The following is a 72,089-nucleotide window of genomic DNA, read 5'->3' as shown; positions in this document are numbered from 1 at the left end:
CATGTAGTTTCATATTATCATGTTTCATCCTTGTTTTGAGGTGTTTGCTTGATGTTTGTATGCATTTTGCATCAATGCCATGTTTAACTTGTTTTGCTCATATCTTCTAGGCCGTAGCTCCGAATTAAATGAACTTTATATGTAACGTGACTAGAATCTCGTGTAGATCATCTTGGTGCATTTTAACTTGTTGTTTAACAACTTGAACATAAGGTTTATTCAGATCTGGACCAACTTTGAAATTTGCATATGAGGACTTACCAGAATTGTTATATGTTGTTCCCGGCCTCATTTAAACTTGCCTTAGTGTGTTGCTCTTGTTTGCATCATCTCTTGCCATGAGTAGCTTCATGTAGTCTTGTCTTGCATCATGCTTGTTTGTGCATCATGCCTTGTTCATGTGTGGTGTGTTTACTATGTTGTGTGCTTCTTCTCGATAGTTCCCGTTTCGTTGCGATCGTGAGGATTCGTTCGTCTACGCTTGGTTCGGCTTCATCCGGTCATCTTCTTCATGGACTCGTTCTTCTTCCTTGCGGGATTTCAGGCAAGATGACCGCTACCCTGGATCTCACTACTATCATTGCTATGCTAGTTGCTTCGTTCTATCGTTTTGCTGCGCTACCTATCACCTGTTTATCAAGCCTCCCATATTGCCATGAACCTCTAACCTTTGACACCTTTCCTATGCAAACCGTTGTTTGGCTATGTTACCGCTTTTGCTCGGCCCCTCTTATAGCGTTGCTAGTTGCAGGTGAAGTTGAAGATTGCTCCATGGTGGACATGATTTTGGTTGGGATATCACAATATATCTTATATCATTAATGCATCTATATACTTGGTAAAGGTTGGAAGGCTCGGCCTTTTGCCTGGTGTTTTGTTCCACTCTTGCCGCCCAAGTTTCCGTCATACCGGTGTTATGTTCCCGGATTTTGCGTTCCTTACGCGGTCGGGTGATTTATGGGACCCCCTTGACAGTTCGCTTTGAATAAAACTCCTCCAGCAAGGCCCAACATTGGTTTTACCATTTGCCTCACCACCACCTATACCTTTCCCTTGGGTCGGCCAACCCGAGGGTCATCTTTATTTTAGCCCCCCCGGGCCAATGCTTGTCTAAGTGTTGGTCCAAACCGAGTGATGTCCGGCGCCCCCTGGGCAATCAGGGTCTATGCCAACCCGACGTCTTGCTTATCCGGTGTGCCCTGAGAACGAGATATGTGCAGCTCCTATCGGGATTTGTCGGCACAGCGGGCGGTCTTGCTGGTCTTGTTTTACCATTGTCGAAATGTCTTGTAAGCCGGGATTCCGAGTCTGATCGGGTCTTCCTGGGAGAAGGTATATCCTTCGTTGATCGCGAGAGCTTATCATGGGCTAAGTTGGGACACCCCTGCAGGGTATGATCTTTCGAAAGCCGTGCCTGCGGTAATAGGCAGATGGTAATTTGTTAATGTCCGGTTGTAGATAACTTGACACCAAATCCGAATTAAAACGCGTCAACCGCGTGTGTAGCCATGATGGTCTCTTTTCGGCGGAGTCTGGGAAGTTAACACGGTTTCTGGGTTATGTTTGACGTAAGTAGGAGGTCAGGATCACTTCTTGATCATTACTAGTTGACGACCGTTCCTTTTGCTCTCTTCTCGCTCTTATTTGCATATGTTAGCCACCATATCATGCTTAGTCGCTGCTGCAGCCTCACCACTTTACCCCTTCCTTTCCCATTAAGCTTTGCTAGTCTTGATACCCATGGTAATGGGATTGCTGAGTCCTCGTGGCTCACAGATTACTACAACAACAGTTGCAGGTACAGGTTGTGCGATGATCTTGACGCGAGAGCGATGTTTGCTTGTCTTGGAGTTCTTCTTCTGCTTCTTCTTCGATCAGGGGATAGGTTCCAGGTCGGCAGCCTGGGCTAGCAGGGTGGATGTCGTTTGAGTTTCTGTTTGTGTTTCATCCGTAGTCGGATGGTGCTCTTATGTATGATGATGTTGTATTCGTGTGGCATTGTATGCCTCTTGTATGTATCCCCATCTATTATGTAATGTTGATGTAATGATATCCACCTTGCAAATCGTTTCAATATGCGGGTCTATCCTTGGTGGGACCTTCGAGTTCCTTTTGGATAGGGTCGCATATTGGGCGTGACAAACGGGGGGAGGAAAGAAAAGGAAGGCCGCCCCAACTGGGGAGGCCGGAGGGTGCAAGAAGGGGAAGACCCTTCTTCCGGACTACGCCACCGATGCCGAAGACGGCGGAGAGGAGTGGCCATCCAGGGCCAAGCCCCTGGCAACATCGTAAGTATCCGGATACCAGAGTAACTCATGGCGTTCCTTTAGTGCACAGTATCTTCTAACATCGAACATAATCATGCAGTCCGCCCAAGGCCCAGCTCGACGCTTCATCGAGCGGATCCTTGGATTCGTTGCATGTGAATAGTCTTTCACTTCCGACTGCTACCTCCCCTCGCCCCACGGACGCTGCCGAGGTGGAGTCCCAGAAGGGGCCAGGCCAGGAGGAGGTAGCCCCGGAGGCGCCGCAAGGCGACCTTCCGGACACCAGGCACAAAGGGGATAAAAACCCAAAGGGATCTAAGTCCGGCCTTGGGCCGGACGCCGCACCGGAACCTTAGGTGGTTCCGGAGTCCGACAGGCGGCCCCTTCGTAAGAAGGGCAAGCCTACGACGCCGGTGACCTCCGTCCAACCGGAGGCACCGGATAATTTGCTAGAGGTGCTTAACGGCGCCTCCATAGACGAGGAGCAGCGCACTATTATGAGTGCGATGATCCAGAAGGTTCAGTCCGCCAAGAGCGGGCTGACAGAAGGCTGTGCCAGCCTTCTAATAGGCTTTGAGGTATGTATTTACGACATGTAAAAATATTACCGCATAGACAGTACCCCCTGATGCTCAGTTCGGTGTTCGGAAAGAAAAGCCGGACTGAGGATCTGAAAAGATATACGCAGGAGTCTAACATAAATATGTCAATATGGGAATGCAGGCTGCGCTGCTGACCTCTGCCGCACTGACTGCGGAGGTTGATGCATTGAAGCAGAGCTTCGAGCGGTCCGAGAACGAGCTCGGCCTTGCCAAGAAGCAGCTCGAGGACAAGGAAGGTAAGTAGTACCTTATTTAAGTATATAAAAATGCATGGTTGCAAATAATGAAAGGATCAACGTGAATGTTACAGGGGCCACAACCGAGGTGGCGACCCTGAAGGAAGCGCTGTCCAAGGCCGAAGACAATGCGGCCGTGGAGCGCACCGATCGAGAAAAGCAGGAGGCGCGGGCAGAGGAAGTGCGACAAGAGCTCCATGCTCTTGTGAAGAAACACGAGAGATTGGAGCTTGACTCAAAGAATTGAGAGTCCGAGCTTGCCTCGGCCCTTGAGAGTGCCAAATCCGCCAAGGCCGAAGCCCAAAGAGCCCTCCAAGAAATTGAGGCGATGAAGAAGATAGCGGCGGGTAAGGCATTCTTTATGCAAAGCAAGCACGTGAAAGTGAATTACTTGTTACTTACCCGAGTCCAGAGCTCTCCAGGAGCATTCGCAGATCTTCCTCACAGTGTGTCCGACACCGCCGCATTCTACCGAGCCGAAGATGGGAGCTCGACGGAGAAAGTGTTCTGGTCCCAGTATGTTGAGGCCGGACACCCGGTGCCCTTGAGCGACCAGCTGAAGCAGCTGGTCGAGCTCCATAAGGTAGCCGAACAGGCCATGAAGGGCCTTATAGTCTGGCTATGGCCTGGCGAGGTCATGACCGGGAGCTACTTTGGGCTGGTGAGGCGGCTGGTGGATGCCTGTCCACGGCTTGAAGTCATCAAGCACTCCGTATGCATCGAAGGCGCCTGTAGGACCCTTGCTCGTGCTGAGGTACACTGGGCAAGCTGGATGCTGAGAAGCTGGTGACAGATGGGCCACCGGAGGGGAAGGAGCATCGCAGGCCCGAGATGTATTATGAGGGCGTCCTGAAGGGTGCCCGCTGAGGGAGTCCTGGATTAGGGGGTGTCCGGATGGCCGGACTAAGACCTTTGGCCGGACTCCCGAACTATGAAGATACAAGATTGAAGACTCCATCCCGTGTGCGGATGGGACTTTCCTTGGCGTGGAAGGCAAGCTTGGCGATATGATATGAAGATCTCCTCCCATTGTAACCGACTCTGTGTAACCCTAGCCCTCTCCGGTGTCTATATAAACCGGAGAGTTTTAGTCCGTAGGACGAACGACAATCATACCATAGGCTAGATTCTAGGGTTTAGCTACTCCGATCTCGTAGTAGATCTACTCTTGTACTACCCATATCATCAATATTAATCAAGCAGGAGTAGGGTTTTACCTCCATCGAGAGGGCCCGAACCTGGGTAAAAACATCATGTCCCTTGTCTCCTGTTACCATCCGCCTAGACGCATAGTTCGGGACCCCCTACCCGAGATCCGCCGGTTTTGACACTAACATTGGTGATTTCATTGAGAGTTCCTCTGTGTCGTCGCCTTTTAGGCCCGATGGCTTCTTCGCTCATCAACCGTGACGCGGTCCGGGATGAGACTTTTCTCCCCGGACAGATCTTCGTACTCGGCGGCTACACACTGCGGGCTGACTCGTTCGGCCATCTAGAGCAGATCGAGAGCTACGCCCCTAGCCATCAAGTCAGGTTTGGAAGCTTGAACTACATGGCCGACATCCGCGGGGACTTGATCTTCGACGGATTTGAGCCACAATCGGGCACGCCGCACTGTCATGATGGGCACGATTTAGCTCTGTCATCGGACAACACCCAGAGTGTCGCTCAGGTGTCCACTCCTACCATTAGCTCGGAGCCCACTACGCCAGTCGGGGACGGACGGTTAGACGCCACCCCGGAAACTGCAATCTCTACGGCGATAGAGCCGGATACCAGCCTAGTCCCTCGCAAGGCCCGTGACTCCGAGGTGCCGGACTCCGATCCGGACTCCGTAAATCCCGCACCTCTCCCGGTTAAGCCCGATTGGGCTCCGGTCATGGAGTTCACCGCCGCGGATTTCTTTCAGCACTCACCTTTCGGCAACATCCTGAATTCGTTAAAGTCTCTCTCTTTGTCAGGAGAGCCTTGGCCGGACTACGGCCAACACGGTTGGGATGCGGACGACGAAGAAATTTGTATCCCACCCACCACCCACTTTGTAGCCATTGTTGATGATTTAACTGACATGCTCGACTTCGACTCCGAAGACATCGACGACATGGACGCCAATGAAGGAGACGAACAAGAACCAGTGCCTATAGGGAACTGGAAAGCCACCTCGTCATATGACATATACATGGTGGACACCCCTAAAGCGAGGGATGGCGAGGAGAAAACGGAGGATGACCCCTCCAAGAAGCAACCCAAGCGCCGATGTCAGCGGCGCCGCTCTAAGTACCGCCAAAGCAAAAACGGAGATTCCGGCACCGGAGATAACAATACGCCGGACAGTGCCAAAGACAACCCCCTCCAGCAGGATTCAGTGCAGGAGAAGGAAGGAGCCAACCCTCGTGAGAGAGCAGCCGACAAAGAGGATGAGGACGACAATAACACGCCTCCCTCCGAAGACGAGGCAAGCCTCGATGACGATGAATTCGTCGTGCCAGAGGATCCCGTCGAGCAAGAGCGTTTCAAACGCAGACTCGTAGCCACAGCAAGCCGCCTCAAGAAGAAACAGCAGCAGCTTAGAGCTGACCAAGACTTGCTAGACGACAGATGGACCGAAGTCCTGGCGGCCGAAGAGTATAAACTAGAACGCCCATCCAAGAGCTACCCGAAGCGCGGGCTGCTTCCCCAACTTGAGGAGGAAGCAACTAAACCTACATCACCAGCGTACGATGCACCCGATCGGCCACCCCGTGGCCGCGATAGAGAGGCCTTCAGGCCCTCGACCCAAGCCGCACCCCAACACCGCTCAAAACATACCAGAGTACAGGAAGACGCAACAGACCTGTGAGACATCTTGGAGAATAAGGCAAGGCAAACAAGATCGATCTACGGATCGCATGGGCGCCCCGCTTCATGTGACGCTAGCCATCACGCCGGACATAATAAGTACGGCTCGGCCGAATACAACAGACCAAGCTCGTCCGAGCTGCGTCGCGATATAGCTCAGTATAGGGGCGCTGCACACCCACTATGCTTCACAGACGAAGTAATGGATCATCAAATCCCCGAGGGCTTCAAACCCGTAAACATCGAATCATACGATGGCACAACAGATCCTGCGGTATGGATCGAGGATTATCTCCTTCACATCCACATGGCCCATGGCGATGATCTACACGCCATCAAATACCTCCCGCTCAAGCTTAAAGGACCAGCTCGACATTGGCTTAATAGCCTGCCAGCAGAGTCAATTAGTTATTGGGAGGACCTGGAATCCGCATTCCTTGACAACTTCCAGGGCACGTATGTGCGACCACCAGACGCCGATGACCTAAGCCACATAATCCAGCAACCAGAGGAATCGGCCAGACAATTCTGGACACTGTTCCTGACATAGAAAAACCAAATAGTCGATTGTCCGGATGCCGAGGCCCTCGCAGCCTTCAGGCATAACATGCGAGACGAATGGCTTGCCCGACACCTAGGACAGGAAAAGCCGAAGTCAATGCAGCCCTCACGACACTCATGACCCGCTTTTGCGCGGGAGAGGACAGCTGGCTAGCTCATAGCAATAACATAAGCAAAAGCCCCGGCAATTCGGATAACAAGGATAACAACGGCAGGTCACGCCGCAACAAGCATAAGCGCCGCATTAACGGTGACAAAACTGAAGATATAGCAGTCAATGCCGGATTCAGAGGCTCTAAACCGGGTCAGCGGAAGAATCCATTCAAACAGAACCCTCAGGGCCCATCCAGCTGAGACCGGATACTTGATCGCTCGTGCCAGATACATGGCACCCCCGAACAGCCAGCCAATCACACCAACAGGGATTGTTGGGTGTTCAAGCAGGCAGGCAAGACAAGTGCCGAGACCAGAGATAAGGGGCTACATAGCGATGACGAGGAGGGGCCCCGGCCGCCGAACAACAAAGGACAGAAGGGATTTCCCCCGCAAGTTTGGACGGTGAATATGATATACGCAACCCACATCCCCAAAAGGGAGCGGAAGCGTGCTCTCAAGGACGTCTATGCGCTGGAGCCAGCCGCCCCAAAGTTCAACCCATGGTCCTCCTGCCCGATCACTTTTGATCGACGGGACCATCCCACCAGCATCCATCATGGCAGATTCGCCGCACTGGTCCTAGACCCTATTATCGACGGATTTCACCTTACCAGAGTCCTAATGGACGGCGGCAGTAGCCTGAACCTGCTTTACCAGGACACATTGCAAAAAATGGGCATCGATCCTTCAAGGATTAAACCCACAAAGACAACCTTCAAAGGTGTCATACCAGGGGTCGAAGCCAGCTGTAGAGGCTCGGTCACACTCGAGGTGGTCTTCGGATCACCGGATAAATTCCGGAGCGAGGACTTAATCTTCGACATAGTCCCATTCTGCAGCGGCTATCACGCCCTGCTCGGACGAACCGCATTTGCAAAATTCAATGCGGTGCCGCATTACGCATATCTCAAGCTCAAGATGCCAGGACCTCGCGGAGTCATCACGGTAAATGGAAACACAGAACGCTCTCTCCAAACGGAGGAGCACACGGCGGCCCTGGCGGTGGAAGTATAGAGTAGCCTCTCAAGGCAGTTCTCTAATACAGGCGCCAAACGTCCGGACAACGTCAAGCGAGCCCGAAGTAGCCTACAACAAATCCGACTGGCACGTTCCGAGCAAGCATAGCAGTGCGGCCCCGACCCCAGCCCTCGCCAAACGGCAATGCTGGTACCACTCGTACATAATTACACCTTAGAGATACCATGGGCATAAGGGGAGGGGCACAACAACGGCACGCCCAGAATGCGGCTTAACCGCACTAGGGGGCTCCCTATTTCGCCGTTTCCCTTTTTTACACACTTTCAGGACCCAACTATTTGGAAGGCCTGTCCGACAATACTATCGCCGAACAAATGATGCAATAGCCAGGGAGGAAGCAAGCTACGTCAAAAGTCAAGGTGGTCTCTATAATGAGTTTAATACCTGCTTCTCTTACAATCCTGCAGCTTGCCCCTGAAGGGGAATATGTCAAATGCTCCCATCTCTTGCTTACCGCACTTTTTGTATCATTCTGCTCTCACAGCAGCTCTTTTTTAATCAACAATACATAACTCTTACCTATTATTGTACTTATCTATTTTTATATGCAAACATGTTCAGTCATGACACTATGCAACCGTACACTTTGGCACGGATAATACACCAGGGGCTTACAACACCCCATAACGCGGTGTGAGAAGACCGAACACTCTAACAAGTGCGGCACCCCAAACTTATAGCACTATATGCATCGGCTCCGAATCATGTCTTTGATCAATAGTTGGGTTTGCCCGGCTCCCATGTTTTGGTACCTTACGTTCCGCGTTGTTGGCTAAGGTAGCGCTGGGAGAACTACTGCGATTGTGCCCCAGTTGAGATGGGTTAACACCTCAGTAGAGAAAGCTAAAACTGACTGTCATGATAGTTTGAGAGACCGGTCGCTGTTCACGAGGTTTTTTCGAGTCCTTAAAGACTTATGCCGCTTCAAGCGAGGAACCGGACTTATCCGGCCTAGGCGTGGATAGAGCCCCGAACTCGGTCTTCCGAATACTAGGGGCTTCGCCGAAATTTAAAATTATAGAATTCTATGGCTAAGTGAGAGTGATAAAGCATTATAAGTCCGACGACCTGGTTCGCTGTGCTGAACGCCTCCCTAGATGGACCCAAGAATGGGAACAAGAGCGCTCAGGTTTATCCCGAACACCCCAGCACTCGTGACATGGGGGTCGAAGCCGATGACTTGCATCTCTCAGATTTGATAAACGGCCGCACAGAAGGTAATATTTTAAATTAACAAGCGTTGCTTAATGCATATGAACAAAGCTTCAGCGTACAGGATAACAAATGCGAGTTCACTCAAAAATTACATCTTTGGAGCACTCATCCGCTATGCGGCGGGCACCCTTCAGAACGCCATTGTAATACATCTCGGGCGTACGATACTCCTTGCCCGGCGGTGGCGCGTCCGTCAACAGCTTCTCCGCGTCTAGCTTGCCCCAGTGCACCTTAGCACGGGCAAGGGCCCAACGGGCACCTTCAATACAAGCGGAGCGCTTGATGACCTCAATCCACGGACACGTGTCCACCAGCCGCCGCCCCAGACCGAAGTAGCTCCCAGGCATGGCTTCTCCAGGCCACAGCCGAGCTATGAGGCCCTTCATGGCCTGTTCGACCACCTTGTGGAGCTCAACCAGCTGCTTCAGTTGGTCGCTCAGGGGCACCGGATGTTCGGCCTCAGCATACTGAGACCAGAACACTTTTTCCGTCGAGCTCCCCTCTTCGGCTCGGTAGTATGCGGCGGCATCAGACACACTACGGGGTAGATCGGCGAACGCTCCTGGAGAGCTTCGGATTCGGGTAAGTAGCAGATAATTAACTTTTATATTTTTGCTTTGCATAAAGAATGCCTTACCCGCCGCTATCTTCTTCATCGCCTCGATCTCCTGAAGGGTCTTCTGGGCTTCGGCCTTAGCGGTCTTGGCACTATCAAGATCCAAGGCAAGCTCGGACTCTCGAGTCTTTGAGTCATGCTCCAAACTCTCGTGTTTTTCCACGAGAGCCTGGAGCTCTTGCCGCACCTCCGTCACCCGCGCCTCCTACTTCTTTCGCTCGGTGCGCTCCAAGGCCACACTCTTTTCGGCCTTCGAAACCACCTCTTTCAGGGTCGCCACCTCGGTCGCGGCTCCTGCAACATTAACGTTGGTCCTGTTATTATTATGCAACCAAGTATTTCTATATACATTTACAGGAGGTGCTACATACCCTCTTTATCCTCGAGCTGCTTCTTGGCACGGCCGAGCTCACTCTTGGACCGCTCGAGGCTTTCCTTCAAGGCATTAACCTCCGCAGTCAGTGCGGCAGAGGTCAGTAGCGCAGCCTGCATTCCCATATTGACATATTTCTATTAGACTCCTGCGTATTTCTTTTAAGATACTCAGTTCGGCTTTTCTTTCTGAACACCGAACTAAGCATCAGGGGCTACTGTCTATGCGGTAACATTTTTTATATATGTTTTTGAACACATACCTCAAAGCCCGTTAACAGGCTTGTGTAGGCTTCCGTCAAGCCACCCTTGGCGGACTGAACTTTCTGAATCACCGCACTCATAACAGTGCGGTGTTCCTCGTTGATGGAGGCGCCGTTAAGCGCCTGCAGCAAATTGTCCGGCGCCTCTGGGTGGACGGAAGTCATCGGTGTCGCAGGCTTGCCCTTCTTATGAAGGCGCCGCCTGTCGGACTCCGGAACCGCTGATGGTTCTGGAACAGTGTCTGGCCCGGGGCCGGACTTAGATCCCTCCGAAGCTTTACCCCCTTTGGGCCTAGAGTCCGGAAGGTCGCCCTGTGGCGCCACCAGGACTACCTCCTCCTGGTTTAGTCCCTTTTGGGACCCCACCTCGGCGTCGTCCGTAGGGAGAGGGGAGGAGGCCGTCGGAAGTGAAGCGCTATTCACATCCGATGAATCCAAGGAGCCGCTCATTGAATTGTCGAGCTAGGCCTTGGGCTGACTACGTGATCAAAATTCGGTGTCAGAAAATGCCAAATAATGGAGGGGCGTCATAAGTTATTCAGATGACCGGATACTTACGATTTTGCCAGGGGCTTGACCCTGGATGGCCATTCCTCCCCGCCGTCTTCGGCGTCGGAGGTGTAGTCCGGAAGAAGGGTTCTCCCTTTCTTGAACCCTCTGGCCTCCCCAGTTGGGGCGGCTTTCCTTTTCTTTCCTTCCCCCGTTGGGGGGGGGGGGAGAGGCTTCTTCTTCTTCCTCCTCCTCGTCCTTAGAGGCAGAGGGTGCTTCGGGGCTGTCGGGCGATGAATCCGACACCACCAGACGTCGGGAACTCTTTCGAGTCCCCGTGGCCTTCTTCTTGGCCTTCTTCTCCGGCACCACATGAGGTGCCGGGACCAGCAGCTTCGTCAAGTGGGCATCCACTGGGTCTTCGGGCAAGGGAGCCGGACAGTTGATCTGTCCGGCCTTTTTCTGCCAGTCCTGTTAAGGAGATGGGAGTTTAGATCCCGCATAGAATCAAATTGTGAAAAATAAATACCCCGTAAAGGGAAAATTAAGCTCACCACGCTCGCTTGGCTCTCGGCGCAGAATCCGCGATCCTCGGTGACGGGAGGGAAGACCTCGGAGCTCTTGAATAGCACCTTCCAGGCGTCCCCATGCTTTGTGTCGAAGAGCCGGGACAGAGTCTGGTGCTGGGCCGGGTCGAACTCTCACAAGCTAAAAGCCCGTCGTTGACACGGGAGAATCCGGCGGAAGAGCATGACCTGGACAACGTTGACGAGTTTAACCTTCCTGCCGATCAGGTCTTTGATGCAGGTTTGAAGTCCGGTCAATTCTGCCGAACTACCCCACGACAGGCCCGTCTCCTTCCAAGATGTGAGCCGTGTGGGGATACCAGATCGGAACTCGGGGGCCGCTGCCCATTTAGGGTCATGCGGCTCGGTGATATAGAACCACCCCGATTGCCACCCTTTGATGGTCTCTACGAAGGCGCCCACGAGCCATGTGACGTTGGCTATTTTGCCCACCATGGCGCCTCCGCACTCCACTTGGCGCCCGCCCACTACCTTCGGCTTGACGCTGAAGATCTTCAGCCATAGGCCAAAGTGAGGCTGGATGCGGAGGAAGGCCTCACACACGACGATAAACGCCGAGATATTGAGGATGAAGTTCGGATCCAGGTCGTGGAAGTCCAGGCCGTAGTAGAACATGAGCCCTCGGTCGAACAGGTGGAGAGGAAAACCTAGTCCATGGAGGAAATGGGGAAGAAAAACAACCCTCTCATGGGGCCCAGGGGTGGGGATGAGTTGCCCCTCATCTGGAAGCCGGTGCGCGATGTCACCGGACAAGTATCCGGCCTTCCTCAGCTTTTTGATTTGTCCCTCCGTGATGGAGGAGGCCATCCATCTACCTCCCGCTCCTGACATGGTTGGAGTAGGTTGAGGTGGGAAGTGCGGGCTTGGGCGCTGGAGCTCGAGCGCGCGGAGATGGATAAGCAGAGGAGGAAGAGGGCGTGAATGGAAAAGGCAGATTCTTATCCCCTTATATGGGCGGCCAAATCTACGAGCTCCCCACCGGCCTAATAAAACTCGCTTATCCCCCAAGCGCCATGGTTAATGGCGCGGTTGGGTTACCCACACCCGTATTGATGAGAATCTCGGAATAAGGGGACACGATCTCTGCTTTGACAAGACGTGCCAGGGAAACCGCCTCGCTAAACACGCTGAGGTGGAACAATAAAATGAATAAAAAGCCTGGTTGTGGCATGATGTCACGCCACGGAATACGTCAGCAGATCCGATTGATGCAAATATTATTCTCTCTACGAAGGAATGTGGAACTTATTTTGCAGAGCCGGACACTACTCTGGTGTTCAACATCTTCTATGAAATATTCGGAGGAGGAACCTGCCTTGCAATGCCGAAGACAACTTGCGCGCCGGACTCGTCGTCATTGAAGCCTGGTTCAGGGGCTACTGAGGGAGTCCTGGATTAGGGGGTGTCCGGATGGCCGGACTAAGACCTTTGGCCGGACTCCCGGAATATGAAGATACAAGATTGAAGACTCCGTCCCGTGTCCGAATGGGACTTTCCTTGGCTTGGAAGGCAAGCTTGGCGATACGATATGAAGATCTCCTCCCATTGTAACCGACTCTGTGTAACCCTAGCCCTCTCCGGTGTCTATATAAACCGGAGAGTTTTAGTCCGTAGGACGAACAACAATCATACCATAGGCTAGATTCTAGGGTTTAGCCACTCCGATCTCGTGGTAGATCTACTCTTGTACTACCCATATCATTAATATTAATCAAGCAGGAGTAGGGTTTTACCTCCATCGAGAGGGCCCGAACCTGGGTAAAAACATCGTGTCCCTTGTCTCTTGTTACCATCCGCCTAGACGCACAGTTCGGGACCCCCTACCCGAGATCCGCCGGTTTTGTCACCGACACCCGCCTTGTGGCGAACGAATGTTCCAAGGATTTAATTTTTGAGTAAACTCGCTCGTGTTTATCCTATGCGCTGAAAACTTGTTCATATGCGCTAAGCAACCCTTTTTGAATACCTTCTGTGCGGCCGTTTATTAAATCTGAGAGATGCGAGTCGTCGGCTTCTGCCCCCATGCCATGAGTGCTGGGGTGTTCGGGATAAACCTGAGCGCTCTTGTTCCCATTCTTGGGTCCTACGAGGGAGGCGCTCAACACAACGAACAAGGCAATCGGACTATAATGCTTTATCACTCTCACTTAGCCATAGAATTATATAATTTTAAATTTCCGCCAAGCCCCTAGTATTCGGAAGACCGAGTTCGGGGCGCTATCCAGGCCTAGGCCGGACAAAGCTAGCTCCTCGCTCTAAGCGGCATAAGTCTTTAGGGACTCGAAAACCTCTCGAACAACGACCGGCTCTCGCCTTATCATGACGGTCAGTTTTAGCTTTCTCTACTGAGGTGCTTAACCCAGCTCAACTGGGGCACAATCGCAGTAGTTCTCCCAGCGCTACCTTAGCCGATATAACGGAACGTAAGGTACCAAACCATGGGAGCTGGGCAAACCCAACTATTGACCCAAGACATGATTCAGAGCCGATGCATATAATGCTATAAGTTCGGGGTGCCGCACTCGTGAGAGTGTTCGGACTTCTCACACCATATTCTGGGGTACTTAAGCCCCTGGTGTATTGGTCGTACCAAAGTGTATGGTTGCACGATGTCGTTACTGAACATACTTACATAAAAAAGGAATGCAATAATAGACAAGAGCTATGTATTATTTATTAAAAGGCTGTTGTGAAAGCAGAACGATACAAATAGTGCGATAAGCAAGAGATGGGATCATTTGATATGTCCCCCTCCAGGGGCAAGCTGCGAGACTTTATGTAAGACAGGTATTTAGCTCGTTAAAGAGACCACCTGGACATTCGACGTGGCTTGCTGCCTCCCTGGATGTTGCATCATGTGTTCGACAATTGTACTGCCGGACAGGCCTTCCGGAGAATGGAGTCCTGAAAGTAAGAAAAAATAAATGACAAAATCGGGAGCCCCTAGTGCGGTTGAGCCGCATTTTGGGCGTGCCGTGGTTGTGCCCCTCCCCTTATGCCCATGGTATTTCTAGAGCGTAATTATGTACGCGTAGCACTGGTTTCGCAATTTTGCGAGGGCTGGGGTTGGGGTCGCACTGCTACACTTGCACGGAACGTGCCAGGCGATCTTGTTGTAGGTTACTCCGGGCGCGCTTGATGGTGTCCGGACGTGTAATAGTCGGACTGGAGAATTGCCTTGAGAGGCTACTTTGTACTTCCGCCGCGAGGGCCGCCGTATGCTCCTCTGTTTGGAGAGAGAGTTCGGTGATTCCATTGACCGTAATGACTCCTTGAGGGCCTGACATCTTGATCTTGAGGTATGCGTAGTGCGGCACCACATTGAACTTTGCAAATGCAGTTCGTACGAGCAGGGCGTGATAGCCACTGCGGAACGGGACTATGTCGAAGATTAAATCCTCGCTTCAGAAATTATCCAGGGATCCGAAGACCACTTCTAGTGTAACTGAGCCTGTACAGTTGGCCTCTACACCTGGTATGACGCCTTTAAAGGTCGTCTTTGTGGGTTTAATCCTTGAGGGATCTATGCCCATTTTTCGCACTGTATCCTGATAAAGCAGGTTCAGGCTACTGCCGCCGTCCATAAGGACTCTAGTGAGGTGAAATCCAGTCAATGATTGGGTCTAGAACCAATGCGGCGAATCCGCCATGGCGGATGCTAGTGGGGTGGTCCCTTCGATCGAAGGTGATCAGGCAGGAGGACCATGGGTTGAACTTTGGGGCGACTGGCTCCAACGCATATACGTCCCTGAGTGCACGCTTCCGTTCCCTTTTAGGGATGTGGGTTGCGTATATCATGTTCACCGTCCGCACTTGTGGGGGAAAGGCCTTCTGTCCCCTATTGTTCGGCGGTAGGGGTTCCTCCTCGTCATCGCTATGCAGCCGCTTGTCTCTGTTTTCGGCGCTTAACTTGCCTGCCTGCTTGAACACCCAACAGTCCCTATTGGTGTGATTGGCTGGTTTTTTGGGGGTGTCGTGTATCTGGCACAAGCGATCGAGTATTCGGTCCAAATTGGACGGGCCCAGAGTACTTCTTTTGAATGGCTTTTTCCGATGACCGGGTTTAGAGCCTCGGAGTCCGGCGTTAACTGCCGTATCCTCCGTATTGTCGCCGTTAATGCGGCGCTTGTGTTTGTTGCGACGCGACCTACCATTGTTGTCCTTGGTATCCGAATTACCAAGGCTCTTGGTCATGTTATTACTACGGGCTAGCCAGCTGTCTTCTCCCGTGCAAACGCGGGTCATGAGTGTTGTGAGGGCTTCCATGGATTTTGGCTTTTCCTGTCCTAGGTGACGGGCAAGCCATTCGTCATGGATGTTATGTTTGAAGGCTGCGAGGGCCTCTGTGTCTGGACAGTCGACTATTTGATTTTTCTTGGTTAAGAACCGTGTCCAGAATTGTCTGGACGATTCCTCTGGCTGCTGAATGATGTGGCTTAGGTCATCAACGTCTGGTGGTCGCACATAGGTGCCCTGGAAGTTGTCAAGGAATGCGGCTTCCAGGTCCTCCCCGCAACCAATTGACTATGCTGGCAAGCTGTTAAGCCAATGCCGAGCTGGTCCTTTAGCCTTGAGTGGGAGGTATTTGATAGAATGTAGATCATCACCGCGGGCCATGTGGATATGAAGGAGATAATCCTCAATCCATACCGCAGGATCTGTTGTGCCATCGTATGATTCGATGTTTACGGGTTTAAAACCCTCGGGGATTTGATGATCCATTACTTCATTTGTGAAGCATAGTGGGTGTGCGACGCCTCTGTACTAGGCTATATCACGACGTAGCTCAAATGAGCTTTGTCTGCTGTGTTCAGTCTGGCCGTATTTGCTATGTCCGGCATGACGGTTATCGGCACGTGCCGTGGGGCGCCCACGCGATCCGTAGATCGATCTTTTTTGCCTTGCCTTGTCCTCCAATATGTCTCGCAGGTCCGGCGTGTTTCCCCGTGCCTTGGTATAGCGGCGCCGGGGTGAGGCTTGAATCGATGGCCGAGAGGCCTCTCTGTCGTGGCCACGAGGTGGCCGGTCGGCCGCGTCGTGCGTTGGTGATGTAGGTTTAGGTGCTTCCTCCTATAATCAGGGTAGTAGCATGCGCTTCGGGTAGCTCTTGGAGGGGCATTCGAGTTCATACTCTTAGGCCGCAAGGACTTCAGTCCATCGGTTGGCTAGCAAGTCTTGGTCAGCTCTAAGCTGCTGTTGTTTTTTCTTGAGGCTGCTTGTTGTGGCCATAAGCCTGCGTTTGAAACGCTCTTGTTCGACGAGATCCTCAGGCACGACAAATTCGTCATCTTCGAGGCTTGCCTCGTCTTCGAAGGGAGGCATGTAGTTATCATCCTTGACCTCCCTGTCTGCCGCTCTCTCATGAGGGATGGCTTCTCCATCCTCCTGTGCTGAATCCTGCTGGAGGGGGTTGTCTTCGGCACTGTCCAGGGTGTTATTATCTCCCGTGCCGGAATCACCGTTTTTGCTTTGGCGGGATTTAGAGCGGCGCCGCTGACGCCGGCGCTTAGGCTGCTTCTTGGAGGGGTCGTCCTCCGTTGTTCCATCGCCATTCCCTTCTTTTGGGGTGTCCACCATGTATATGTCGTATGACGAGGTGGCCTTCCAGTGCCCTAGAGGCGCTGGGTCTTGGTCGTCTCCTGCATCGTCGTCCATACCGTCGATGTCTTCGGAGTCGAAATCGAGCATGTCGGTTAAGTCATCGACAGTGGCTATTAAGTGGGCGGTGGGTGGGCTTTGAATTTCTTCGTCGTCCGCATCCCATCCTTGTTGACCATAGTCCGGCCAGGGCTCTCCTGATAAGGAGAGAGACTTTAGTGAATTCAGAATGTCGCCAAAGGGCGAATGCTGAAAGATGTCCGCGGCGGCGAACTCCATGATCGACGCCCAATCGGATTCGATCAGCAGGGGCGCGGAAGGATCGGAGTCCGGAGAGGAGTCTGGCACCTTGGAGTCGCGAGCTTCGCAAAGGACAAGACTGGTGTTCGGCTCGATCGCCGTAGAGGTTTCAGCCCCCGAGGCGGTGTCTAGCCATTCGTCCTCGATTGGCGCAGTCGGCTCCGAACTAAGGGTCGGAGCGGACACCGGGGCGGCCTCTTGGGCACTGTTCGACGGCAGAGCTAGATCATGCCCATCGCGACAGTGCGGCGCGCCCGGCCGTGGCTCGAATCCGTCGAAGATCAAGTCTCCACAGATGTCGGCTATGTAGTTCAAGCTTCCAAATCTGACCTGATGGCCAGGGCGTAGCTTTCGATCTGCTCCAGATGGCCAAGCGAATTGGCTTGCAGTGCAAAGCCGCCGAATACGAAGATCTGTCCGGGGAGAAAAGTCTCACCCTGGACCGCGTCATTGTTGATGATCGGAGGAGCCATCGGGCCTAAAGAAGACGACACAGAGGAACTCTCAATGAAAGCACCAATGTCGGTGTCAAAACCGGCGGATCTCGGGTAGGGGGTCCTGAACTGTGCGTCTAGGCGGATGGTAACAGGAGACAGGGGACACGATGTTTTTACCCAGGTTCGGGCCCTCTCGATGGAGGTAAAACCCTACTCCTTCTTAATTAATATTGATGATATGGGTAGTACAAGAGTAGATCTACCACGAGATCAGAGAGGCTAAACCCTAGAAGCTAGCCTATGGTATGATTGTTGTTCGTCCTACGGACTAAAACCCTCTGGTTTATATAGACACCAGAGAGGGCTAGGGTTACACAGAGTCGGTTACAATGGGAGGAGATCTACATATCTGTATCGCCAAGCTTGCCTTCCACGCCAAGGAAAGTCCCATCCGGACATGGAACGAAGTCTTCAATCTTGTATCTTCATAGTCCGGGAGTCCGGGCAAAGGTCATAGTCCGATCATCCGGACACCCCCTAATCCAGGACTCCCTCAGTCGCTATCACAACCGCCGGGTTAGAAGCAGAACCTTTCAGGAAGGCGACTTAGTGCTTCGGCTCATCCAGGATCAGTCTAATATGCACAAGCTATCCCCTCCTTGGGAAGGACCCTTTGTGGTCAGCAAGAATCTGAACAATGGGTCGTACTACCTCATTTATATTCGAGAGCACAAAGACTCACGTAAGTCGGAGGAGGAGACCCACCGGCCGTGGAATATAGCCCATCTTCGACCTTACTATACTTAAGACACCGGCTTTCAAGATGTATATATTTTGACAATGTATATATTATAAAGTAATAAAGCAGGACCTCTGTCCTTTTCTTTACCCTCAAAATTCTATATGTCTTTTTTGTGAGATGGTGGAAACAACCAACAGGGAGCGGGTCATATCTGAATCCGGCTTTTCCTTTGGTCCGGCTTATGATCATATCTGAATCTAGCCATGATCACTTGGGGGCTTCCTGTTCAAACATAGGTCGTATTCGAACAAAAGAGAACATAGTTGTCGATACCCACCTGATTGGCATACTGCCAAACCCACTTGGGGGCTTCTTGATCATATTTGAATCATAGCTTAACCCCTTTGGGTCTGACATGGATCATATTCGAATCAGCGTCATTAAACAACTTTTATGGTCACTTGGGGGCTTTCTATTCAAACATAGGTCGTATTGGAACCAAAGAGAACATAGCTGTAGATACCCACTTGATTGGCATCGCCAAAGCCACTGGGGGCTATATGATCGTTTACGAATCTTAGCTTAACCCCTTTGGAACGGTTTTACTGATCGTATTCGAATCAGAAGCCTTTGAATGTTGTTATTCATTATACTTTATAAGTTTGAATTACTTGGCTATCTTGAGACCTTCTTGAAAGCACTATGAGATGGTTTTTTGTTATTTCGGCTTAATATTGATCACCCCAGGTTATTAAGTGTCGGGTAACATTATATGTTCCGACCTTCAGGAGTTGAGTTTATCAGCATGATGAAGGTCACATAAACAGGCGAGATCATCAAAAGCATCGCAGGCAAGATAAGGAAAGCAATTTTGACATCAAGGAGATAAAAAGATCAATATAAGCTGGAACTATATATAGCGATGGCGGCTTACGAAAGTATTAAGCGCCATAAACATGCGCGAAGGCATGACAAAATCGAAGAGGTTTTTTCTGCCCTATTACAAGACTCCCCGAGTCTGAATAATGAAGCATTGTTTTGAAAAGTCATAGACGCCTGGCGTTTCACTCCTTTGGCGGGATTGAGTGCTCCGTTTCATCCTTCTCCGCTTCTCCGTCGGCTGCTTTGTCCTGGAAAGTTGACGAGGCCCAGTCAATGCCGCTCAAAGCTTCAAGTTCAGCTTCATCATCTATTAACCCGGCTGGGTCCACTTCAGGGGAAAAAGTATTCTTACGAATTGGAGGGATCAGGCTGACATAATCATATGGAGTGTTTGGAATTCTCCGGTTCTCACTGTCATAACCCGGCAAATATTTGGTAAGGTCAGTGTCGTTCCCAATGAGGGTCACCACAGGACGTATGACTTTGACACAGGCGGTGAAATCTTGATCGTCAAAAACGGTACCATCCTCTTTCAAACTCGGTATCCAAGAGCGAGGTCGGTCGGGTCTAGTTCTGGCATCCATGCCTTTGCCCGGCTCAATGTGGCTACGGCTCTGGCTCTTGCGGACGCCTGCCTTAAATCCTGGATCTGCTGAGGTAGCACAGCGAGACACTTCAACACATCTTGTAGGAGGTGGGGAGTGGTATTTGACAAAGCTACAATAGCCAAAGCACGTTGTGACTCGGTGTATAGCTGCTCCACTAGAGTGTAAACCGCTTTCAACTTGATCAACATAATTTGCTTAAGGTTTGTGCTTCTGGGCCTGCGTTCACAAACATAAGGTGAGCTGGAGATAACGATTACAAGTCATCAAAGGAAGGATTAATATGTTTGAGGTTATGTATAGTAACTTACCAAAGATGGCCGAGACCATTTGAGATATCTGGCGCTTTAAGTCGGACAGCTCGGTTGTTGCTTTTGCAAGTGATGCCTTTGCTGTTTCGGCTCGAGTCACCAGTGAAGCCTTCTCATCAGACCAGGTTTTCTTTTCTGCCTCAAACTCCTTCTTCAATTTCTCTTGTTCAGAGACGCTGAATTCAAACTTGGAGTTGGATTTTTGGATTTCAAGCTCTTGAGCTGTCAGGCGACTTTTCAGATAATTAATTTCCGATTCAAATTTACTTATGCTGGCCTGCATTGATACTGGGTTATAATCAGAATCATAGCAAGGTAACATTAAGTCCCAAGCACTTTGCAAGCAAAGATGCTTGGCACTTGGGGGCTAATGCATGCTGAAGAATTTTTTTACCAAGGCTGATTTATGCTAAGAAATATGGTAAGATGACATTAAGTACCAAGCACTTTGCAAGCAAAGGTACTTGGCACTTGGGGGCTAATGTACAACGCAAGTTCAACGCATCATGTTGCAACCGGGTTAAATATCTTTTGAACTGGACAGAGCAGGAGTAAGCAGTTTTCTAAAGTCTACAACATATTTATTCATAAGCAATAGACTTGGGGGTTGATACAGTAAGTAAGAATCAGGAAAATAGCATAAATTATACCTCAGATTTGTGCTGTATCTGTTTTACCATGTCAATTTCTAGGTCACGACTGTTCTGCACTTGATTCAGATAGCCTGAGACTGTGTCGCCAATGCTTAAGTGAGTATAATCAGTAATGTCCAGCTTGGCCTTTCGGCGTTCAGTAATTTCCTCCTTAGCAGAGCATTTGGCAAGGACAGTGGGCCGCCCTGGTTCAACAAACTGAGACCTCAGAATCTCAACTTCCGGGTCATTTGTCTTGACTGGGCTAGGAGCCTCTAGGTTATCAGAACTGTTGAGAGTATCTTCGGCGGGCGGTTCAGAGGTTGGCACCGGAATATCAGAAGCTGGTTCAGGCGGTGGCTGACGGGTGGAACTGTCAGGAGCAGATGTACCAAGCTCCGGTTTAGCCACGACCGGTTCTTGGGACGGCTTATTCTTCTTTGCCCTCTTACTGGGCTTCACTTGCATACTGCCAACAAAGGTAGAAGGATGAATACAAAAGTATGAGTAAGGTAAAGCCTAAGGAAAACAAAGTCACATTACCCGGGGCAGTTTTGAAGGCCGGCGTGTTAGATTGCATAGACTCGCTGCAAGAAGGAGAGGTATCCTAATAATTGGAGTTAGCTGAATTGAGAGGTTGGCGGAAGTAACCTGCCAAAGGTAAAACAAAACGTAAATCGGAGATAACCTCATTCCGACAATTCCTGGTTACGTCAGGTAAGCCGGAGGAGAGCTCTACATCCTTTATGTTCTGGGTCTGCCTCCGGCTTTCAAACTGCTGTTGCTTCAAAAGAAATTGAGGATCTTGGTAAGCCAAAGGATGTGAAAATCTTACTTTCTAGGTTACTCTTCAAATTTTCTGACGCGGCAGAAGCTCGGAGTCGGAGGAAATTATAGTTACCTCTTCCTCGGCAGCTCGGCTGTTCCCTGTGTCTTCCTGAAAAGATAGAGTGTCAATAAAATAATGACAAAGGAGTCAAGAGAGTTAAAGGATTACCTCTTCTTCATCATCAGAAGTGTCATCCAATTTGAGTAAATCTGAAGCGCTTGGTTTCTTCTTCCTTGAAGTTCTTGCATTGGCGGCTTTTCTTTCAGCTCTTTTGGCCGCTCTGGCTTGTTTGGCTGCTTCATGGTTATATTTGACCTTCCAGAAGTTATCATCAGCCTGTGAAAAATGATAAGAGGTTATGAGTAAAAGCAAGACATAATGTAGTAAAAAGTATTCATCAGAGGTTGGTGACTCACAGCAGGGGCCGGGTTCTTCTTGGAGAAGGGAAATAGCCAAAGTCATTACTTATCACCGTTCCTTCTTTAAACAATGATTGGGTCGTGGCTTCCACCACATCTTCTGGTAAGTCATCGAGGCTATGACGAATTGGGTCATCCTTCTCACCGGAGTAAGTGCACATTAAACCGGGTCGGCGGCTTAACGGAGGCACTCCCCATGTAACCCAAACTCGGACTAAGTCGATGCCGTCCAAGCCATTTCCTAGAAGAGCTTTGATTCTTCTAATGGTGGGAGCAAGTGACAGACGTTCAACAACAGTTAATTTATCTGGCAGCGGGTGGTTGGACTCAAGGCGCAGAGCGCGGAAGCCGGGCAAAGGGTTCTCCTAAGCCGGAGAGGTGTCATGTGTCACGCCCAATATGCGACCCTATCCAAAAGGAACTCGAAGGTCCCACCAAGGATAGACCCGCATATTGAAACGCTTTTGCAAGGTGGATATCATTACATCAACATTACATAATAGATGGGGATACATACATAAGGCATACAATGCCACATGAATACAACATCACAATACATCAGAGCATCATCCGACTACGGATGAAACACAAACAAAAACTCAAACGACATCCACCCTGCTAGCCCAGGCTGCCGACCTGGAACCTATCCCTGATCAAAGAAGAAGTAGAAGAAGAACTCAACGCAAGCAAGCATCGCTCTCGCGTCATGATCATCGCAAAACCTGTACCTGCAACTGTTGTTGTAGTAATCTGTGAGCCACGAGGACTCAGCAATCCCATTACCATGAGTATCAAGACTAGCAAAGCTTAAAGGGAAAGGAAGGGGTAAAGTGGTGAGGCTGCAGCAGCGACTAAGCATATATGGTGGCTAACATACGCAAACAAGAGCGGGAAGAGAGCAAGCAGAACGGTCGTCAACTAGCAATGATCAAGAAGTGATCCTGAACTCCTACTTACGTAAAACATAACCCAGAAACCGATTTCACTTCCTGGACTCCTCCGCAAAGAGACCATCACGGCTACACACACGGTTGATGCGTTTTAATTCGGATCTGGTGTCAAGTTATCTACAACCGGACATTAACAAATTCCCATCTGCCTATAACCGCAGGCACGACTTTTGAAAGATTATACCCTGCAGGGGTGTCCCAACTTAGCCCATGACAAGCTCTCGCGATCAACGAAGGAATAGACCTTCTCCCAGGAAGACCCGATCAGACTCGGAATCCCGGTTTACAAGACATTTCGACAATGGTAAAACAAGACCAGCAAAGCCTCCCGCTGTGCCGACAAATCCCGATAGGAGCTGCACATATCTCGTTCTCAAGGCACACCGAAAGAGCAAGACGTCGGGTTGGCATAGACCCTGGTTGCCCAGGGGGCGCCGGACATCGCTCGGTTTGGACCAACACTTAGACATGCATTGGCCCGGGGGGGGGGGGGCTAAAATAAAGATGACCCTCGGGTTGGCCGACCCAAGGGAAAGGGATAGGTGGTGGTGAGGCAAATGGTAAAACCAATGTTGGGCCTTGCTAGAGGAGTTTTATTCAAAGCAAACTGTCAAGGGGGTCCCATAAATCACCCGACCGCGTAAGGAACGCAAAATCCGGGAACATAACACCGGTATGACGGAAACTAGGGCGGCAAGAGTGGAACAAAACACCAGGCAAAAGGCCAAGCCTTCCACCCTTTACCAAATATATAGATGCATTAATAATATAAGAGATATTGTGATATCCCAACCAAAATCCTGTCCACCATGGAGAAATCTTCAACTTCACCTGCAACTAACAACGCTATACGAGGGGCTGAGCAAAAGCGGTAACATAGCCAAGCAATGGTTTGCATAGGAAAGGTGTCAAAGGTTAGAGGCTGACATGGCAATTTGGGATGGCTTGATAAATAGGTGATAGGTAGCGCAGCATAGCGATAGAACGAAGTAACTAGCATAGCAATGATAGTAGTGAGATCCAGGGTAGCGGTCATCTTGCTTGAAATCCCGCAAGGAAGAAGAACGAGTCCATGAAGAAGACAAGCGGACGTAGTCGAACGAATCCTCACAATCGCAACATTACCGGAACTAAGAAGCAATACCGGAAAGAAACAAACAACATGGTAAACCAAAAAGCATAAGCATGGCATGATGCACAAACAAGTATGATGCATGTCCGGTTTAATGAGGCATGGCATGGCAAAGTGCACAAACAATCCTACAAATTAAGTGGAGCTCAACATGCAAAACACCACATCAATTATTTAGTTCACTCCCGGTTAGGAACTCAACAATTTTAAATGTTGGCTAACCTGGCAAGAGGTGAAGCATGACAAAACTAACTATTTAGGCAAGTTTAAATGAGGCCGGAACAACAAACAACAATTCCGGAAAAATCCCCATATGCATATTTTAGATTCGGTACTGTTCTGCCTATTACATAATTTTAGAGTTGTTAAACATGCAAAGTAATATCATCATGTTAAACTAGGCATTTTCCACCCCATTTACATATAAAGTTTATTTAAAATGGAGCTACGGTTATTTAGTTATGAAATAAATCATTTTAACATGGCATTTAAGCAAATTTAATCAAATAGCATTTTAAACATTTTTAACATGGATGGAAGTGGAAAATTATTAATCTACACAAAATTCTAAGCATTTTACATATATAAATTATTTACATATGATGCACGGTTGCGGAGTTATTATATGCATGAACTCTAGGGACTTTTCCGTAAACATTAATTCACTGGATAATAGAGAAAATCGCAGCGCAGAAAAAAAAACAACACGGGCCGCATCTGGTGCACTGCTGGGCTGAACAGAGAGGAGGGGCTGCATTTGGTGCTCACCATGGGCCAAGGCCCAGTCGGGAAGGCGGCCCGCGGGAGGGCGCGGTGGAGCAGGCCGGTTGGGCTGGCCGGGCGCACTAGCCTCCTGCGGATCTGGGCCACGCGCATGGCAGCGGTTCGACGCGTGCGCTGCTCGTGTGCTCGTTCTGAAGAACAATGGCAGTAGCAGGTTCATGGTGATGCAGAGACAAGCAGAGGCGAGGGACTTGAAGCGCAGGGGCGGCGAGGGCGAACACGGGGAAGATGGATCCATCCGTTTCCCGGCTGGAACGGGTGCAAAACGACAGCGAGGCGAAGCTTGAACATTGCGTTCACGGGGTTCCTGTGGGCAAAGGAAGAGAGAGCGGAGAGATTAGAGAGAGAGACGGTGAGATGGAGAGGGGGAAAAGAGAGAGGGTTGACGGGGCACTCATCTCCGGCGAGGCTGGAGCGTATAGGAGGCTGGGATGAGCGGGACGACGACGAAGCGCGAGGAAGCAGGGGCTCGCGAGGGGCACTCGGGGACGAGGGGACGCGACGAAGGGGACACGGCGGAGGCGTTGATCGAGGCGACGGCGCTCGGTCCCTGAAGAAGACGAAGCAGAGGAAGAAGAGCAGGATGTGGGCGTCGCGGCCTTGATGTCCCTCGGCGATGCAGAGGACGTCGAGGATGAAGGGGAACTTGGCGAAACTCCTGGGCACCTTGGCGAATGCTTTGATCCGAGAAGAAGAAGACGAAGGGGAAGAAGAGGACGTCGTGGAGGCGGTCTTGGGCTTGCCTTGCAGCGGAACGGAACCAGTGGCTCGCTGCGGTTCTCGTGGGCGTCGCGGAGGTCGAAGGGAGGCGTCAGGACGGCGGCGAGCTCCTTACCTGGCCAGCCATGGCATTTGGGGCTACTCGAGGCAGGAGCAGGAAGACGTGAGGGAGAACCTCCCTCGAGCGGCGGCGCGGAGGAGGGAACGAGGAGGAGAGGGGAACCCTAGGGGATCGCGTTGAGGGTTAAATAGGAGGGGGGAAGGGCGGACGTGGAACTCGGGCGTCCACGGTGGCCATGTGCGGTGTGGTGCTCTGTTTTACCGTGAGAGAGGAAAGCGACTAGAGGTGGAAGAAAAGTGAGAGTTGAGAGGATGACAGGCGGGCCCGACGGGGCGCATTGAGCAAAATTTACCAGGGAGAAGAGGAGAAAAGGCCAGGCGCGGGCTGGGCTAAGGTGGCTGCTGCTGGGCTGCTGTGGTGTGGCTGGGCTGCACTGCTGCTCTCTCTCCCTGCCTCAATTTATTTTCTTCGAATTTCTTCAGGCAGAAAACAAAGAGAAAATCACAGGGACTTTGGAGAGGGAGTAGGCTGGAGTACAAATATCTCGGGAATTCTGGATTTATGCACCATTTTATAAATTGGCTTGGCAATTTTATAGATAGAAAAATAATTCAAGTTTGAATTGAATTCAAACTTGAGCCATTTTTCAATCCAACCAAAACAACTCCAAAATGTATGATATTTGACAGAGAGGTGTAATGCATGAAGTAAGATCACCAGGAAACAAATGAACATTAATGGAAGAGGGAAAATGTCACTTGCAAAAACATGAAGGAAGAAGGAAGGGAGAGGTGATGATACAAGGGCATGGTTTGAGAGAGAGATATCAAGGGCTGATGCACACACAAGATGAAGAATACTACCCACATGATGAGCATGATGAAATGTAAAATGACAAGGGTGCAATGCAACATAACAAGTGAGACGAGCATGGTGCAAGAAGCAAATATATGACAAGGCACTCAACATGATCATGGCATAACATATAGGAATGAAATATGCAAAACAATTATGATAATGCAACAAACATAAAAAACACACGTCAACAACTAAAATAAATGGAAGGGCAACTGAAGCGTCGGTCTCGGGACGTTACACCACTCCACCACTACGAGAGGATCTCGTCCCGAGATCTAGGATGGCACCGGAGGGAAAAGGAAGAGGAAGATAAGCGGTAAAACTAAGTTACTTCTTTGACAAACGAGTGAAACCAATGAACCTTGAGAGGTTAAAAAGTTGAAAGAAAGAACACAACAGAGTTGAACACAATTGAGAGCACTGCGGTAGAAAATAGAAACAAGGGGCACCATGTGAACCTTGGAGGTTGCAAAGACACAAATCAGGAGTTTAATGGACAAGATAGAATTCAAAACCACTCCGGTTAAAACAAGATGAGAGAGGAAGAATTTGGCAGCACTCCGGTTGAACATGGAAGGAATAGGACATGAACTTGAGAAGATGGGAAGATACTTGATGAAATCAACAACACACTCCCTCCGGAACTATTGAAAGAATGGCATAATGGGTAAGAAGTATTTCAGACAGCACTCAGGTTGGAAAGAGAGGCAAAACTTGATAAGATGAAAGAACTTGAAGAGATGACACAACACTCCGGTTAAATGGATAAGCATGAAAAGAACATGATCTTGACAAAACGAGGTGATGGGTGAAGAGCGCAGCATCACAATGACTCCGAAACGAAAGAATAGAAGCTAGATCGTTGTGATAAAGGGAACGGAGAAGGAAATGACAACTCCTACCACAATTCAATTTGGAAAGCATCCTTGCAAGAAGGTTAGAACGAAGTTGTTGGAAGACCAACAACGAAAAGAATAAGTTTGTAGTGGGCTTATGGAAACATCTCAACACTTGAGGTGAAATTCTGCCACTAACGAAAAACAATTGCTTGTTTGAGATCAAAGAAGAGATGAAAACTTCTTTCGCCGAGAGGATAGAGAGATAACTTGGATTATTGATAAGCACCACAAATAGAAACATTCCCAATGGAAGGCTTTAGGTGAAATATAACCCAAGATACTCCAACAAAGAAGTTGCTGGGTTGAAAAGATCTCATTCTTGACAACATGTGAATCATGAAACATGAAGGAAATAGTCAAGAGTGACATAACACCACCTCAGAAGATAAAATAGGGAGAATTGCACTTCGGAATGCAAGATGAAGAATGCTTGAACGCCTCAAAACAAAACATGTGTTGAGCACCATGTTTATTTCAGAGTAAAGCTTGGCAGATCATAACTTCGAGAGAAATCTTGAAGAACAATTGAAGAATGAAAAGAATCCTTGACGAACCACCATGTAGAGCCTCAAAGAAGAACTCCGATAATAAAAGGATGATAGAAAGAAAGAGAAGTTGGAAACACAAGGTGAACCCTTGCAATGATTTTGATGGAGCTTTGCGACGAGATAATTGAGAGCGGTTGGAACTCCGAAAAGAAAGATGAAGCCTCTCGAACCGAGAATGTGATATGATGACCAACTCCAGAACGAAAGATGAATCACTTGTAATCAAGAATTTATTCATCATGAATAATCTCCGTAAAAAGAATTGAGTCACCTCAAGGAAATAAGAATAAGATTTATTGCATGCTTATCCTTCATCAAATTAAATTGATGACAAGCAATGGATTTGGCATACTACTTATTCTCGTAAAAAGGATCAAGATAGATATGGCGCAAACTTTAGGAAGATCTTCAAGGAACCACCGGTAGGATTGAAACAACGAATGAATTGATATGATAACGAAGGAAGAGAAATCTTGAACGAACCACCATAAGAATTGAAAACGAACAAAGTAAAAGGGTGAATCATCGGTAAGAATTAGAGAACGAATGAAGATACTTGAGGGAATTTGATACAAGAGAACGAAGAGATCACGAGCTGATTAGAGAATACTTGAGCAATGCACCGGTAAGATTTGGATAACGAGAGCTGAAGGTTGAGAATGAGGAGTTATGACATGATGGCCTTCGAAGGAAAGAAATGGAAACAACTCATGAAATGATCCGGATGGGTGAAAAGAATTCTCACAATCGAAAACAATTATGAGAGGATGGCATCAAGCTAGAACCATGAATCTTGAGAGAACGGATAAGATTTAGAGGAAAAACTCTTCTTCAATCTTCAACTGACGACGGGAAACACCACCAAAATTACTGAGATACTCTGGTAGAATGGAAAGCGAAGGGGTTGAGCCAACAATGAGAAGAATTTGAAAGCGATCTTGGAGAAGGCATGTAACTGATGGAATCTAATCTTACGTCACACTTGGAAATGAATTTGAGAATCGCTCCTGATAATTCGAAGAGTCCGGTAAGATCCTGGGAAAAGACCTGTGGGTTAGGGCCCACTCAAAAGAAAACACCGTTGGAAATGATTTTAAAGAGAGATTGCATCGGTTGAATTAAATGATTCAAAAGAGATAACAACCTCGAGATATCTTGAACAGATTAGGAATGAAAACACAAGTCTTCTTAGATATCTTGAGCACTCCGGATAAGAATAGAGAGAGGTGAACAATTAAGAGGTGCACCGATGTGGAAAAACATTTGAAACGAGGAAAGGGATATGATCAACACCGAAAGCTTGAATTAACACCACTGGAGAAGAAAATAACAAAGAATGACGAACTTGAAACTCCTGGCCAACTTCATGATAATCACCGGGTAAGAACATTGGTTGAAAAGAGTGAAGATACTTCACATGAATAAAAGGATACATGATTAAGAAATCTGAGTCCTTGAAGAAAAAGGGTGGGAGGGCGGGGAAAAACAAAGACAGCTTGGGATGAACGAAACAAACACCGTTGAGAAAACTTAGAATTGATCTTGCGGATGGGGAGAATGATGGGATCATCTCAAAGAGAAGCGCACCAGTTCGAAAGAATTGACATGACCATCTCGATGATCAAAAGGATTAGTACTCCCATAGAAATATGAGAACACCGCTTGAAAGGTATGGATTCAACACTTGACTTCGAAGCAACTCGAATACCACAAATAAAACAAAACAAAGGATTTGGCTTGCAGAATAAGCCGGAAACAAACATATGATAGATCCCATATCGTATCATGTGTCTGTTGGAAAGATAAAACTAGAGCTACTTGAATTCCCACCTATAAAACTCCTGAAACTTTCTGGTTATGCAATCTGGTGTTGGGGATACAGGGGAAGCAATATATCTCACCCAAACTAACAATACCTACATCCAGCTGTATCCACCCGTCAACACATAACCAAGAAACCTTCGGAAATCGTGTACCTCAAACTTCGAAAAGCATCCGTTATACGAGTTATGGCAATACTCCCGAACTCCCCAGTACTGGGTGACATCGAGGTTATCTCACCAACAACTACATAAAAGAGATTTTTGATGTCGGCAAAACTCAGGTATTCTAGAACTACAACGATAAAATTGTGACGACAACACCTCGGAACTCAACTCCCTGGGTCAATGCCACATAATAGACAGGAGGCACCAAGAATAATGTTCTCGTCACAAAACCATCGGAACGATTCCAAGATCCTAAAAAAATTAGTGAAATTTGAGGAGAGGAAAGTCAAAACATCTACGTCAGGAGACCTCACCAGAGCGACGAAGGGACTGAGGAGTAAAAATAATTCCTACTCTCCGATATATATAATCCTAAGACTCAAAATAGTTTTCTTCTAGACTCAACAACGGCCAACAATCAAGGGGGCTCCTAAGGTCGGTCGAGGGTCTGATACCAACTTGTCACGCCCAATATGCGACCCTATCCAAAAGGAACTCGAAGGTCCCACCAGGGATAGACCCGCATATTGAAACGCTTTTGCAAGGTGGATATCATTACATCAACATTACATAATAGATGGGGATACATACATAAGGCATACAATGCCACATGAATACAACATCACAATACATCAGAGCATCATCCGACTACGGATGAAACACAAACAGAAACTCAAACGACACCCACCCTGCTAGCCCAGGCTGCCGACCTGGAACCTATCCCTGATCGAAGAAGAAGTAGAAGAAGAACTCAACGCAAGCAAGCATCGCTCTCGCGTCATGATCATTGCAAAACCTGTACCTGCAACTGTTGTTGTAGTAATCTGTGAGCCACGAGGACTCAGCAATCCCATTACCATGGGTATCAAGACTAGCAAAGCTTAAAGAGAAAGGAAGGGGTAAAGTGGTGAGGCTGCAGCAGCGACTAAGCATATATGGTGGCTAACATACACAAACAAGAGCGGGAAGAGAGCAAGCAGAACGGTCGTCAACTACCAATGATCAAGAAGTGGTCCTGAACTCCTACTTGCGTCAAACATAACCCAGAAACCGTGTTCACTTCCCGGACTCAACCGAAAAGAGACCATCACGGCTACACACACGGTTGATGCGTTTTAATTCGGATCTGGTGTAAAGTTATCTACAATCGGACATTAACAAATTCCCATCTGCCTATAACCGCAGGCACGGCTTTCGAAAGATTATACCCTGCAGGGGTGTCCCAACTTAGCCCATGACAAGCTCTCGCGATCAACGAAGGAATAGACCTTCTCCTAGGAAGACCCGATCAGACTCGGAATCCCGGTTTACAAGACATTTCGACAATGGTAAAACAAGACCAGCAAAGCCTCCCGCTGTGCCGACAAATCCCGATAGGAGCTGCACATATCTCGTTCTCAGGGCACATAGGATGAGCAAGACGTCGGGTTGGCATAGACCCTGGTTGCCCAGGGGGCGCCGGACATCGCTCGGTTTGGACCAACACTTAGACAAGCATTGGCCCGGGGGGCTAAAATAAAGATGACCCTCGGGTTGGCCGACCCAAGGGAAAGGGATAGGTGGTGGTGAGGCAAATGGTAAAACCAATGTTGGGCCTTGCTGGAGGAGTTTTATGTAAAGAGAACTGTCAAGGGGGTCCCATAAATCACCCGACCGCGTAAGGAACGCAAAATCCGGGAACATAACACCGGTATGACGGAAACTAGGGCGACAAGAGTGGAACAAAACACCAGGCAAAAGGCCAAGCCTTCCACCCTTTACCAAATATATTGATGCATTAATAATATAAGATATATTGTGATATCCCAACCAAAATCCTGTCCACCATGGAGAAATCTTCAACTTCACCTGCAACTAACAACGCTATACGAGGGGCTGAGCAAAAGCGGTAACATATCCAAGCAATGGTTTGCATAGGAAAGGTGTCAAAGGTTAGAGGCTGACATGGAAATTTGGGATGGCTTGATAAACAGGTGATAGGTAGCTCAGCATAGTGATAGAACGAAGTAACTAGCATAGCAATGATAGTAGTGAGATCCAGGGTAGCGGTCATCTTGCCTGAAATCCCGCAAGGAAGAAGAACGAGTCCATGAAGAAGACAAGCGGACGTAGTCGAATGAATCCTCACAATCGCAACATTACCGGAAGTAAGAAGCAATACCAGAAAGAAACAAACAACATGGTAAACCAACAAGCATAAGCATGGCATGATGCACAAACAAGTATGATGCATGTCCGGTTTAATGAGGCATGGCATGGCAAAGTGCACAAACAATCCTACAAATTAAGTGGAGCTCAACATGCAAAACACCACATCAATTATTTAGTTCACTCCCGGTTAGGAACTCAACAATATTAAATGTTGGCTAACCTGGCAAGAGGTGAAGCATGACAAAACTAACTATTTAGGCAAGTTTAAATGAGGTCGGAACAACAAACAACAATTCCGGAAAAATCCCCATATATATATTTTAGATTCGGTATTGTTCTGCCTATTACATAATTTTAGAGTTGTTAAACATGCAAAGTAATATCACCATGTTAAACTAGGCATTTTTCCACCCCATTTACATATAAAGTTTATTTAAAATGGAGCTACGGTTATTTAGTTATGAAATAAATCATTTTAACATGGCATTTAAGCAAATTTAATCAAATAGCATTTTAAACATTTTTAACATGGATGGAAGTGGAAAATTATTAATCTACACAAAATTCTAAGCATTTTACATATATAAATTATTTACACATGATGCACGGTTGTGGAGCTATTATATGCATGAACTCTAGGGACTTTTCTGTAAACATTAATTCACTGGATAATAGAGAAAATCGCAGCGCAGGAAAAAAACAACATGGGCCGCATCTGGTGCACTGCTGGGCTGAACAGAGAGGAGGGGCTGCAGTTGGTGCTCACCATGGGCCAAGGCCCAGTTGGGAAGGCGGCCCGCGGGAGGGCGCGGTGGAGCAGGCCGGCTGGGCTGGCCGGGCGCACTAGCCTCCTGCGGATCTGGGCCTTGCGCATGGCAGCGGTTCGACGCGTGCGCTGCTCGTGCGCTTGTTCTAAAGAACAACGGCAGCAGCAGGTTCATGGTGATGCAGAGAGAGGCAGACGCGAAGGACTTGAAGCGCAGGGGCGACGAGGGCGAACACGGGGAAGATGGATCCATCCGTTTCTCGGCTGGAAGGGTGCAAAACGGCAGCGAGGCGAAGCTTGAACATGACGTTCATGGGGTTCCTGTGGGCAAAGGAAGAGAGAGCGGAGAGATTAGAGAGACAGGCGGTGAGATGGAGAGGGGGAAAAGAGAGAGGGTTGACGGGGCACTCATCTCCGGCGAGGCTGGAGCGTATAGGAGGCTGGGACGAGCGGGACGGCGACGGAGCGCGAGGAAGCAGGGGCTCGCGAGGGGTGCTCGGGGACGAGGGGACGCGATGAAGGGACATGGCGGAGGCGTTGATCGAGGCGACGGCGCTCGGTCCCTGAAGAAGACGAAGCAGAGGAAGAAGAGCAGGATGTGGGCGTCGCGGCCTTCATGTCCCGCGGCGATGCAGAGGACGTCGAGGATGAAGAGGAACTTGGCAAAACTCCTGGGCACCTTGGCGAATGCTCTGATCCGGGAAGAAAAAGACGAAGGGGAAGAAGAGGACGTCGTGGAGGCGGTCTTGGGCTTGCCTTGCAGCGGAACGGAACCAGTGGCTCGCTGCGGTTCTCGTGGGCGTCGCGGAGGTCGAAGGGAGGCGTCAGGCTGGCGGCGAGCTCCTTACCTGGCCAGCCATGGCGTTCGGGGCTACTCGAGGCAGGAGCAGGAAGACGTGAGGGAGAGCCTCCCTCGAGCGGCGGCGCAGAGGAGGGAATGAGGAGGAGAGGGGAACCCTAGGGGATCGCGTTGAGGGTTAAATAGGAGGGGGGAAGGGCGGACGTGGAACTCGGGCGTCCACGGTGGCCATGTGCGGCGTGGTGCTCTGTTTTACCGTGAGAGAGGAAAGCGACTAGAGGTGGAAGAAAAAGTGAGAGTTGAGAGGATGACAGGCGGGCCCGACAGGGCGCATTGAGCAAAATTTACCAGGGAGAAGAGGAGAAAAGGCTAGGCGCGGGCTGGGCTAAGGTGGCTGTTGCTGGGCTGCTGCGATGTGGCTGGGCTGCACTACTGCTCTCTCTCCCCTGCCTCAATTTATTTTCTTCGAATTTCTTCAGGCAGAAAACAAAGAGAAAATCACAGGGACTTTCGAGAGGGAGTAGGCTGGAGTACAAATATCTCAGGAATTCTGGATTTATGCACCATTTTAATAAATTGGCTTGGCAATTTTATAGATAGAAAAATAATTCAAGTTTGAATTGAATTCAAACTTGAGCCATTTTTCAATCCAACCAAAACAACTCCAAAATGTATGATATTTGACAGAGAGGTGTAATGCATGAAGTAAGATCACCAGGAAACAAATGAACATTAATGGAAGAGGGAAAATGTCACTTGCAAAAACATGAAGGAAGAAGGAAGGGAGAGGTGATGATACAAGGGCATGGCTTGAGAGAGATATCAAGGGCTGATGCACACACAAGATGAAGAATATAACCCACATGATGAGCATGATGAAATGTCAAATGACGAGGGTGCAATGAAACATAACAAGTGAGACGAGCATGGTGCAAGAAGCAAATATATGACAAGGCACTCAACATGATCATGGCATAACATATAGGAATGAAATATGCAAAACAATTATGATAATGCAACAAACATAAAAAACACACGTCAACAACTAAAATAAATGGAAGGGCAACTGAATCGTCGGTCTTGGGACGTTACATCCTGGCAGTAGAACCACGTCTGATTCCAATCCTTTGGGTGACTCGGCAGTTCAGTATAAGGGAAAAGACAATCTCTTCGCCGCTGAATTGAGATGCCACCGAGTTCAAGACTGGGCCCGTTAGCACGTTCATTCTACCGGTTTAAGTAGAACAGTTCTCTGAATAAAAGTATATTGGGATCTTCTCCAAGATACACCTCGCAAAAGACTTGGAAGTTGCAGATATTTGACACGGAATTAGGCCCGATGTCTTGGGGTCTGAGATCAAAGAAATGCAAAACATCCCTGAAGAATTTTGAACCGGGCGGAGCAAAGCCCCGGTTCATGTGATTGGTGAACACGATTACCTCCCCTTTTTTGGGTAGAGGCTTCTCCTCTGACGGGTTAGGAGCACGATAAGACACGATCTCCTTCTTGGGCAGATGGCCGGATTTCACAAAATCAGCCAAGATGCTCTCTGTAACAGTGGACTTAACCCAGTTGCAGGTCACGAGAGCTTTAGGAGCTTTGGGTGCCATTATGTAAATTAAAGCCTATGACAAAATAGGAGGTTCCAGTTTAGATTTAACCCGGAAGGAAGCATGTTAAGTTTAATCAAGATGGCGGCTTAAGAAGGGGCCTAATGACATATGGTTAACTATATCTGGTTGCCTAAAGCCGCTGAGAGAATCAGTAACAGCTAAAAGACATTTACAAGTTGCCAGGAGCTGGCAAGGCTATCAATTAACGTTGTCTATCTTAAGCCGGAAATGAGAGTTGCCAGACTTAAAAGGGCTTAACAGAAACAGGTTTCGCAGTTGGCAGATATTATTTTGGATCAAACGGGTGCAAAGAAAGAAATATTTCTAGACCTAAAACTAGTACAGATAAGTTCATTAGTGCTAATCAAGGCTTCTGTACATGGAAAGGGATATGTCTGCAGTTGGAAACAGGTGCGAAACAACCACCGTAAATGTTCTATATTATCTGACGATCAGAGAAGGGTATCGGAGGTGAAATCTATCAAGGGTTTGCAATGGGCGGCGACGAACACCGACGAACTCAAGAAGTTGTAATGCAGATCTAAGATAGGGAAAGAAAGGAACTTACGGATGCAGACTGGCTATGGAGGTTCGCCGTCGCGTTTTTCTGGTCCAACCAGGTTGATGCAGCGGCCTGAGTTGGTGAAGACAAGGAGATCTGCGACGGTGGCGGCAGCGGAGCTCGAGCGGCAGAGAGGCAGCGAGAGGAAGAAGACGATTGAAGGGGGAGAATGGGAAAGACTTAGGTCATGCCTATTTATAAGAAAAGGATGACTGAGGCGGCACGAGAAACGAGGAGATAAGCATTATTATCCAGCGGCCCCAACGCCTCGGTTTTCAGAGCGGTCAATAAAAGCAGAGATCCGTTGGAAGATATGGCAGAGTAAAAAATGAATTTAAGTGAAGATGACGTCACGATGGGCTAACACGGATCCAGAAGATGACGTCATGGCGGGTTAAAAAACCTTTACATAGGCAGAAGGCTGAAGGTTTATTTTTTAAGGTATGTTAAGATTCACATGAAGATGGCGGTTCAAATCAATCTGGGGCCTAATGTTGGGGATATAACTATTTGCGTAAGCCGCCCGTGAGGGGCCGGGTTACGCAAAGGAGGATTCCTCAAAAGAAGCCCAAGACCAAGCATGAAGATGACGGTTCAGTTAAGGGTCTAAAGCCCACAGGCGACTTATGGCCCGTAGTAGTAAACCGCCGTAATGGCATGACTTGTATCATAAGGTAGAATTTACTAGTCACCAAGCCGGACACTGTTTATGAGCCGGCCGGGGCTCTGTAAGCCGCAGGGCGCCAACCCGTGTATATAAGGGGGCGACCCACTGGTGGCTAAGGGTAAGAAACAACTCATTGAGAACCGGGCATAGCGTATCTCGTTCCCTGGTCATCGAAACATCAAGCAATACCAAGCCAACTAGACGTAGGCCTTACCTTCATCGTAAGGGGCCGAACTAGTATAAACCTCTCGTGTCTCTTGTCCCGATTAACCCCTTCAAGCTTCCTAGTTGCGATGGCTCCGTGATTAAGTCCTTTCACTAGGACATCTAACGTGACAATTCCACGACAGGTCCCATGCAAGAAATGAGAATGAATGTCAAACACCCTGCCATCGTCACTCGGCCGCAAACATTGAGATACCTGGTTTTTAAATTGTAGTAAATCCAAAGCTCGTCTGAAATTCATGAAACTTGGCATGCTGTCATGGAGCTGCATCAACATGTCATGGTAATTTTTTTGTCCCATTTAGGGCAGGTTTGGGGATATGCCTCTCACAAACCAGAGCTTCTCACCACAAGCCCGATGGTTTCGGTAGGGAACATTTCACCTTTCTGGACGAAACAATATCCATTGCCTCTTCTCGATTTCAATTTTTTTCCTAGTGTCAACATAGACCAACAGGAGTGTTGTGTCAATTTTTTGGATTTTTCGAGGTCCTCTTGGACATTTTTATAAATTAACTGAGTTTTCTATGCATTCATGTGCATAATTCAAATGTGAACTACAGACACATGCTCTAATGCATATAATTAAATTGGTTGAAAATTCAAGTATGTCTCCTTGGTTGCATGCTTAATTAGGTCCCATGCTAGAAATGGGAATGAATGTCAAACACCCTGCCACCGTCACTCGGCCGCAAGCATTGAGATACATAGTTTTTAAATTCTAGTAAATGCAAAACACGTCTTAAATTCATGAAACTTGGCATGCTATCATGGAGCGGCATCAACATGCCATGGTAAATTTTTGTCCCATTTGGGGCAGGTTTGGGGATATGCTTCTCACAAACCAGAGCTTCTCACAACAAGCCTGATGGTTTCGATAGGGAACATCCCACCTTTGGGGACGAAATGATATCCATTGCCTCTTATTGCTTTCAAAAAATTTCTCGTGTCAACATAGAACAACATGAGTGTTGTGTCAATTTTTGGATTTTTCGGGGTTCATTTGGACATTTTTATGCATTAATTGAGTTTTTTCAATTTATGTGCTTAATTCAAATTTGAACTACATGGACATGCTCTAATGCATATAAATTGGTTGAAAATTCAAATCTATGTCCTTGGTTGCATGCTTAGGTCCCATGCAAGAAATGGGAATGAATGTAAAACACCCTGCCACCATCGCTCGGCCGCAAACATTGAGATACCTAGTTTTTAAATTCCAGTAAATGCAAAACTCGTCTAAAATTCATGAAACTTGGCATGCTATCATGGAGCGGCATCAACATGCCATGGTAAATTTTTTGTCACATTTGGGGTAGGTTTGGGGATATGCTTCTCACAAACTAGAGCTTCTCACAACAAGCCTGATGGTTTCGGTAGGGAACGTCCACCTTTGGGGACGAAACGATAACCATTGCCTCTTATTGCTTTCAGAAAATTTCTCGTGTCAATATAGAACAACATGATTGTTGTGTCAATTTTTGGATTTTTCAGGGTTCGTTTGGACATTTTATGCATTAATTGCGTTTTAATGCATTTATCTGCATAATTCAAATTTGAACTACATGCACATGCTCTAATGCATATAAATTGGTTGAAAATTCAAATATGTGCTCAGATTGTCTGGGTACTACAATCGCTTGAATCAAGTGGGAGTTAATCTTCCATATAAGATAGTGATTGACAGAGTTCTCTACTCACCATCACCAAGTTAGTAGAACTTCGTGATGAACTATAGTATGCAAGGGATGACGAAAACGATTCCCGAGCTTTTCATGATGATGAAATCGATGAAGGTGGAAATCAAGAAAGAGCATCAAGTGTTGATGATTAAACAAGACCAGTAGTTTCAAGAAAAGGGCAAAGGGATAGAAAGGGAACTTCATGTCGAATGGCAAGCAAGTTGTCACTTCCGTGAAGAATCCCAAAGCTAGACTAAAGCCTAAAACTGAGTGCTTCTACTGCAAAGGAAATGGTCACTGGAAGCGGAAATGCCCTAAATATTTGGTGGATAAGAAGGATGGCAAAGTGAACAAGGGTATATGTGATATACATGTTATTGATGTGTACCTTACTAGTGTTTATAGTAGCCCCTGGGTATTTGATACTTGTTCGGTTGCTAAAAATTAGTAACTCAAAACAGGAGTTACAGAATAAACAGAGACTAGTTGAGGGTGAAGTGACGATGTGTGTTGGAAGTGGTTCCAAGATTAATATGATCATCATCGCACACTCCCTATACTTTCGGATTTAGTGTTTGTCGGTGTACTAGAATAGGGGCACCCTAGTACCCTGAACTTGTGCACGGGCAGTTGCAGCACCCCACGGCAAGGCTTGCCGGGCGAACGCCAAGACCCTCCAAGGTTCCCTTGGAGCCATTCAAGAACAAAGTATATAAGCTAAGGAGACAAGACCCCGGCAAGAGGAGCTTGCCGGGAAGGCCAATCAAGGCGCACCAAGGAACTTGCCGCGACGCGCCACACGCTCCGGCAAGGCGACAAGGCCCCGGCAAGAGGAGCTTGCCGGGAAGACTGACCAAGGTACTTCGAAGCCCGGCGAGCGACAAGCCTCCGGGCCCGACAAGATAGCGGCAGCGGCAAGGCGCTTGTCGCGGTAGGCGGCCACTCTGCGCCCACGCTCCAGCGCATCCACCAACGTGTCGCTCTGGGGGCCTCTCCGGGCGCGCGTGGCAGGAGGCTGTGCAGCCAGCGGTGCGCAGTGGCATGCGAAGCTGACAAGATCGCCATCGTGGCGAATGGTGGCGCCCCTAACGGTCCTTTTCTGTACTATTCGGGCGACTCAGACGGGCATTTAATGCCCTTGTCCCCTGCCGTCAGAGTTAGGTAGGGCGCACTGTACAAGCAACTGTATCACCTACCTTGCTTTTTACGTTTTTACCCTCCTCTGCGTTGCCACCTGTCGGTGACCCCTTTAGCGTATAAAAGGAGGCCCATGCGCAATGTAGAGGGGGTTGGAGGGTTGGAGGGTTGGAGAGTTCGAGGGTTCGGAGGTTCGATCACTTCGACTCATTTGTAAACCAGAAAGACATGACGCTCTCTCGAGAGCAAGAACACAAGATAACATAGCCAGACAAGCAGCAGTAGGAGTATTATCTCTCCGGAGAGCTCCGAAGCTAGGTAAACCGCTCGTGTGCTTCGCCTCGATCTGCTCTTCGTGCAACCTCCGCCCCCCACCGAACCGAAAGGGGCCCGGTCCGCCGGCCCCATAGGTGTTCGTGGATCAGTTTCCCCGACATCTTTGGCGCGCCAGGTAGGGGGGGCATCGAGATTGTGTGAACCAGATCCGGTGTTCACACGAGCTAGATCTTCGTTCCCTTCATCAACATGCCACCGAAGAAGAAGACTTCGGCGGCAGCCGCTCCGTCCACGTCGATTCCGCCACCGTTGGAGCAAACGGGTGGTGGAGTGGACGCCGGCAGAAGAACAGCCGTCGATGAGGGTGCTCACAGTGCTGCCAAGTCCAAGGACAAGGCTGCACAAACCTCGGCGACTGTACATGTTCCACGCCACTCTCAGGAGGCGCAAGATCAACATCACGATGGCGCTTGCAGCACCATGCGCATGTTAGACCAAGGCCAAGCTGGTGGATCTCGGGGCGCTCAAGACCAGCATGCACGCCAGCATGCTGGCACGAGCGGGGCACGGTCGCCTGGACGGGATACTGCTCCTTCTAACATAGTTAGAAGTTCGAGCACGTCCCGCTCCTCGCGCCGCCCGCCACTGCCACCCACCACTCCAGCAGAAGCTTTGGCGCGAGCTCAACTTCTTCTAGATTACCCTCCGACGTCAGACAAGATCGACGAATGGAGGGATACCATTCAGAGTCTCATCGGCTACGCCAACGGCGACACCCCACGGCGGCCGAGTGCGTCGCCGCCGCGGCAGGGTTGCCAGGCGCGAGCCGGTGGCGACGAAACGGGTGGAGGTGCAACTACCATGCAATCACCGCCCCGAAGGCCAAGATCGCCGACTCGCCGGATCCACCTCGACAGCGACTCCACTGCATCATCGGATCCACGAGCTCATCGCGATCAGCGCCAAGTTCTTCATGATCGATAACAAGAAGACGCTCGAACCCGCATCGAGCACCGAAGAGAAGCGCGACGTCAATCCGACAAGCACGCTGGGCCCTCTGTTGACATGCATGTGCCAGGGGAACCAGGCGATCTGCCGTACGCGGTAGGTTGTCCTGCATTCACTCGTGAGCTGCGGCAAGTCTAGTGGCCCAGAACAAAGAACTTCAAGCCAGACGTACCGGAGAAGTACGACGGCAAGACGCATCCGTCAGAGTTCCTCAGCATCTACACCATCGCGGTGCAAGCTGCCGGGGGACGAGATGATAAGATTCTTGCCAACTACTTCCCGCTGGTGCTCAAGCCCAACGTCAGATCCTGGCTCATGCACTTGCCGGACAACTCCATATCCTCTTGGGATGATCTGTGCCATCAGTTTGTCGGCGCCTTCACAGGCGGACAAAAGCCTCATGGCCAGGAGAGTGATCTTCATTTGCTCGCCCAGAAGGAAGGAGAGCCCCGGCGCAAGTACATTCAGAGATTCAGCAGTGTGCAGCACAACATCCCAGACGTCCACCCTGCTGCGGTGATCAGCGCGTTCCATCAGAACGTGCGGAACCGCAGGATGCGGGAGGAGATGGCGATGTGCAAGATCAGGGACGTCAGTGAGTTATATGCACTGGCCGACAAGTGTGCGCGTGCTGAGGAAGGGAGGAGACTCCCCGGAGAAAATATAGGAGCGGGGGGATCTGACAGTGAAGATGCTGCCCCGACAAGGAAAAATCGGCGGCGGAACAACAGAAGGAGGAAAGGCAAAGAAGTGCTAGTTGTTGAACAGTCCGGCAACGGTGGTGGCGCCAAGGAGGCCAAAGCTGGTGACTCCGGCAAGGAGGTTGCCGCGGAGGTGGCGGTCGCCGACAAGCAGGACGGCACCAACAAGCAGTATTGCAAGATTCACCACACCAAAGGCCATGATCTCCAGAACTGTAAGAAAGTCGAGCAGCTTGTTGAGCAACAGAAAGCTGAATACGAGCGGTGCGACAAGGAGAAAGCCCAGGAAGGTGCTGGGGGATCCGGCAAGAAACGTCCCGGCCGAGGAGGACGCCGCGGCAAGGCCAAGCAGCGGCAAGGAGACAGACCTCCTCGCGGCCGCGACAAGGACGAAGATGACGGCGACGATGAAGATATGGATGATGAGGACACTGATGAGCAGGAGTTCCAGAAAGCCACAGAGGTCCTGTGCATTGACGGTGGTGCTTCTCTGCACACCTCGCACCGTCAGCTCAAGCAGTGGGTGCGGGAAGTTAATGCAGCAGAACCACCCGTCGAGTCACGCAAGCCTCTGAAATGGTCCAGCACGCCTATCATCTTTGATATTGAGGACCACCCTGATCACAAAACTGCGGTCGGGTGTTTGCCGATGTTGGTTTCACCAACAATCCGCAACCTCAAGGTCACAAAGATGCTAGTTGAAGGCGGGGCCGGCTTGAATCTGATCTCCTCCGCGGTGCTCCAGAAACTCCAGATCCCTGACAGCGAGCTCGAAGAGACCGGTACATTTCAAGGAATCAACCCGGGAAGGAGCAAGCCGAAGGGAAAGATCACGTTGCCGGTAACATTTGGCAGTGAGCTGAACTTTAGGACTGAGAGGGTCACGTTTGACGTTGCCGACTTTCCATTACCTTACAATGGAATCCTTGGCCGTCCGGCACTCGCCAAGTTCATGGCAGCCTCTCACTATGCGTACAACATACTGAAAATGCCAGGCCCAATAAGTGTCATCTCTGTCCCTGGCGACAAGAAAGATGCTCTTATCTGTGCCGACAAGATCTACCGGGAAGCAGCAGCCGCAGCAGAACACCAGACCCTTGCCGCTGGAGCTCCCGGGGGGAAGAAGAAGACCAAGTCCGGCAAGAGCTCTGATGCCCACTCCGGCAAGCACACCTCTTCGGAGTGCTGCGCTACCGTCAAGGACGCACCATCGAGCTCCACCGGCAAGTGTAAGAAGGCAATGGCAGCTCCACCTGAGACTAAGAAGGTGTCCGCCAAGGAGGATGGCACTGGTGGTACCTTCACCATCAGCGCCACTCTTGACCCCAAATAGGAAAGCGCGCTCGTTGCTTTCCTGCGGGCGAATGTCGACGTGTTTGCATGGCAACCGTCTGATATCCCCGGTGTTCCCAGGAAAGTAATTGAGCACCACCTTGCCGTCTGTCCTCATGCGTGGCCCGTCAAGCAGAGAATCAGGAAGCAGGCAGTCGAGCGCCAAGAATTCATAGAAGAAGAAATCAAGAAGTTGGAAGCAGCAGGCCTTGTCAGAGGAGTGCTCCATCCCACGTGGTTGGCCAATCCTGTTGTGGTGCGCAAGGCTAACGGAAAATGGAGACTTTGTATTGACTTCACTGATGTTAATAAAGCTTGTCCCAAAGACCCATTTCCCTTGCCGCGTATTGACCATATTGTTGACTCCACGGCCGGATGTGATTTGCTTTCATTTCTTGATGCATACTCAGGATACCATCAGATCTTCATGGAAGAAGAAGATGAAGAGAAAACCGCATTTATCACCCCGTGTGGCACGTACTGCTTCGTACGGATGCCTTTTGGTTTGAAGAATGTTGGTTCAACATTCGCAAGGGTAGTCCACAATGCTTTTGAGCCACAAATACACAGGAATGTAGAGGCTTACATGGATGACATAGTGGTCAAGAGCAAGAACAAGGCGACCCTGATTCAAGATTTAGACGAGACATTTGCAAACCTGCGCAAAATCAACCTCAAGCTTAACCCCGAGAAGTACGTGTTTGGAGTCCCTTCCGGCAAGCTTCTCGGGTTCTTTGTGTCTCAGCGGGGAATTGAAGCCAATCCCGACAAGATCAAAGCCATCGAGCAGATCGAAGCACCAAAGCGCGTCAAGGATGTACGAAGGCTTGCCGGTTGCGTAGCTGCTCTCAGCAGGTTTATCTCCAGATCTGCTGAGCGCGCCCTGCCATTTTTCAAAATTTTGAAAAAGGCAGGTCCAATGAAATGGACTCCGGAAGCGGAGGCCGCGCTGCAGGACTTGAAGAGATACCTGTCCTCCACTCCAACACTTGTCGCACCTAAGCCGCAAGAGAAGTTGCTGCTGTATATAGCAGCAACCAATCAAGTGGTTAGTGCTGCGTTAGTGGCGGAGAGGGAGGCGGATGATGAGCCAGCCACCACGGCAGATCCATCCAACGACAAGCAGGGGGCTTCTGCGACAAGCTCTGGTCCCGACAAACATGAGTTTGCGCAGGAACATGATAAGACACCAAAGAGAATGGTGCAGCGCCCAGTTTACTTTGTCAGTTCTCTTCTGCAGGGGGCTAGATCAAGGTACTCTGGTGTGCAGAAGTTACTTCTCGGCCTCCTCATGGCCTCGAGAAAGCAGCGCCATTACTTCCAAGCACATGAGATCACAGTCGTCACTCGCTTTCCGCTGAAAAGGATACTGCAAAATCCAGAAGCAACAGGCAGGATTGTCGAGTGGGCACTAGAACTGTCAAGCTTTGGCCTCAAGTTTGAGAGCACTTCAACTATCCAAAGCAGAGCATTGGCAGAGTTCATAGCAGAGTGGACGCCAACCCCAGATGAAGAAATTCCAGAGACAAGCATCCCCGTCAAAGAAGCAAGTAACGAGTGGCTAATGTACTTTGATGGTGCCTTCTCGCTGCAAGGTGCCGATGCAGGCATGCTGCTTGTCGCACCCACTGGAGAGCACCTCAAATACGTAGTCCAGATGCACTTTCCCAAAGAGCAAGCAACCAACAATACTGCAGAGTATGAAGGATTGCTTGCCGGTCTCAGAATTGCAGCAGACCTTGGGATCAAGAAGCTTATTGTCAGGGGTGACTCACAGCTTGTCATCCGACAAGTGAATAAGAACTACCAGAGTCCGTTGATGGAAGCGTATGTTGATGAAGTGAGGAAACTAGAAGAGCACTTTGACGGCCTACAGATGGAGCATATCCCAAGAGCTCAGAATGATATTGCTGACAGCCTGTCAAAGTGCGCCGCACTAAAGTTACCTGTGGAACCAGGGATCTTTTTGCTTAAGTTGACTCAACCATCCGTAACACCATCAACTGGACAAAGCAAGAAGAGGAAGTTGATTTCTGGTGACTGCTTTCCGGCAGAGCTCCCCGAAGCCGCCGCCAAGAAAGTCCCCAAAATCAACACCAAGGATGCTGAGGGGCAGTCTGCTCCGGCAAGCCTTATGGTTTGTTCCGTTGAAGCAGACACTCCCGACAAGTTTTGCTCCGGCAAGCTTGCCGGGGAACATCAAGCTCCGGCAGGGCCGCAAGCCCTTGCCGTAGAAGCGGACGTTCCCGCAGCAACAGATGTGCCTTTAGTCCTTGTTGTCGAGCCACAAGCTCCAGCATGGGCACAGCAGATTGTCCATTTCCTTCAGACAGGAGAACTTCCCGAAGAACAAGAAGAAGCGGAAAGAGTAGCCCGGCAGTCAAGTATGTACCAGTTTTTCGATAGCATACTGTACAGAAGAAGACTCAATGGTGTGAAATTGAAGTGTATTCGCCGGGAAGATGGACAAAAGCTGTTGGCGGAGATACATGGAGGCATATGTGGTCACCACATTGGCGCAAGAGCACTTGCCGGCAAAGCTTTCCGACAAGGTTTCTTTTGGCCGACAGCCCTCCAGGATGCAACTGCACAAGTAACCAAGTGTGAAGCGTGCCAGTTTCACTCCAAACAGATACACCAGCTAGCTCGAGCTCTCCAGACGATCCCTTTATCCTGGCCATTTTCAGTCTGGGGGCTCGATATCCTCGGCCCCTTCCCCCGAGCTGTCGGGGGCTTTGAGTACTTGTACGTTGCAATCGACAAGTTCACAAAGTGGCCGGAAGTGCAGCCAGTGAGGAAGGTGACAGCACAGTCAGCAGTCAAGTTCTTCAGGTCGATTGTTTGCCGTTTTGGGGTCCCCAACAGGATCATCACCGACAACGGCACACAATTTACGAGCCGCACCTTCATGCAGTATGTCCAAGACCTTGGCACCAAGGTCTGCTTCGCTTCTGTTGCTCATCCGAGAAGCAACGGTCAAGCAGAGAGGGCGAATGCTGAAGTGCTGCACAGGCTCAAGACCAGAACTTTCGATAGGCTGCACAAGTGCGGAAGGAACTGGATCGAGGAGCTGCCGGTGGTTCTTTGGTCGATCAGAACGACGCCAAATCGAGCCACTGGCCAGACACCTTTCGCTCTAGTCTATGCAGCAGAGGCAGTTCTCCCCACGGAACTCGTATACGGATCACCTCGAGTGCTCGCTTATGATGAGCTTGAGCAAGAACAGCTGCGGCAAGACGACACGCTGCTCCTTGAGGAAGATCGTCTTTAGGCTGCTGTACGAGCTGCTCGATACCAGCAAGCTTTGCGCCGCTATCATAGCCGCAAAGTCAAAGCCAGAAGCTTCGAGGAAGGCGACCTTGTTCTTCGGCGCGTTCAATCCTCCAAGAATTCCAACAAGTTGACACCAAAGTGGGAAGGCCCTTATCGGGTGAGACGAGTCACAAGGCCTGGCGCTGTCCGCCTTGAGACCGAAGATGGCATTCCAGTGAGCAACTCCTGGAACATAGAACATATTCGTAAGTTTTTCCCATAAGGCGCGGTTGCCGGAACCCGTTCCGGCAACCACCTTTTGTACAAGTCTTGCCGCTGTTGCATGTAATCCTTTGTACAAAGCCGGGCGCAGATCCCGTGCATAAGTAAAACCCCATGTGCTCCACACAACTTGTCCATTTCATGCATTAGTTCCTTTCTTGCATGCCATTATCTGACACTTTGTGCAGCACCTACGTCCGGTAAGCAGTAATGAGCTGAAGAGCTCCATATTATTATTTTCTCTTCTTTCTTTTTCTTTTAAAGGAAAAGAAGGTTCCCTCGCACACATGTTTGCCGGGGGGGAGGAGAAGATTGTGGTGTGGACCAGGCGTCGTTCAAAGCAAAAGTTTTGCCTTGCCGGGAAGCAAACGACAGAAAAGCTAAGTTGCCAAAGTTTGAGCAATTAGTTTTTAAATTTTTAGAGTTATCTTCCTCAAATGACCCTGCTTTGTATGGAAAACCTGTGCGCGGAGGAACCAACTCGTGGCTAGTTGCGCCCTTACTTTGTTTCGAGTCCGCTCAACAGCTTAAGCGTGCTGCATCTAGTCACGACAAGGTTTCTTGTCGGAAGCAGCGCCGCCAGCAGGCTGCTGAAGTTCCGCACTCAGCGCTCGCGGCTCGGGCGCTTGCGCCGACAAGTTCCCTAGAAGCGTAGGGTAAAAACATACAAAGGAAGGAATCTAGTAGAGGAAATAACATTGCAATTGATAACAGAAATCAAGTTATATTACAAAGATAACTTGTCGCGGCTCTAACAGACTGTTCTCATAACATGACTAGCAGCGACAAGGGAAAAGAAGAAAGGGGTGGCCTAATCTACGCCATTCGCCCTCGACTCTCTTGATCTCGCTCACCTTGTCCACAATGGGTGCGACAAGGGCCTTGAGGGCATCCAGATCGGCGTTAGGCGGCAAGGACCTGAGGACGTTGGTGAAGTTGAGGCCTGGATTGCGGAAGGCTACCTTCATCAACACCTTCTGGAGAACCCCGGCGCAGATTTTGCGTGACTCGTCGGCCAGCTGCTTCGGGATCCTCTCCCGGAGCCACTGGAGTGCCGTCGCTACGCCCTTGAAGAATAGGCTGAGCTTGGCGCTGGGTTGAAGACTCTTGTCCGAAGGATACCCAAAGTCATCCATCCCCAGCTGCGCCAGCTCCTCGTTGATGGCGGCGGCAGTGTTCACCAGACCCTCGGTCCAGTGCTCCACCGTGTCTCTGAACAAGTTCTGGGTAACTGCAATGCTCTCCAGCAGCGCCGCGTCAGCCTTGACCTTCTCCGCCAAGGTCTTCTCCTGTTCCTTGGCGGCCTCCAGCGTCTGCGTCAGCGTGGCTAGCTTCAGCTCCAGGTCTGCTTTGGAATCCTTGGCGGCTCTGAGCTCCTTGCCCCTCTCAGCGAGAAGGCCTTGCAGCTCACCGTGGGCGGCAGCATCCTTCTCACGCTCACGCTTGAGCGCGGCAAGCTCCTCGCCGCTCTTCCCAATGTCGACCTCCAGCTGCGCCACCTTCTCCTCTAGCTCTTTCTTGGCGGCCTCTGCAGTTGCCGCGGCGTCCTTTGCCTCCTTGAGCGCCCCGCCAAGCGCTCGCTCACGCTCGGCGAGCTCTTCCTCGTAGCTGTCGAGGTGGGCCTTCCGCTGCACTAGTTCACCTTCCCACGCGGACTGCTTCTCGGCGGCCAGCCTTTGTTCTTCCTCAGCCCTCTCGAGAAGAAAGGCCGTGCGCTCCTCGTCGACACGCTCCCGCTCCTGCGCCAGAGACCGGAGAGCTTCTTGATTTTGGCCCCGGAGCTCCTCCGCGCGCCTCTCCATGTCCACTCCCGCCTTCGCGACAAGCGCTTCCCGGCAAGCCAGCTTGGCTTGCCGGGTGCGGTAGAGTGACAGCAGCTTCCGCAGCAGCTGCTCCTCCTCAGGCTCGCCACTGCTGCTACCGGGAGCGTCAACCAATGACAGTCCAGTAGAGGCGAGCACCTCCCCGTCAAAAGCTTCCCCCTCGACTGGCACCCTGGAGCTCAATGCCCAGGGTAGCTTGATGAAGATGTCATCGCCGGCCTTCAAGTAGGCGCCGGGCTGGGGCTCCTCGGAGCCCGGCTCCGCAGAAGCGGCAGAGGGTTCGGCGGTCGGCGCAGCACCCGGCGCTCCCGCGGCCTCAGGGTCGTCAGTGCAATCGACCGACCCCTCGCCGGCTTCCGTAGCTGCAGCCCCGACGACCTCCTCGCCGGCGGTCTCATCAGTACCGGCACCTTCCTTGCCGGCGCCCTCTGTCTCCATTGGCTCAGCCGTAGATGGGTCTGAAGAACGAAGGAGGGAGGAAAATCAATAAAAAATCCAAGAAAGGAAAAACGGAAGAAACAGAACCCAAGGGAAAGTTTCTGGGCAAGTGGATTACCTGCGCCAAGATCTTCAGTTGCGGCCTCGGTCGCCGCAGGATCAGCAGTGTCGTCCCTTGCCGGAGAGTGCTCCCTTGCCGGAGACTCCTCCCTTGGCGGCGCAGTCGAAGCAGGTGGCACTTTGGGACCGGCCTCCGGGCGCTCCTGATGAGGCTGCTCTGCTCCTGCACAAGTCAACAAGCAAGATATCAGCGAAGGAAAAAGCACTCAAGCGCGCCCGGCAGCAGAAGGTTAAACTATGAACTTACGCTGGGGGCTGCGCTGGGGGCTGCTTTGAGGAGTGATTGCTGGGTCCGTCAAGGTTCTCGGACCCACCCCCTATCGACAAGGTGGGGTCATCTTCGATGACGATCACCGCGGCCTTGGCCCTCTTCGCCGCTCTCTGGGCCAGCGTCCTGAAAAGAAAGGAGCCCAGATTGGAGCAAGTCAGATACAAGATATAAACAGCAAGATGAAGAACTACAAGAGCACCAAAGAGACTTACTCTTCTTCCTCCTCGTCGGAGCTGAGCGCGGAAAGATCGAAGTCCGGCCCTCCTCCTGTGCGGCGAGGCGGAGGAGTAGGATCCCTTGCCCGCTTGGCGGGGGCAGTAGCGGTGGCCCGGGAAGATCCCGCTCCAGTTGCCGCTGTTGCGTGAAGCGCTCCCGCGGCAACATTGCTTGCCGCGGTAGAGCGCCTCGCGCGGCTCGGTGGCTGCGGAGCCAGCTGCCACCCCGATGCATCCCCGGCCCTGCGAAGGCGCCTCCTTGGCGGGGCCGGGGGCTCTGCCTGCGGCAAGTTCTCTGAAGGCTCAGCCTCCTCCTCGCCGGCCTCGCTCGACTCGGCTTCGGAACCGGCAGGCTCCTCTTCGCCCATGAACTCCGCGCGTTCGGCAAGGTTTGCTGCCTCTGCAGCCTCTGCCTCCTCCACGGTGAACCCGAATGCGCCCGCGGCAGCTGCAGCCGCAGCTTCTTCCGCCCTAGTAGCGATGAGCTGCAACTCCTCGTCGGTGGTGTCACGGTTGAGGCTCTTCTGCTCGTCAGCTCGGACCGGCACTTCCTCCAAGGTGTCGAAAACGCTCGCACAACGTCATCCGCAGGCTCTTGCCAAGTTCGGATGATGCCGTGTGAATCACACAATGGCATCATGGCGCGGATCCGGTCAAGTGAAGAGTTATTGCACAAAGGAACTACGCCCCTCGGCAGTGTGAATGGGTGCTGGGGGTCGCGTTTGAATAATTCCAAGAGCATTGCATCCAACTCCAAGACGGTGAAGTTGTAGTTGAGGCCCGGCCGTAGTCTCATGATGTCCGCCGAGTTCTTGAACTCCCAGGCGGGCCTCCCCCTCTCCTACAGGGGGGCAATGCGGCGGCGGAGGAAATCTGCCCCGACAGCACCTACGGTGAGCCCGGCAAGCCTGAGGCGACGAATCCTAGTGATGGCGATCTTCAGTCTATCGTCTTCCGGGGCCACGTTGCTCCAGTCATTGCCGCGCACTATTGGAGTTTGGCGCACGGCGGTGAAGGGCTTCGGATTCTCCTCGACGATCCAGCAGCACTCCGCTCTCCACTCCTCCCACTTGCTGCGGAGCTCACCATCCAAGTACGCCTCCTTCTTGCCGACTCTCGAGACCCAGGCAATCCCTCCGGCAAGCGGCTCTCCTCTCTCTACCCGAGGAATGAAGTAGTGGCGGAAAAGGGCAACACTAGGGTGGACTCCGACAAAGTTTTCGCACAAGTGTGCGAAAACTGCCATGGTCAGGACAACATTGGGGGTGAAGTCAAGGAGGCGGAAGCCATATGTGTTCATAATGTCACAGAAGAACTCCGAGAAAGGCGGGCAGAGCCCGCAATAGAAGAATAGTGGGAAGAACGGGTACCCATTTGGAGCCATCTTCGAAGCGGTAGCCGGGAGTACCCTCGTGCGCGGATGCGCACGCGTCTCCGTCGCCCAAACGAGGTAGAAGTACTCCCTCAGCTCCTGCACGCCGAGCTGGGGGTGAAGATCGCCCGCTCCTTCCGCAGCGCCGCGAGCCGCTGCGCCTCGGCCGACTTCACACCCTTTCCCTTGTCGGCTTTCGGGCCCATGGCGGAGGTGGTGAGGGAGGTTGACGGCGTGGAGATGCTGGTGACAATGGGAGGGGCAGAGCGCTGCTCTCTCGGCTTCGAGAAGAAGGGGGGAGCGGCGGAGTTTGTGAAGAAGGAGTAGCAGCAACCAGCGAGGGGGAACGAACTGCCCTTGTTTCCTCTGCTTATAAAGTGGGACGGGGCGGACGTTTCGCCCTTCCTAATAAACAACCACCCACGATCTCCCCCATGATGCCGCATTCAACGTGTGCCGTTATGGGGGAGCGCGGTGGATACGGAGCAAGATTTGGTGTAGCCCAGCCCGCGTGTGCCCGTGCCCTGTCTTGGGCCTGGCCCAACAGCGCTCGGCACCGTGTCTGGCCCAGGCCCGGGGGCTCCTGTTGGTGTACTAGAATAGGGGCACCCTAGTACCCCAAACTTGTGCACGGGCAGTTGCAGCACCCCGCGGCAAGGCTTGCCGGGCGAACGCCAAGACCCTCCAAGGTTCCCTTGGAGCCATTCAAGAACAAAGTATATAAGCTAAGGAGACAAGACCCCGGCAAGAGGAGCTTGCCGGGAAGGCCAATCAAGGCGCACCAAGGAACTTGCCGCGAAGCGCCACGCCCTCCGGCAAGGCGACAAGGCCCCGGCAAGAGGAGCTTGCCGGGAAGACTGACCAAGGTACTTCGAAGCCCGGCGAGCGACAAGCCTCCGGGCCCGACAAGATAGCGGCAGCGGCAAGGCACTTGCCGCGGCAGGCGGCCACTCTGCGCCCATGCTCCAGCGCATCCACCAACGTGTCGCTCTGGGGGCCTCTCCGGGCGCGCGTGGCGGGAGGCTGTGCAGCCAGCGGTGCGCAGTGGCATGCGAAGCTGACAAGATCGCCATCGTGGCGAACGGTGGCGCCCCTAACGGTCCTTTTCTGCACTATTCGGGCGACTCAGACGGGCATTTAATGCCCTTGTCCCCTGCCGACAGAGTTAGGTAGGGCGCACTGTACAAGCAACTGTATCACCTACCTTGCTTTTTATGTTTTTACCCTCCTTTGCGTTGCCACCTGTCGGTGACCCCTTTAGCGTATAAAAGGAGGCCCATGCGCAACGTAGAGGGGGTTGGAGGGTTGGAGGGTTGGAGAGTTCGAGGGTTCGGAGGTTCGATCACTTCGACTCATTTGTAAACCAGAAAGACATGACGCTCTCTCGAGAGCAAGAACACAAGATAACACAGCCAGACAAGCAGTAGTAGGAGTATTATCTCTCCGGAGAGCTCTGAAGCTGGGTAAACCACTCGTGTGCTTCGCCTCGATCTACTCTTCGTGCAACCTCCGCCCCCCACCGAACCGAAAGGGGCCCGGTCCACCGGCCCCATAGGTGTTCGTGGATCAGTTTCCCCGACAGTGTTAAACCTAAATAAATGTTATGGCGTTTGCGTTGAGCATGAATATGATTTGATCATGTTTATTGCAATACGGTTATTCATTTAAAGTCAGAGAATAATTGTTGTTCTGTTTACATGAATAAAACCTTCGATGGTCATACACCCAATGAAAATAGTTTGTTGGATCTCGATCGTAGTGATACAAAAATTCATGATATTGATGCCAAAAGATGCAAAGTTGATAATGACAGTGCAACTTATTTGTGGCACTGCCGTTTGGGTCATATCGGTGTAAAGCGCATGAAGAAACTCCATAAAGATGGACTTTTGGAATCACTTGGTTATGAATCATTTGATGCTTCTGAACCGTGCCTTTTGGGCAAGATGACTAAAAACTCTGTTCTCCGGAACAATGGAACGAGCTACTGACTTGTTGGAAATAATACATACCGATGTATGCGCTCCAATGTGTGTTGATGCTCGTGGCGGGTATAGTTATTTTCTGACCTTCACAGACGATTTGAGCAGATATAAGTATATCTACTTAATGAAGCACAAGTCTGAAACATTTGAAAAGTTCAAAGAATTTCAAAGTGAACTGGAGAATCATCGTAACAAGAAAATAAAGTTTCTACGATCTGATCGTGGAGGAGAATATTTGAGTTACGAGTTTGGCCTTCATTTAAAACAATGTGGAATAGTTTCACAGCTCACGCCACATGGAACACCACATCGTCATGCTGTGTCCGAATGTCGTAACCGCACTTTATTAGATATGGTGCGATCTATGATGTATCTTAACGATTTACCACTATCGTTTTGGGGTTATGCATTAGAGACAACTGCGTTCACTTTAAATAGGGCACCATCAAAATCCGTTGAGACGATGCCTTATGAACTATGGTTTGGCAAGAAACCAAAGTTGTCGTTTCTTAAAATTTGGGGTTGCGATGCTTCTGTGAAAAAATTTCAACCTGATAAGCTCGAACCCAAATCGGAGAAGTGCGTATTCATAGGATACCCAAAGGAAACTGTTGGGTACACCTTCTATCACAGATCCGAAGGCAAGATATTTGTTGCTAAGAATGGATCCTTTCTAGAGAAGGAGTTTCTCTCAAAAGAAGTGAGTGGGAGGAAAGTAGAACTTGATGAGGTAACTGTACCTGCTCCCTTATTAAAAAAGTAGTTCATCACAGAAATCAGTTCCTGTATCCCTACACCAATTAGTGAGGAAGCTAATGATAATGCTCATGACACTTCAGATCAAGTTTCTACCAAACCTCGTAGGTCAACCAGAATAAGATCCACACCAGAGTGGTACGGTAATCCATTTTTGGAGGTCATGTTACTAGACCATGATAAACCTACAAACTATGAGGAAGCGATGATGAGCCCAGATTCCGCGAAATGGCTGGAGGCCATGAAATCTGAGATAGGATCCATGTATAAGAACAAAGTGTGGACTTTGGTGGACTTACCCGATGATCGGCAAGCCGTAGAAAATAAATGGATCTTCAAGAAGAAGACATATGTTGATAGTAGTGTTACCATCTACAAAGCTCGACTTGTCGCAAAAAGGTTTTTGACAAATTCAAGGTGTTGACTACAATGAGATTTTCTCACCCGTAGCGATGCTTAAGTCTGTCCGAATCATGTTAGCAATTGCCGCATTTTATGATTTTGAAATTTGGCAAATGGACGTCAAAACTGCATTCCTGAATGGATTTCTGGAAGAAGAGTTGTATATGATGCAACCAGAAGGTTTTGTCGATCTGAAAGGTGCTAACAAAGTGTGCAAGCTCCAGTGATCCATTTATGGACTGGAGCAAGCCTCTCGGAGTTGGAATAAACGTTTTGATAGAGTGATCAAAGCATATGGTTTCATACATACTTTTGGAGAAGCCTGTATTTACAAGAAAGTGAGTGGGAGCTCTGTAGCATTTCTAATATTATATGTGATGACATATTGTTGATTTGAAATGATATAGAATTTCTGGATAGCATAAAGGGATACTTGAATAAGAGTTTTTCAAAGAAAGACCTCGGTGAAGCTGCTTACACATTGAGCACCAAGATCTATAGAGATAGATCAAGACGCTTGATAATATTTTTCAATGAGTACATACCTTGATAAGATTTTGAAGTAGTTCAAAATGGAACAGTCAAAGAAGGAGTTCTTGCATGTGTTGCAAGGTGTGAAGTTGAGTAAGACTCAAAACCTGACCATGGTAGAAAATAGAAAGAGAATGAAAAGTCATTCCCTATGCCTCATTCATAGGTTCTATATAGTATGATATACTGTGTACCAGACTTATTGTATACCTTGCTCTGTATTTGGCAAGGGAGTACATTTTTGATCTAGGAGTAGATCACTGGACAGCGGTCAATAATATCCTTAGTGAGGACTAAGGAGATGTTTCTCGATTATGGAGGTGATAAAAGAGTTCATCCTAAAGAGTTACATCGGTGCAAGCTTTTACATCGATCCAGATGACTCTAAGTCTCAATCTGGATACATATTGAAAGTGGGAGCAATTAGCTAGAGCAGCTCCATGCAGAGCATTGTAGACATAGAATATTTGCAAAATACATACGGCTCTGAATGTGACAGACCCGTTGACTAAACTTCTCTCACGAGCAAAACATGATCACACCTTAGTACTCTTTGGATGTTAATCACATATTGATGTGAACTAGATTATTGACTCTAGTAAACCATTTGGGTGTTGGTCACTTGACGATGTGAACTATGGGTGTTAATCACATACAAATGTGAATATTGGTGTTCAATCACATGGTGATGTGAACTAGATTATTGACTCTAGTGCAAGTGGGAGACTGAAGGAAATATGCCCTAGAGGCAATATTAAAGTTATTATTTATTTCCTTATTTCATGATAAATGTTTATTATTCATGCTAGAATTGTATTAACTGGAAACTTAGTACATGTGTGAATACATAGACAAACAAAGTGTCACTAGTATGCCTCTACTTGACTAGCTCGTTGAATCAAAGATGGTTAAGTTTCCTAGCCATGGACATGAGTTGTCATTTGATTAACGGGATAACATCATTAGAGAATGATGTGATTGACTTGACCCATTCCGTTAGCTTAGCACTTGATCGTTTAGTACATTGCTATTGCTTTCTTCATGACTTATACATGTTCCTATGACTATGAGATTATGCAACTCCCGAATACCGGAGGAACAGTTTGTGTGCTACCAAACGTCACAACGTAACTGGGTGATTATAATGGTTCTCTACAGGTGTCTCTAAAGGTACTTGTTGAGTTGGCGTATTTCGAGATTAGGATTTGTCACTCCGATTATCGGAGAGGTATCTCTGGGCCCTCTCGGTAATGGACATCACTATAAGCCTTGCAAGCAATGTGACTAATGAGTTAGTTGCGGGATGATGCATTACAGAATGAGTAAAGAGACTTGCCGGTAGCGAGATTGAGCTAGGTATTGAAATACCAATGATCGAATCTCGGGCAAGTAACATACCGATGACAAAGCGAACAACGTATGTTGTTATGCAGTTTGACTGATAAAGATCTTCATAGAATATGTGAGAGCCAATATGAGCATCCAGGTTTCGCTATTGATTATTGACCAGAGATGTGTCTCGGTCATGTCTACATAGTTCTCGAACCCGTAGGGTCCGCACGCTTAACGTTTGGTGACAATTTATTATGAGTTATGTGTTTTGATGTACCGAAGGTAGTTTGGAGTCCCGTATGAGATCGGGGACATGACGGGGAGTCTCGAAATGGTTGAGACGTAAAGATCGATATATTGGACGACTATATTCGGACATCGGAAAGGTTCCGAGTGATTCGGGTATTTATCAGAGTACCGGAGAGTTACGGGAAATCGCCGAGGAGTATATGGGCCTTATTGGGATTTAAGGGAAAGAGACAGAGCCAGCCCCCCCCCCCCAAGGCCTAGTCTGAATTGGACTAGGGGGAGGGGCGGAGCCCCCTCCTTCCTTCTCTTCTCTCTTCCCTTTCCTTGACTCCTACTCCTACTACATGGAAGGGGAAGAATCGTACTCCCTGTGGGAGTAGGACTCCTGAGGGCGTGCCATAGAGAGGGCCGGCCCCTCCCCTCCTCTACTCCTTTATATACAGGGAGGGGGGCACCCCATGGACACACAAGTTGATCTGTTGATCTCTCCCAGCCGTGTGCGGTGCCCCCCTCCACCATATTCCACCTCGGTCATATCGTAGCGGTGCTTAGGCGAAGCCCTGCGTCGGTAGCAACATCATCACCGTCAACATGCCGTCGTGCTGACGGAACTCTCCCGTGAAGCTCTGCTGGATCGGAGTTCATGGGATGTCATCGAGCTGAACGTGTGCTGAACTCGGAGGTGCCGTACGTTCGGTACTTGTATCGGTCGGATCATGAAGACGTACGACTACATCAATCGCGTTGTGCTAACGCTTCAGCTTTCGGTCTACCAGGGTACGTGGACAACACTCTCCCCTCTCGTTGATATACATCACCATGATCTTGCGTGTGCGTAGGAAGTTTTTTGAAATTACTACATTCCCCAACATTATGTGCATAATTCAAATTTTAAGCATTCACGTGACGCCATGTATCTTGGTTTTAACGGCTATAGGTTTTAATGGCTCTTGATCGCAAACGTTTTAGATAGAACACCCGCGTATGCAAAGCGAGAGTAGGATTTGTGCATCTCTTCAACGCAAATGGTTCTTTTGGATGACCCGTGTGGAACCACTTACAAACAATTTGATAAGATTTGCATCTGTCATATTGGGTATGTTGCCATTTGTCAAACTGGAAAGATTGACATTTGTTGATCTAGTAACATTGCCATTTGTCAACCTTATAACACTGCGATTTGTCAAAATATGAAGCTTAAAACCACTAGCAGTATCTAATTTTTGCAACTAAATTTCAGTAATTAAGCATAGATGGAGGCGAGGAGGCGTCTTCAGCCAGGTGTGCACCGGGCGGCGCAGTACTATTCGATTTGACAACAGGCGGCGCAATTGCCGATACAGCTTCAATGCAGACGAAGGAGAGGGTAGCGGCTCCCGAAATGTTGAACGGCCAATGATGCATTCTCCTTCAATTAGCATCATGAATGCATGAGGGAAGTAATGGGAGGAGGACCGAGAAAAGAGGCAGCACGATGTGGATGCAATGCAGTTTGCACTCATATAAAGGCGCCCCTCCATTCCAATGCATCTACCAGATCGCACGCACCTAAGCATTTGCCTAAGCACCTACACTAAGCACAACAGTGCTCACTCCGTCCAGACCCATGGCGGCGATGCACGCGAGCGGCCAGCGGCTATGCCAGACGGTCCACGACGCCGGCCTGCGGCATGGCACCGAGGATTGTCTCCAGACGATGTTGGTGACCGGCTGGTGGATGGCCACTGTCGACGTCAGCTACGACTCTTAGTTGGACCAGATGATCGTTGCCACCAGCAACAAGTTCACCGTCGTCAAGAAGCTCGCGGACAACATCGCCGTACTCCTCCAGCCCACGCGCCCGGGCTCCTCATTGCCTGCCACCCTAATCGGCCTCCATGGTCGGAACCTCTTTCAAGCACTGGTGGACCTGCGACTACCCGCCAACGCCACGAAGAAGGTCCACCTGGAGGTCACGCTTGCCGCGAGGTGCCTCGCCCTGCAAGAATTCATCGACCTACACATCCACGTGTACGAGCAAATTGTGTACATAGGTGCCTATAAGGCCAGTGAGAATGCTACGACATTGGCCTTCTTCAACCGGCTAGAAGCCTTGGATTCCTTTGCTGAGAAGCACCTTGACCTCGCCACAAAAGTCGTCGGTCCTTAGATTCCGGCAGGTCGCCCGGCGCACTGACTTGAGGAGGAGGAGGTCGTACATTGATGGATGTATCTTTCTTCTTGCCTCCTGTAACCACCACTGCGATCACATCATCGTGGGCTTAATTCTTAATGTGCTATTGCATTCTCGTTCCAGTCAATACAGATCACTATAACTAGTACTCCATCCGTCAATTTATAAGTTTTGTTGCCAGTGTTTGGGGCCGGTGCACGACACAATAAGCACACCCACGACGACACATACAAAGAGGACATCCAGCGGTTCCAATGGAGATCCATGTGGCTCCAATGGTGCTCCCAGCGGCCGATGACGACAACGGCAGGCAGTTCACTACGCATCACGTAGTGGACACCCACGTGAGGGAAAATGCCCTCTCAGTGGTGTACACGAACGATCCGGTCTCGGTGGAGAGCTCCATCCAAACTATGGAGCAGTTCCTTGCCGAGGACAAGTTCCTTGCAAAGAGGGATCCTACATTTTTTGTTTTTTGTACACATGTTGATTGGCTTGAAGAAGGTCTATCTCGTTACTTTTTGATAAAAAAAATTGAACACATGTTGATTGGCTTGAATGAAGGTCTATCTCGTTACTTTACGACATGTTTCCAAAACATGGACCTCGAGGTTAATTCAACTAATAGGACGGAGCACTTTATACATTCAACGCAATTAAATATTTTCCAAAAAAAAGTGATATGATTTCTATGAAACTTATAAGTCATGTATGTCAAATTAACCTTTGTGTACTTGTTCTCGAATTAACCTCCGGGCCTTTTTTCCGCGTATCACACACATCTTGTTAAGTTGAACCGTTATGTTCTCTTCCCTAATTGAAAACATTTCATTCGACTGAACCGTATGTCATATATCACACACACCTTGATCTGGATGACCATATCCATTGCTTTCCCTAATAGCAAATAGTTCATCAGAGCGAACTGTATGCCGTATATTACACACACATTGATATGGCTGCCTGTTTCTGTTGTTCTCTCTAATCGCAAACAGTTCGTTTGGAACAATCGTATGCCCTGATTTGCACACGCAACTAAAATTTGAACCGTGTTTGATGCATCCATCATTGTAAACATTTTGCACCTTTTTTGACAGGTTTTTTACACCATCGTTTGTGATTATTGCATCGCACACAGTTTCGTCGAAGGGTCTCTGATCGTAGTGTCACATTAGCAGCATCCTGCAGTAGTGTATGAAGAAAAAATACATTATGATGTCAATGATTATCCAAGGCCCGAAGCAAACTGGAAATGACATTGACATTTACTTTCAGCTACTGGTAGAAGAACTGCTGACAGTGTGGATAGATGCACCTGGTGTAAAATGTAATGATGCTTACAGAAAGGAGATTTTTGATCTACATGTGATGCTAGTGAACACCATTCAAGATATGCCGACATTAGGCAACACATCAGGGCAGAAAACAATTGCAGATGTAGGGTGTGTCACATGCATGGATAGGACAGCTAGTAGAAGACTTCCCAACTGGTGCAAAATCGTGTATTTGCATCATCGTAGGTTCTTATGGAAAAATCACCCATGCCGGAAGATGAAAGCTGAATTTGATGGTACGACAGAGGTAGGTGTGGGCCCAAGACCCTATGATGGGGAGGTGGTCCACAACATGGCTAAACAAATTAATGTTGTGCTTGGAAAGAATCACGCTTTGACGGTGAAACAAACACAAGGGTCAAGTGTTTAAGAAGAAATCGGTGTTCTGGAAATTACCTTACTGGGAGAGTCTAGATGTATGTCACTGCATCGATGTCATGTACATAGAGAAGAATGTATGTCAAAGCATCTTTGGTACTCTTCTCAAGATTAAAGGTAAAAGAAAGGATGGTGAGGGTTCATGGCTCGATATGCTTTCTTTTCAATCAAAACGCAAGAGTGAAGCAGAAGATGGTGACAAATTCATCAAAGCTCGCCAGAGTTACAATTTCAGTACAAAAGAAGCAACACAGTTCTGCACCTATTTGTTGTTAGTTAAGACACCCTCTTCCTACTCCGCAAACATTAGAAGTCTCGTGGATGTGAGCTTAGGTAAAATGAAGTTGGGACACATGAAGTCACATGATTGCCACGTAATGTTGACACAAATCCTCCTGGTGGCCATAAGGAATATGATGGACAAAGATATAAGAAACACACTCATTGAGCTATGTGATTTCTTCAACCAACTATGGCAGAAAGTTGTAGATTCTGAAGAGTTGGATCTTATGCAAGATGATATTGCAAGCATATTGTCCAACCTAGAGATATTTTTCCCACCTTCATTCTTTGATGTCATGGTCCATCTCACTGTGCACCTTGTCGACGAGATAAAGTCTTGTGGTCCTGTGTTTCTTCGCAACATGTATCCCTTCGAGCGGTTCATGAGAATACTGAAGTGCTTTTGTCGGAACCGAAACCATCCAGAGGCAAGTGATAACCCACAAGTGTAGGGGATCGCAACAGCTTTCGAGGGTAAAGTATTCGACCCTAATTTATTGATTCGACACAAGGGGAGCCAAAGAATATTCTTGAGTATTAGCAGTTGAGTTGTCAATTCAACCACACGTGGATAACTTAGTATCTGCAGCAAGGTATTTAGTAGCAAAGTAGTATGATAATAAAGGTAACGCTTGCAAAAGTAAAGATAACCGTTTTGGGTTTTTTTGTAGTAATTGTAACAGTAGTAACGGAAAAGTAAATAAGAGAAGAACAGTATGTGAAAAGCTCATAGGCAATGGATCAGTGATGGATAATTATGCCGGATGCGATTCCTCATGTAATAGCTATAACATAGGGTGACACAGAACTAGCTCCAGTTCAACAATGTAATGTAGGCAGGTATTCCGTAAATAGTCACACGTGCTTATGGAAAAGAACTTGCATGACATCTTTTGTCCTACCCTCCCATGGTAGCGGGGTCCTAGTGGAAACTAAGGGATATTAAGGCCTCCTTTTAATAGAGAACCGGAACAAAGAATTAGCACATAGTGAATACATGAACTCCTCAAACTACGGTCATCACCGAGAACTATCCCGATTATTGTCACTTCGGGGTTGTCGGATCATAACACATAATAGGTGACTATAGACTTGCAAGATAGGATCAAGAACTCACATATATTCATGAAAACATAATAGGTTCAGATTTGAAATCATGGCACTCGGGACCTAGTGACAAGCATTAAGCATAGCAAAGTCATAGCAACATCAATCTCAGAACATAGTGGATACTAGGGATCAAACCCTAACAAAACTAACTTGATTACATGATAAATCTCATCCAACCCATCACCGTCCAGCAAGCCTACGATGGAATTACTCACGCACGGCGGTGAGCATCATGAAATTGGTGATAGAGGATGGTTGATGATGATGATGGCGACGAATACCCCTCTCCGGAGCCCCGAACGAACTCCAGATCAGCCCTCCTAAGAGAGATTAGGGCTTGGCGGCGGCTCCGTGTCGTAAAACGTGATAAAACTTCCTCTTTGATTTTTTTCTCCCCGAACGTGAATATATGGAGTTGGAGTTGAGGTCGGTGGAGGTCCAGGGGGCCCATGAGATAGGGGCGCGCCCAGGGGGAGGGGGGCGCCCCCCTGTCTCATCGACAGGGTGTGGGCCCCCTGGTCTTGATTCTTTCACCAGTATTTTTTATATTTTCTGAAAAGTGCCTCCCTGGATTTTCAGGACATTCCGAGAACTTTTCTTTTCTACACATAAAACAACATCATGGCAGTTCTGCTGAAAACAGCGTCAGTCCGGGTTAGTTTCATTCAAATCATGCAAGTTAGAGTCCAAAACAAGGGCAAAAGTGTTTGGAAAGGTAGATACGTTGGAGACGTATCAACTCCCCCAAGCTTAAACCTTTGCTTGTCCTCAAGCAATTCAGTTGATAAACTGAAAGTGATAAAGAAAAACTTTTACAAACTCTGTTTGCTCTTGTTGTTGTAAACATGAAAAGCCAGCATTCAGGTTTCAGCAAATATTATGAACTAACCATACTCACAATAACACTTAGGTCTCACAATTACTCATATCAATAACATAATCAGCTAGCGAGCCATAATAATAAAACTCAGATGACAACACTTTCTCAAAACAATCATAACATGATATAACAAAATGGTATCTCGCTAGCCCTTTCTGAGACCGCAAAACATAAATGCAGAGCACCTTTAAAGATCAAGGACTCACTAAACATTCTAATTCATGGTAAAAGATATCCAGTCAAGTCATACCCAATATAAACCAATAGTAATGAATGCAAATGACAGTGTGCTCTCCAGCGGGTGCTTTTTAATAAGAAGGGTGATGGCTCAACATAAAAGTAAATAGATAGGCCCTTCGCAGAGGGAAGCAAGGATTTGCAGAGGTGCCAGAGCTCGATTTTTAAAATAGAGATTGAATAATATTTTGGGCGGCATACTTTTGCTGTCAATGCAACAACTATGAGATGGCTATATCTTCCATACTACATGCATTATAGGCAGTTCCCAAACAGAATGGTAAAGGTTTATACTCCCCCAACCACCAACAAGCATCAATCCATGTCTTGCTCGAAACAACGAGTGCGTCCAACTAACAACAGCCATGGGGGGAGTTTTGTTTAATTATTTTGATTTGCTTTGATCTTTTTGGATCATGGGACTGGGCATCCTGGTTACCGTCCCTTTATTGTGAATGAAGAGCGGAGTCCACTCCTCTTGAGAATAACCCACCTAGCATGGAAGATATAGGCCGCCCTAGTTGTAACATGAGCTGCTCGAGCATACAAAACAGAATTTCATTTGAAGGTTTGGAGTTCGGCACATACAAATTTACTTGGAACGGTAGGTAAATACCACACATAGGAAGGTATAGTGGACTCATATGGAACAACTTTGGGGTTTAAGGAGTTTGGATGCACAAGCAGTGTTCCCGCTTAGTACAGGTGAAGGCCAGCAAAAGACTGGGAAGCGACCAACTGAGAGAGCGACAACAGTCATAAACATGCATTAAAATTAATTCACACCGAATACAAGCATGAGTAGGATATAATATACCATGAACATAAATATCGTGAAGGCTATGTTGATTTGTTTCAACTACATGCGTGAACATGTGCCAAGTCGAGTCACTCAATTCATTCAAAGGAGGATACCATCCCACCATACCACATCATAATCATTCTAATAGCATGTTGGCACGCAAGGTAAACCATTATAACTCAAAGCTAATCAAGCATGGCACAAGCAACTATAATCTCTAAATGTCATTGCAAATATGTTACTTCATAATAAGTTGAATCAGGACCGATGAACTCATCATATTTGCAAAAACAAGAGAGGTCGAGTTCATACCAGCTTTTCTCATCCCAGTAAGTCCATCATATATCGTCATTATTGCCTTTCACTTGCATGACCGAACGATGTGTATAATAATAAGAGTGCACGTGCATTGGACTAAGATGGAATCTTCAAGCATTCAACTCAAGAGAGAAGACAAGTAATATGGGCTCTAAGTTAAATAAACAATCATGCATACGAGAGCCACTAAGCATTTTCAATACGGTCTTCTCGACCCCCAAAGAAAAGAAAAGAAAAGAAAACTATTTACATGGGAAATCTCCCAACAAGTAATAAGAAGAACAAGAAATCTTTTTGGATTTTTATTTTAATTCTACTACAAGCATGAAAATTAAACTCACTATTTTTTTGGTTTTTCTTAAGGTTTATCAAACACACAAGAAGAAAACTAGAAAAAGAAATTTAAACTAGCATGGATAATACAATGAAAGAGTATGAGCACCGACGACTAGTGTGTGAACATGAATGTAAATTTGGTGAGAAATACGTACTCCCCCAAGCTTAGGCTTTTGGCCTAAGTTGGTCTAGTACCAAGGACCGCCGCTACTCTCCCCGGTGTACTGGGAGGTGTAATCAGGATACCATTGGCTGGTCATCTCCGGATCCCACTGGAAAGATGATTTGCGATAAGGGTCTAGTGCAGGTTCCGCTTAGGTTCAGGTTCTGGAGTGGATGCTTGGGCTCGATGAGCATACACCGCCTCTGGTGTGACAAGAAAATTATCTGCAAGCAAATCAAACAACAAAGGTGCAGGCAAAATAATAGTCTCATTGTGTTTCTTATTGAATCTAAGGTTATACAATAGCATCTTCTCTTTGTTGTCAATAATAAACGAGTGGGCTACCATGCTCTTGTAATCTAAAACGTGAGGAGGCAATTTTGTCTCCTCTTTCTCATGGTTCCTAATAGGTATCTCAAAATGTCTAGCAACACGTGAAGCATAGATACCTCCAAATATGGGGCCTTTTGTACGATTCAGGCTCAGCCGTTTAGTAATGACGGCACCCATACTAAAACTATTGTCTCCAAACAAGGCATGCTGAAGAATGATAATATCAGGAACATTAAAGTTTCCACTATTTCCACGACCAATCAAGCATCTACTAGCAAATATGGCAAAATAGCATAAAACATGAAAGTGTATGCTAGAGATTTTTGCCTTGGAACCTTTGTTTGGCTCCTCTACAGCTATAGTGTTAACAAAGCCATCCACATCTTTACGATGCAGTTCCTCTAATTCTCCCCCAAAGGGTATCCTACAAACCATGCAAAAATCATGTAAAGACATTTCTCTGAATTCATCATATAAATGAAATGATACTGAAGGCGGTGACTTCTTAGGATAATAATAAAACATTTGCGTGAAAGTATTGGTGAGTAAGAGATACTGATCGATCCGGTCATTGATGAAACCGGTGAGGCCTGCGTTCTCCGTCAAAGAATAAAAATCTTCATGAATTCCAGCTTCTTTCAAGAAATCATTGCATGGCCATTCACACGACTGCACTTCCGCTAAGCGAGGAAGGTTGTACTTGGCTTTTTCCTTCTCTTTGGCTTGTTTTTCCTGAGAGCCTTGGCTAGAAGAGCCCCTTAAAAATCTCCTTAACATTTTCTGAAAATTTCTGAAAAATTAGTAACTTCAAAATAAAAGTGAATAAAACTAAACAAGATTGGTAGCAACTACTCCTACAAGTGCCTAGAGCCTATATCATGCACTAGAATTGCTTGGGACCTCATAAATTTAACATGCAAGCTCAAGAACATGGTCACCTATGCAGCAAAAATTTGCAATGAATAAATCACTAGAACAAAAACTAATTGGACCAATAGAGGAGCCACATACCAAGCAACAATTCCCAAAGCAGTTTTGTGAATGGAGCTTTGAGCAAGGAGATTGAAAATCGCAGCAAAACGAGCTAGAACTCGTGCTTGAGCTGGATGGGGATTTTTTTGGGTAGAAGATGAAGTGTGTGAGTGCTGGCATAAGTGGAGGGGGGCCACCAGGGGCCCACGAGACAGGGGGGCACGCCCAGGTGGGGTGGGCACGCCCTCCACTCTCGTGGCCTGGTGCTTGCCCCTCCTGCAGTGATTTCAGTGCCTAAAATCCTCAAATATTCCATAAAAAATCATACTAAATTTGTAGGGCATTTGGAGCACTTTTATTTTTGGGATATTTTTTATTGCACGGATAATTCAGAAAACAGACAGATAATAATATTTTTGATTTATTTTTTCTAAATAACAGAAAGTAAAAAGAGGGTACAGAAGGTTGTGCCTTCTAGTTTCATCCATCTCATGATCATCAAAATGAATCCACTTGCAAGGTTGATCAAGTCTTGTTAACAAACTCAATCCGAATAACACGGAACCGGAGAAATTTTGAATAACACTAAGTTACCTCAACGGGGATATGAAAATCCCCAACAATAAGAATATCATACTTTTTCTTGACAGTAGGGAGAGGAAATTCAAAACCTCCAATAATAATAGTTGGAACTTCTCCAATAGAATTGATGCTAAGAACTTGAGATTGTTTCCTCGGAAAGTGTACCGTATGCTCATTACCATTAACATGAAAAGTGACATTGCCTTTGTTGCAATCAATAACAGCCCCTGCAGAATTCAAAAAAGGTCTACCAAGGATAATCAACATACTATCGTCCTTGGGAATATCAAGAATAACAAAGTCCGTTAAGATAGTGACATTTGCAACCACAACAGGCACATCCTCACAAATACCGACATGTATGGCAGTTGATTTATCAGCCATTTGCAAAGATATTTCAGTAGGTGTCAACTTATTCAATTCAAGTCTACGATATAAAGAGAGAGGCATAACACTAACACCGGCTCCAAGATCACATAACGCAGTTCTAACATAGTTTCTTTTAATGGAGCATGGTATAGTTGGTCACTACAAAAAGAAAACACATCCGTGACATTTTGGGCTGAACGAATTTTTTTTTCTGTCATACATATGACACTTCTATGACGATAATTGTGACAAAACCTGGTATCATCATAGATGTGGTGGGCTCCTACTTCTATGACAAAAAATCATGACAGAAAATGGGCTTTTCGTCCTGGGCGGGCCGGAGACGCAGCTGCATGACATTCTTTGGGCCGTCCATGACGGAAAAAACCATGGTAGAAGCGAGGGGGAGGGAAATTTCGGGGAGTTGCCGGTTACGGTGGGAGGTCGGGGGCCGAGTGATGCGCGTTTCTCTTGTAAACGTACGCGCGTGTGTGCGAGGCGTTGGCTCTAACTGAACCCGAGCGAGGCGTTGGGCTCTAACTGAACCCGAGCGATTGCACTACAGGCTATGCGTTACTGAACCCGGCCGATCGATCAATGGCTGTTAACTGAACCCGATCGAGCAATTCCTTCACTACTACTGCTAGCTGAAGCCGATCGATGCTGCCTCTGGGATGAACAGTGAGTGTTGCGGGGGGGTTTGGATGAACAGTGAGCGGTGGCGTTGCCTCTGGATGAACAGGACCCCGTGGTGTGGAGGGCTGGATGAACAGTAGACAGTGGAGAGGTGCCCGTGGAGGGGTGGTTGAATAGGACCCCGTGGTGTGGAGGGCTGGATGAGCAGTAGACGGTGGAGGGCTGGATGAACAGTAGACGGTGGAGGGCTGGTTGAACAGTAGCCGGTAGAGTAGCGCGTGGTCGAGGCTGGATGAACAGGAGCCCGTGGAGGCTGGAGGAGGTCGACGATGGAGATGAACAGTATCCCGTGGAGTCCCGTTTTGCGGTACGCCACACCCCTCCCGATGAACAGGACCCCCGTTTCGACCGTAGGAGGTCCGTTTCGTCCGTTTTGCGGTACGCCGCAATGCTCCCGATCAACAGGACCCTCGTTTTGACCGTAGGAGGTTGGTTTCGTCCGTTTTGCGGTATGCCACACCCCTCCCGATTAACAGGATCCCCATTTCGACTGTAGGAGGTCTGTTTCGTCCGTTTTGCGGTATGCCACACCCCTCCCGATCAACAGGACCCCCGTTTCGAACGTAGGAGGTCTATTTCCTTCGTTCTGCGATACGCCAGGCCTCGTTTCCATCGCTTGTTCTGTGCAAGCCCTCTCGATGAACACGACGACGCATTCCGTTCCGACCCAGCCGGTTGGCTCCCACGCGTTTCGTTGCCTCCCGATGAACACGACGCATTTCGTTGCCTTCCCATGAACACGATGCATTCCATTGCCTTCCCATGAACACGACGCATTCCGTTGCCTTCCCATGAACATGACGCATTCCGTTGCCACCCCATGAACACGACGACGACGCTGTTTGTCTGTTCTGACCCAGCCATTTACTTATGCGCGAGTAGGCATTCGAGAACCTGCCCGTATGTACGTGCGTGGCCGTATTTTCTTTCTTGCACCCTGGCCGTTGTACGTACATGTACATGCTACATGCGTGCCTCTACTACGACACGTGCGCGCCTCTACTATGACACGTGCGCGCCTCTACATCGACTAGTATGTACATACACATTCGTGACCAGAATGACAACGCTACGTATGCTTCGACCAGGTGGGTCCCGACTGTCAGGCACTTCCTTGCGTGCGAAGATGTAGCTGGTGGGTCCCAGTAGTCAGGGGGAGAATCGTTTTTTGCCCGAACGCACTTCCTTGCGTGCGAAGATGTAGCTGGTGGGTCCCAGCAGTCAGGGTGGCGAATCGTTTTTTTTTTGCCCGGATGCACTTCCTTGCATGCGAAGGTGTAGCTGGTGGGTCCCAGCAGTCAGGGGGGAAACGTTTTTTTCGCGAAATATGGTGTCCCCTTCGGTGGGTCCTAGCTGTCAGGTGGAGGAATAATTATTTTGCGCGTAATAAGGAGGCACTTACTTGCGGCCGCCGTGGACCCAGCTGTCAGCCTCTCCACGCATAGTACTCTTCCGATGGAAGCCGTTCCTTGACCACATTGACCACGCCGCACCTAGAGCACCACGGCGGTGGAAGACGATGAGGCCTAGGAAGGGGACGACGCGGAGCCGGGGAAGACGCAGCAGTGGATGCCCACGCGAAGAGGAGTACGAGGGTTCAGTGGTTCGGCTGCGGTGTGAGGTTGCCGTCGCCGCAGAATAACAGGGGGTGTGGGTGAGTAGAGGGATGGCCTGGCTAGCGGTGGGAGTAGTAGGGGGCGGTAAGGCCTCCGCGGTATCACAGTCGACCACGGGAGGCAGGAGCATGCGGCACGACCGGCGCTGCTTTGGGCGGCTGGAGAACGAAGACCAGAGGTTGAAGAAGCACTACGGCCGTTGGATGGACATCGTATGGTCACTGGAGTATTGACTAAGTTGACAAAGTCCTCCGTCCCCGTCAACTTAGTAGGCCCATAAGTCAGCTTGCCACTATACTGGGTCCCAGCTAGTAGGGGAGTATTCATTTTTTTGCGTAATAAGGAGGCACTTCCTTGCGTGCGAAGATATAGCTGGTGGGTCCAAGCTGTCAGCGGCGGTAACGTTTTTTCGTGAAAAACAAAGGCCCTTTCGGTGGGTCCCAGATGCCAGGTGGAGGAATCATTATTTTGCGTGTAATAAGGAGGCATTTCCTTGCGTGTGGCCGTGGACCCAGCTGACAGCCTCTCCATGTACAGTCCACTTCTGATGCATGTCGGTCGTTGACCATGTTGACCAGGCCACGCCGAGAGCACCAGGGCGATGGACGACGGCGAGGCCTAGGAAGGGAACGACACGAAGACAGGGAAGACTCGGTAGTTGTTTCCCACGCGGAGGGGAGTACGATTGTACGAGGGTTTACTGGTTCGTCTGCCGTCGCCGGAGAATAACAGCAGGTGTGGGTGAGTAGAGGGATGGCTAGGCCAGCAATGGGAGTACGATGGGGCGGTGAGGCCTGCGCGGCAGCACAGCCGACCGCGGGGAGGAGGGAGCAGGCAGTCCCACCGGCGCTTGTTTGAGCGGCTGGAGCAGGAAGAGCAGAGATTGAAGAAGCACGACGGCCGTTGGATGGACATCCAACAGTCACTGCTTGTGCGTCAACCTTTTTTTACGAAAGCCTCAAATCTGTGGAAAACCGCATACAGCCCATCTGCCATTATTTCTAATAATTTACAGCCCATTTGCTAGTTCTTAAGGTTTTTTAGCCCATATTCTTTTTGTTAGCATTACAGCCCATATTGTGGCCACGGTTAAAAAATTATATGAAATTTTGCATATTTCGGTGCGGTCCGAACTGTTTTTAATCCCGAAATTTCAACTCACATTCAAACTGATTTTATAAATAAATGTATATCAATATAAAATCCAACAAATTCTCCACGCATAAAAATGAATGTAATTTAAAATCTTGAAATGAAAAAAAGATATTTGAAACTAATTGCCGGTTTTATGTGTTTTAAAAATGTACAACCCATTTCTCATTACTGATGGGCCATTTTCTCGGCCAGCCGAATGAAAGCTCTCCTCGTCTTGAAAGATTTGCAGCCCAACAGGCCTGACAAAGCGACTTACTTGGCAAATCACAAAAAAACTGGGCTGTGGCCGTGGACCCAGCTGTCGGCCTCTCCACGTACAGTACTCTTCCGATGGAAGTCGTTCCTTGACCACGTTGACCACGCCGCGCAGAGAGCACCACGGCGGTGGACGGCGGCGAGGCCTAGGAAGGGGACGACGCGGAGCCGGGAAAGACGCGGCAGTGGAAGCCCGCGCGGAGAGGAGTACGAGGGTTCACTAGTTTGGCTGCGGTGTGAGGCTGCCGTCGCCGCAGGGCCTGGCCAGTAGTGGGAATAGTAGGGGGCGGGGAGGCCTCCGCGGCAGCACAGCCGGCCACGGGAGGCAGGAGCATGCGGCACGACCGGCGCTGCTTCGGGCGGCTAGAGCAAGAAGACCGAAGATTGAAGAAGCACTACGGGCGTTGGATGGACATCGTACGGTCACTGGAGCTAGAATCGTTCATATTGACTAAGTTGACAAAGCCCTTCGTCCTCGTCAACTTAGTAGGCCCACAAGTCAGCCTCCCACCAAGGTGGGTCCCAGCTAGCCGGGGGGGTATTCATTTTTTGTGCGTAATAAGGAGGCACTTCCAGTAGGTCCGAGCTGACAGCGGGGGGAACGTTTTTTCGCGAAATACGGTGGCCCGTCAGGTGGGTCCCAGCAGTCAGGGGGCAAACATTTTTTTTCACAAAATACGGTGGCCCGTCCAGTGGGTCCCTGCTATCAGTTGGAGGAATAATTATTTTTTGCGTAATAAGGAGGCACTTACTTGTTGCGGCCATGGACCCAGCTGAGACTCTCCACCTACAGTATACTTCCGATGGAAGTCATTCCTTGACCACGTTGACCTCGCTGCGTTCCGTTGCATGCATGCGTCCATGGGCATGGTGCGTCCCCACTGTCAGCCTCTCACGTACAGTCCTCTTCCGATGACTCTCGGTTGTTGACCATGTTGACCACACCGTGCCGAACGCACCCAGACTGGAACGACCCGGAGATGGGGAAGACGGGGCAGTGGAGTCGCAGACATAGAGGAGTGGGAAACTTCACAGGTTCGGGTGCGCGGCAGCACAGCCGCGGTGCCGCCCACGGGAGACAGGAGCAAGAACAGAGGTTGAAGAAGGAGCACAGCTGTTGGATTAACATCCAACGGTCCAGCTACTAGAATCATTTGTTGATTAAGTTGACAAAGCCGTGCGTACACATCCGCTTAGTAGGCCTACAAGTCAGTCACCAAATCTGACGGGTCCCAGCTGTCAACGGGATGAATAATTTTTTCGCAAAACAAGGAGGCACTTCATTCCATGCGAAGATACAGCCGGTGGGTCCTAGCTGTCAGGTGGAGGAAACATTTTTTTCCAGCTTAATAAGGAGGAACTTTCCTTGCGTGCGACCATGCACCTCATGGGTCCCAGCCGTCAGGCTCTCCATGTACAGTCCTCTTCCGATGACTCTCGTTTGTTGACCACGCCGGACCGAACGCGGCGAGGCGGTGGACGACGGCGAGGCCCCGGACGGGAACGACTCGGAGATGGGAAAACGTGGCAGTGGAGTCGCAGATTGAGAGGAGGAGAAGGGTTATAACTGGTTCTCTTGTGGCGTAGGGCTGTAGTCTATGGAGAATAACAGGATTATTAAATTGGTCCTTAAAATCTTCGCAAGCTTTTGTACGCAATCACCAGGATTTTCCTTGCCTGTGAGTCAAAAACAACCAGGCTTTTCCTTGCCAACTTCCGTTAAACATTTGCTTTTATAAGTTAATAACATGTGGGATGTTTTTTATAATGTATATATAAGTCTCTATAAAATATACGATAATAGTAACAATATAAATATATATAATGTGGTTAGAAGGGAAAACATAAATTTGACACAAACATTACTTTTATAAGAGACCTGCGTTTTATACCCCACAGTAGGCATACTAACAAGTTCACACACAAATACAACAGAAAAGGTAAACATTCATATCAAACTCAGGTTCACAGGACACGTTCATATTCATAGCCAACATTCACTATCAACAACTCAAAAGATTCATATGTACACAAGCTCAGCATATCTATGCATCCAACTGATTGATAGATCACATGACAATATTCATACATAATTCACAAAAAGATTCAGATATACACATGTTCAGTATGTTTATGCATCCAAATGATTGAGATCACAGCCAATATGATCCATGGACGAACTTTAATTACCTAGGGTACAGACTGGTAAATGGTGT

The sequence above is a fragment of the Triticum dicoccoides genome, chromosome 6B (genome assembly GCF_002162155.2).
Source record: "Triticum dicoccoides isolate Atlit2015 ecotype Zavitan chromosome 6B, WEW_v2.0, whole genome shotgun sequence".
Classification (NCBI taxonomy): domain Eukaryota; kingdom Viridiplantae; phylum Streptophyta; class Magnoliopsida; order Poales; family Poaceae; genus Triticum; species Triticum dicoccoides.
This window is presented reverse-complemented; position numbering follows the sequence as displayed.